At 39.8% G+C, this 57,319-nt stretch overlaps 2 protein-coding genes across 2 annotated transcripts; one reads left to right on the forward strand and one right to left on the reverse strand.

Moving 5' to 3' along the window:
* Positions 1–16,677: 16,677 nt before the first annotated feature.
* Positions 16,678–18,218, reverse strand: LOC149841236 (E3 ubiquitin-protein ligase ATL31-like). The gene has a single exon (XM_090003710.1). It carries the CDS (start codon positions 18,142–18,144, stop codon positions 16,867–16,869), a length of 1,278 nt encoding a protein of 425 aa, XP_089859836.1. The 5' UTR covers positions 18,145–18,218; the 3' UTR covers positions 16,678–16,866.
* A 24,504-nt stretch (positions 18,219–42,722) lies between these two features.
* LOC149841237 (uncharacterized) lies at positions 42,723–45,144 on the forward strand. Its single transcript, XM_090004720.1, has 2 exons — positions 42,723–43,028; positions 44,933–45,144. The coding sequence occupies exons 1-2, from the start codon at positions 42,807–42,809 to the stop codon at positions 45,017–45,019; spliced, it is 309 nt and encodes a 102-aa protein (XP_089860846.1). The 5' UTR covers positions 42,723–42,806; the 3' UTR covers positions 45,020–45,144.
* Positions 45,145–57,319: the final 12,175 nt, after the last annotated feature.

Consider the following 57,319-nt stretch of genomic DNA (forward strand, 5'->3'; position numbering starts at 1 on the left):
ACCTGAAAACACTAACTACACCTGCCTGTTGTCCAAACTCCCCAAAAAAGAACCATGCACACAACCACCGCTACAATCCCTCTAATCATATTCGGCCTTCAGCTCAGGATTCAACAATTCTAATTCAAGAGAAAGAAGAAACAATCAAGTGTTTAAATAATAAAAAAAAGCAAAGTAGATTTTGGCTCTTTTTAGATTGGTGCAACCAAAACCAAAACCAGTAGTATGTGTACTTCCCCCAGCTCAGACAGTGAGCCTCCGCCTGACATCTTAAAACATCCACCATCGTTTATCACATAAGAATCAATAACTGACTTACAATTTTTTTATCTTATTCTTTTTCTATAGTAGAGTTTCTTGCAGATAAAGTCTTCAAGAGATAGACCTATTCACGATGCTAGTATGGAGAAATCACTCGAGGACCCAATAGCGACGGTGAAGCATGTGACACATATGCTTGCAGTAGACCCAATATTGTCTCTCTGTCAGTTAAGCAATTTGATATGCACAATGTCTGGTAGCCCTAATGAGAAACAATGGTTAATAACTATACTTGTTAGTAGTCTTTGAGATATGATTAACTATGTGACCTTTGTTCTTAGACAACCAGTGTCTTATATTGATATCATATATCTATGTATTGGATGAGAAAAGTTTTTTTGATGCTCATAATGATAACTAGCATGAGTATATTATATTAAGGCCAAACCTCTAGTATGTTTTTCAATGTGGTCCTAGATAGTATGCTAATAAATATGAACATATAGAGTCAAAGTCATGATTTGTCAAACAAGTTTTTGAAACATGTTTATAATTATTATGTTGGTTAAATTTTATATAAAATATCTATAACTTTTAGAGTCTTATTTTAATTAAAAATATTACCTAATAAGAAATAACCTTATCAATTAGAAATGTATGATTGACAGTTGACATCAATTGAGGCTCTTTTTCTTAATGGGGGAATAAAGTCCCCATACAGGGTCTCACCTTAGGGAAAAGCAATGGAGAAATCCTTTTGTGTAGCCTTGTGCCATGTAGCTAAGAGGCAAGCTCAGGTTCGCTATATTCGGTCTCATTTTAGGGAGGAACAAAAGCTTGAACTCGATTATCTTTTGATGGTGGTTTAAGTTAAAGTAAGTTGATCTAACCTTGTGCTTTATTTTTCTTTCTTTTTTAATTATTATGAATTTTGAAGCTTTGACCAGTGAACGATACACTTTTACATTCTTTTTTTTTTAGATATTATTATTACTTTATATATATATATATATTATTTATTCAAATTCATGCTTGAATTCTATAAATATTTTTGGTTTGATCATACCCGAAATCGGATAACACTTGATATAGTCAGCTTGCAGAAGTTATAACTTCACAACCTTATATCAGATTTCAGTGATTTTTTATGTGTTAAAAAACTTATTCAATTCTCTAAATTCTGAATTTTTAAGCCAAAACAAATTCTCCTCTATCATGTCTGAAATTGCATAACAAATAAACGGTTTATGTTTTGGCAAATTTGATTGCTTATTTAAATAAGCTTGACCTTATTTACGATTATTGATTATGATTATATGTTTGTTGCTAATTGCAAGTGTATATTAATTGAAATTTGATCCATCTAGATAAGCTTAGATATTTCAATTGATTATTTCTGATCATATATACTTACTTAAAATATTGATTTGATCATTAAGATTTTATTTGTATATTTAAATTAACATATGATATGGATAATGTATAGAAGTGTATAGCTAATCTCATTACTATGATTATTTCAAATAAAAAAAATGTGTTTGTTTCTCATAAAATAAAGTAATGAAACTCTATATTTAATTATAATCATATGTGGATATGTCATATTTGATTGATAATATTCATTATAATATTTGACTTTCATAGAGTTTAAATGTTATTTTTAGATCCTGTCGTACCACGTTTTCAAAAACTACCACTGTGTACTTGTCCACCAAGGGGTGTGGAAGACTAGATCACTCAGAAGCACTTTCTATCAAATCATGAAACCCAGAAATTCACACACTCATGCACAAGGGAAACAATGTTTTAAAATAGTTCGATATGATCTCTCTCTCTCTCTCACCAAAGATGAGCTCTTCTCCCTTTTCATAGATAGTTCTAAGAGTTGCACATTTTTTAGGATTCTTCATGTACAAAAAGTCCCAATTACATTTAGACTCTTTGAAATTACAATCATGTTGAGGGGCTACTTTCATTAGGAGTCTTCTTAGATAAGAGTTCTCCTTTTCTTTCTTTCTTTCTTCCAGTTGTCTTGTGAGGAAAAAGTTTTGGTTCAGTACAATCATCAAGGTAGGACTCATGATTGGGACTTGTGTTTTCAGTATTGGATCTTCCTTTCACATTATGTGGATCCATTCTAACATGTGAATCAGGGTGATGAGGACCCACTTCAACGTGTTTTGGATTTAGATATTCCTTTACACGCTCCATCAAGCTAATCTCCCTAAGAATTAGCTTGTCTCTAAAATATTGAAATTTTGGCTCAGGTAGTGCCTTGGTGAGAATATCAGTTATCTGATTTTCGGATGATACAAACTGGACTTCAATTTCACTGCATGCAAACTTTTCTCTGACAAAATGATAATCAATCTCTATGTATTTTGTTTTGGCATGAAACACGGGATTGATCGTTAGATATGTAGCTCCCAAATTATCACACCAAAGTACAGGAACTTGTGATGAATTGAACCCCAAATCCTTCAATAGTTGTTTAAGCCATATTAATTCAACGGCGACCCCAACAATGTCATTGTATTAAACTTTTATACTTAACTGAGCATCTGTGTGATAATTGGACAAACTTTAAGAAAGTAAATTAGTTCAAAAAAGGTAAGGTCTCCACTGATGGATTTTTATCATGTGAGCATCCTACCCTATCGGCGTTTGAGAATCCTGTGACCCTAAGACTGTTGGATTGTTTGATATATAAACCACAATTGAGTGTTCCTTTGAGATATCTTAGAACATGTTTAACATGTGTCCAATGATCCTGCGTGGACTCATGCATGAACTAACATGCCTTGGTTACGACAAAGGCTCATGCATGAACTAACATGTGGCATACTGTAAAGCTCCTACAATATTTATGTATTGAGTTGGATTTTCCAATAATTTTCTCAAAAATCTTGAAAAATGAATATTGGCAGTTGTAAGGGTGACAATGTTTTTGGAGTCTACCATGTCTGACTTAAACAGGAGATCTATAATTTATTTTCTCTGAGTCAAAATGATCTTTGATGAGTCTTGAACAACTTCAATAGCCAAGAAATAATGCAAAGGACCCAAGTCTTAATTTGAAAACTCTTAGCCAAAGGCTTGAATAACATTCTTGACCTCCTGGTGAGAACTTCTTATGTACTCCATATATATATATATTAAAATATGCATCTTTATGCCTTGTTTGTGACAGATAAACAAAAATGAATCAGTATGGGACTCCACAAAATTCAATTTCTTTATATATACCTTCAACCTTTCAAACTATGTGCATGGGGAATGTTTTAAGTCATATAAGGTTCGACTAAGTTTGCATACATAGTCATGATGTTGCTTATCTTCGAAATATGGAGGTTGACTCATATAGACTTATTCATTTAGGACAGTATTGAAGAAGGCATTATTAATATCTAATTGATGAATCTGACAACTACAACTAACGATAATAGAAATAACAGTTCTAACTTATGTCAGTTTGATGACAAGACTAGTGGTCTCAAAATAATCTACACCTTATTAACTGCACCCCTTGGTCACCAATCGAATTTTATATGTAGCAATAGTCTCATCAGCTTGATGTTTGATTTTCTATATCCACTTTGCAACCAACTACGTTGTGGAGATTAGAGAATGAAACAAGAGTCTAGGTTTGATTTCTGTAGAGGGCATTTATTTCATCGATCCTATTTTGAATCCTGGACAACCTAACTAAATTCATGTGATTCATTTTCTTCATGCAATACTTAGGTCAAGAGACCTATATGAATAAGATACTTCATGGCAAAGAATAATCTTGGTTTTAATGTACCATCTTGGGACCTGGTTATCATGTGGTGAGTTTTGTTGATTTTAGGGTTTGGTTTTAATGACTCAGGGTTAGGTACTAGGTTTGACTCATTGGTGGGTGCAGTGTGAGATTCTATTGATGGCATGAATGAATTAGGGGTAGAATCTATATTTTCAAGGTTTTGGTTTTGGTGTTCAGGTTCCTGTGGGACATCACTAGGGTCGATTATCATAAGAACAAGCAAGGTGGTAGGTGATGATGTTTTAGGATAGTCACTATAGGGAACATCCAAAGGTGTTTGGGTCTGTATGGGAGTTTGTGTCCAAGAGGCAGTCACATGATTCTTATTATTTATTCTAGTATAGAGAAAATTAAATTCATCAAATATAACATGCTTGAAAATAATGACCCTTTTTGTAACAGAATCATAACAAATATAACTCTTGTAATTTGTACCATATTCGATAAACACATATGCTTTAGACCTGGGTGACAGTTTTGAGATAATATAAGGTTTTAGGTATGAGTAACATGTGCATCAAAAGTTTTTAAGATGTTCATATCTAGGAATACGATTTAACAATAACTCATTTGGAGATTTATCACATAGATTTGGGCTCAAGATCTGATCAATCAAGTGCACAATAATACAAAAAGCATCAATCCAAAATTTAACATCTAAAGATGCATGAAACAAAAGACTCATCCCTATCTCAAGAACATGCCTATGTTTAGGCTCAACAATGTCATTTTGTTGAGACATGTGTGGGAAAGTAAGCCACCTCTTTATCCCATGCTTATTAAAAAATTTAGAAAAAACACTACTCACAAATTCTTCACCTTCATCACTATGAAATTTTTTAATTTTTCTTTCAAGATGATTCACAACTATGGATTTGAAGTTTTCAAAACATGATAAGGTATCTATTTTTTTTTTATCAAAGAAAAAAAACATGAACTTGACATGATTAAGATATTTTAACATGCTCCAGTCATCTTTCTTGATGTTTTGGAGATCACATTTTAACTGAAGGATCCTGAGACTAGAGTGAGATGCATAGGATTGTTTCAATGCAATCCTTGCATCCTGAGCATAGAGGATCTGAATAAGTTTTCCTAGTACAACCTTAACAACAATGGCTTTAATCTAACTCAATGCGAGTTAGTTTGTTTGCTTCCAAGTAACAAAATAAGGATTAATTTTGAGTTGCTTTACATACTGGCATGGAACGATGTTCGGGTCAGTGAGACCCATCTGATAATCATAGTGAGAAATATTGCGAGATTTATAAAAATCTCGCGATAATATCGTGAGAACTTGCCTGAAAGTTTACAACGGTAATTTCTTACGAGATTTTCAAAACATCGTGAGATTTATGAAAAAACATAAATACCATGATTTGAACGTGATATTTATGTTTTAAACAGGTATTTATCATGAAAAAAACCTTGTATTTTTATTTTTAAATAATTGTTATTAATATTTTCTTATAAAAAAACATTTTTTACATTTTTATTTTTTTTATTGACAAGATTTTGCCAAAAAATGTGAGATTAATGAAAAAATTTCAATTTCTCAGGAGTTTTTGAAAAACAAGATTTTGCCGAAAAAAAACGTTTGTCACTATGCTGCTCGTTGAATACAACTCTCAGGTGATCAGAACCTACAAAGTGATAAAGAAAAAAAAACTATCATATTATTTAATTCACCTACAGCTAATGTTATCGGTATCGACCCTGAATCGTTTGGCCAACGATTCAGGACAATCAGCCCGAAATACCGATTCTCAAGTGAATCGTTCTGAATTGGCTAAAAAATAAATAAATAAAATTTAGTGTCAATCACAACGTGACACATGTTAAAATCATTAAAATAATATTTGAAATTTAATTTTAAGTATTTTTTTTTTACATTTATTGAAAAATGGCCGATTCAAGTTAGTATTTTTGCCGATACAGGATGAAACCACTTATCTGGATAAGCGGTCACAACCAACCATGACAAGAGGGCATTATCCTTTTACCTACTTTCTTTTGAATCTTCTTCTGGTAACGCATTTATGCTATGTTGTCCTCTTCGCTTGTCTGGTAGGAATACTTAGTGCAGGTCAACTTGTGTTGGGACGTTGCAGGTTCAAAAGTCAATGGTACAGTTTTTCAACTAATAGGGTCTGCCTAACCCCAGAAAGTGCCACTACTATTTACAAAGAACCCAAAAGCAAGTACTAGGAAGCAAAAGGCCATCCTAATAATGGGAAGGGGACCGTCCAACCAATAAAAAAACTCCAAAATCTACAACCAACGAAAATAAGATGACTCCCCTTATCCAATGCTTGAGCATCTCATTCACCTAGTATATTTGTTTTTTATAATATATTTAGTAAAAAATATGTTTTACACGAAGACTTTACGACATAAATACATGTTTTTTATAATATATTTTAGTAAGAAATATGTTTTACACGAAGACTTTACGACATAAAGACATGTTTTTTGAAACGTGGAAAATTGAAGGCTCACAATGCTTTTAAAGATTTACAATACAAGGTTTTTTGGGTCGTTGATTTTTAGCCCTTTCAAAAACACATCTAAACATCAAAAAATTCATAATCTAAAACATGTCGCTCACTAAACAAAATAATAAAAATCCAATATGTAAAGTAAAATCGATGAAAAATCCATCGCCAACTATTATCATCAATCAATTATAGATTTTGAACCTTCCTTTGGTTGGACGGTACCCCTTAATAACAATGAATTCAAACGATTAGCAAGATCGTCAAAAAATAAAAATAATTTGAGAGAGTTATACTCTCAAGTAAATCCATCACAAGTACGATTAATTTTGGATAATCCAACGGCCGATAGCAAGGCAGCTTGAAACCATAAGGAAGAGGGTCCAAATTAAAATTGGTACATCATCAACAAAGGTAAACAAGCAGACTTGCACTAACACACCAAAAGATGGAGAATAGAAAGTTAAAAACGAAGTCCAAACTTTTTGTTTTTTTCATAGGCAAGCGGAAGTTAGGCAGACCCCTACCAGATCTCTCTTAACCCCCATGTGGCAGAGGTCGGGTTTGCCCGGACCCGACCCCTACCAAACCCTGTAGGGTCCGGGTATGGTGATATATAAGAAGACCCGATTAAAACCCGGGTCCGGACCCAAAAGTTCGATTAGTACATGGAGCCGGGTATAGTTTGTGAAATTGTATACCAAACTCGGGCCCAACCCAAGTTCCGATTAAGACCCATAAATTTTCAATGTAAAAGTAATAATAAATATTATTTAAATGGGTGTGGCTCATGATTCATTTAGTTCTTATCGTGTCCGGGTATGGTTTATCTTATGGTGGGTCGATTAGACTCGGGTCCAGAGCCGATATATATTCAAAAATCATGGTCAGGACTAATTTCACCTGGGTCCGAACCAAACCCGACCAGTTGACACCCCTAATTAAAACCCACTTGGCTTAGGCATTAGAAGGAAAGGAAAGAAAACCTGAAAAGCCACAAAAGAAAAAAAAAATGTTCAAAAAACTGCAAAATAAAAAAAAACTTAAAGAAAATGAATCTACTGACGATGATGGTGGCGACGACCGCGAGGATTGAAAGACAATTTGAAACTCGTAAACCGATTAACACCAAAAACCAACAAAAAGGTGAGCTAAAAAGAGCATAAATGCAGTAAAATAAATCCCAAAAAAGTAAAGTAAACAAGATCACGATGGATTTGAGCATCAACCTCATCGAACCAAGTAGAGCAAAAACGAACAGATTAGAAGGAAAACCACATGGAACCAAAGAGGTAACTACAGCCTTGATGATGAAATCAACCATCCGATAGAAATGAGAGCTGCTGCAGATTCAATAACATCGAAAAAAGAAAGCTCCAAAAATACCAAAAAACTTCAAACATAACATCTAATCAAAACGATCACCATTAAAAACTAAAAAAAATGCAGAAAATGGTGAAAGAAAAATGAAGAAAATAACACGTCTTAACGGATCAGGAAGAAAAAGAGAGTGAAGAAAGCGACAACAGAAGAGAAGCAGATCAAAAACCCTAAAGGAGAAGCTATAATTCCACATACCACAATTTTAAAAAAGAAAGTCTTCTCAAAAATTTTAGAAAAGAAAGAGGGAGGATAAAGCTGCAGCCTTTATTCACTTCACACAAATTTGTAGAATTGCTGGTCTATAGTTTGCACCAAAGCACAAAAACTTTACCTACTTCAATCATTGGCTCAGTATCAATGATTGGGACAAAAAAAAAAAAGACAGAAGACTACAACAATTAGTTTTTTAAACAACAACAAAAAAAAGGAAAATTCCACATTACCAAACTTCGAAAACAAGATCAATGGGGCCCACGTGGTTGGTAGGAGCTGTCAGTGCACGTCTCCTTGTGGTAGGGACGTTGGAGGTTCAAAACCCAGCTGTGAATAATAACTGATGGGAGTCTGCCTAACCCCAACTTACCTTTCAAAAAAAAAAAACTTTAAAAACAAGATGAGAAAGCGAACCCACCTTTTCTTGGTAGGCTTCAAAAACAAGATGAGAGGAGTGCTAGCCAGACTGCCTAAGGGGGCCAACTTTGCCCACCCCATTACACATAGGGGTATCAACGGGTCTGGTTTACCAGGACCTGACACAGACTAATTATCCTATAAGGATTGGGTGTGGTGACAAATAAGAAGACCTGATTAAGACCTAGGTTTAGACCCGAAGGTCCAATTAATACATGGACCCAGGTATAGTTTTTGAAATTTTATACCAGACCCAGACCCAACTTGAATTCTGAGTTCTGATTAAGATCTAGATTTTTTCAATGTAAAAAAAAAATGTTATTTTATGGGGTCTGGTTCATGTAGTTCTTATCAGATCTGGATATGGTTCCTTTTATAGTAGACCCAATTAGACCTGGGTTTGAACTGGATATCATACCCGAAAATCTGGTCCAAGTCTGATTTCACCTGGGTCGAAACCAAACCTGACAGGTTGGCACCCCTAATTATATAGTGCCTATAAAATATAAACATAACAAATAAGTCAAACCGTTGACTCTATCCATCTCATTGTGATTTGAAATCACGTGAGATGGAATCAAATGTGATTTTAAGTCACATATTCCACCATGTCATTTGGAATCACATAAGAGACTTCAAATGTGATTTCAAATCATGCATGAGAATATTCCAAATCAAATGTTTGGTAATTTGAACAAATGAGATTAATTCTCTCGTTTGCATGAGATTTCAAAGCACATGATTGGGTAGTTGTACAAATGAGATTCATTCTTGCGAGATTATAAATCATATTTGAATGCAACCAAACATAAATATGACCAAGTTGAAGGGACATCATGAGTTCAAAACTCTCAATGCACATTTTTTTTTACAAAGCCGAAGCTGGGTGTACTGTTCGGTGGAAACCGGGGACCTAGGGTTTTGCTTTAAAGAATGCTGTGAAACAAAGCACTAGGTCAATCCATTTTTATCCTGCAGGCGGACAATAAGTTGGTGGTTTTTCGTAGGCCATAAGAAAAAAGTAAAATAAAAATAAAGCATTTGCATTGTACAGTGCTCACCATAAGTGTGACCAGTGTTGTGAGAGGCGTACGCCTCAGAGGCGAAGCGAAGGCTCAACGCCTCGCTTCGCCTCATCGCATTTACAACCTTGCTTGAGAGTCTCACGTTGTGAGAGGCGTACGCCTCAGAGGCAAAGCACAGGCTCAATGCCTCGCTTCACCTCATCGCATTTAACAACCTTGAGTGTGACTACTGATCAAACATGTATTGGCTTTTAGCTATGACTTGACCAATTAAGCTCATTTAAGAACTACTAATGCAAATTGCAAATTACAAATTGTATGCCATATGCCCCAAGGGCGGTTGGTGCAGTGGGGATGGCCTTGGCTGCTAGGCAGGCAGTGAAGGTTCGATTCTCTGGGGCGTTGTCCCTCTCCGCAAGCCAATGTGTAGCATAGGCCCTGGGGGTAGGGGTTCTAGCCTCAGAGTTTTTACACTGCGGGCAAATAAAAAATTTGTATGTCATTTTATTTGTTTGTATTTTTTGTCATTACTGGTACAACTTAGCATTTGCTTTTTCCCTACCTTTTTTCACTTTTTTTCTGAGTGATATTCTGTGTGTTGCCTATACGCCATTCTTCTTTGTTTTTCCTTTGGAGAAATGTAAGCCATAAACAGCTAATCTTGAATTTTCCCCCAAACGAATGTGGAATTAATTCAATCGACCAAACGTAGATCTGAGCCCTTTCATAATGCTGTCCGAGAGGTGTTCTTTTTACCCTTCTTTTTCTCTCCCATAGGCCACGTTTCCAAGTCTGAGAAAATTCTGTACGAAATGTATTGTCATGCTATTCCAAATGAGAAAATTTTAGGCATAAAAAGTTTCAATATTATTTTGCGGTTTTACCATACTTTCATATGAGAAACTTCTCAACCTCTTTCCATAACCTCATGCCACGCGTTTCATATGATATCAATATTCAAATTATCTACGAAAAATTTTACCACTTCCAAGCACGGCTTTGAAGCAAATCTAAAGACCAGATAATTTCCTTATTTTCTCTATTTGGCCTGAAGTACACAAAAACCTGAGGCGTGAGAAAATTTAGGATTGGCCAATTAGATAGCAGCTCATCAGGCCCACTCTGCTACATCCAGTATCTGGCAATCTTCTCCTAATGGTTTAGTGATTTGGACTTATCCACAATTTAAAAACTTGTGTAGCTTTTGGGCATTATGTGAAACCTCTAACCAAGTGCATATTTTTTAACATGATGGACGATATAAATTTTCTCACCCAAGTTGTAACAAATTTTGGGGTAAAATTGTGAGTGTTTGGATACTTCTGAATTCTTGGGAAAAAGAAATCATGTTTCTCACTCTGAGAATTTGTTTAGAGTTTTCAAACTTTCCAAATGCCTTATTTCAAATTCCCACAGTCCCAGGTGGGTAATTTTTTTTTTATAGTCAGGCTGGGGACCTGGGGTTAGGCAGACCCTACCAGTTCATTCATCAGTTGGGTTTTCTTGAAAGTGCAAGGGTCGCTCCAAAATATCGGGCTCCAAAAGTGATACGGGTGGGTTGTTTCTCTCTCATCCTCCCCTTTGGTTCTTTTGAGAAAACCCAAACACCGGAATTCTAAAATTCAAGATTTTTTTTTTATTGAGAATTCTTGGGGTTCCCCTAAAGTATCCAACTGCATTCACATCTCTTGATGATTTGGTGCAGCTCAAGACAGGAAAGATCGATCTGTCTTTCCATGACAAAAGCAAAAGGTTTCATATCTATCCCTAATTTACTTGGGCAATGAATGGTAAATATTATACCGATCCATGGGTGCTATATTCGAAGCATAGTCACAAATCTTGTTTTCAGGAAAATATCAGCGAGGAAAACTCTCACGATATTTTGAAAGATGATCTAGTTTTTCTCCAGAAAGTATCGATACATTTAAAAAATGTAACACACACGTGCATGAACCATTTGGTTTAAGCAAATTTATCTTGTAATTAACTTTTATGTATGCTCCAAAATAATGGGTTAACGTTTGCAACTTTTGGTGGGTACGGAGCTCCCTAGTGAAAACCACTAATGTCTTTAGCTTGTTTTATTTTGGTGTGTCTGACCCTTCAGATGTAATTTACATGTTTGGTTTTCAGTAGAAACTAATCTTTGGATAATGCTTTTCCAATATATATATATATATATATATATATATATATATATATATATATATATATATATATATATATATATATATGTGTGTGTGTGTGTGTGTGCGCGCGCGTGCATGCGTGTGTGTGTGTCTGATTTCGGGGTTTCAAAAATTAATGGCTATAATGTACCGAAAATTTTTTTTTTTGATAGTCAGTACCAAATTTTCAACTCCCCAAAATTTATAATTTTATGTAAAAAAAATGCAATCCAATGAATTGATCAAAACATATACATGCGACCAAATTTGATCAAAACATTCTTCCTGTTCCAAACCGAGCCTTCGGAATGGGGCATCTGTAGTGCAGAGCTCTACTAAGTAGAAAATACATCGAGGGTAAGAATGCACGGTATGCGTTCGCTTGATCGGTGATGCGCGATGATAGTGTCACACACGATAAGCAATGATATTGGCGTTAGTGCATCGCTGTGTGACAACTCAAACGTAAAACTTTATTTGATTAAGTAGTGTCAACGAATAAGATGATGTTGTCTTTGAAGATTTCATTAAGGACCTCTCGGCTTGCAAGAGATTTTCAAGTATAGCGGTTGGATGCAAGGGGGTGTGTGGGGGTTAGGGCTAATTCTCCTAGAGATTACCTTAAGTGGTTCTAACCGAGTATGGTGACTCGAAGCTAGGCGAGTGAATGCCTAGGCGCCGACGAATGAGTCAGGGTGATGCTCTTCGCTATGGTGTTCAATCATCAACTGGTCTTCGGACTGGGGCCGCAAGGTCTTGTTCCTTCAGTGACGAGGTTTTGCTGAGTTGTGTGCAGGAAGTCGCAATATGCTCTATGGCACGCAAGGCTAAGGCAAAGTTCATGCTCTTTCGAAAGTAATAGCTGGTATGAGACAGCTATGCACTAAGCGGCATGAACTAGATGAGATTCATATCTGAAGATGCGCTTGATTAGCTTCCGCTAGGTAGCTGCACACGAGGTGGTGCACAGGGCCAATGAAAATGATTCAACACATGAAAAAGTATTGGTGCACGACCTTTGGCCATTGGGCTAACCAGACTGGGCAGTCTGGGACATTGCGGGTTTGCAAAAAATTTCATGTCCGTGATAAATTGGCATCAGAGAAAAAATATTCATGAAGACCTTGTTCTTCATTGTGTGCGACACTGAATAAAACATCAATGATTTATCTTGGTTACATAATTTTGCGCAGCTGAAGTGTGGTTGACCGAGCATAGAAAGCAATATATTGGCAAGTTAGTATGAGTCATCTTGTTGATGATAAGAATAAGTGTAAGGTTGTTTTTCAGTTGGCTAAAAGAACGTAGATAAACCAAAGATTCCTATCAGTTGTGCGTTAGACTCACAGGTGAAGCATGATGTTTGCCTTGTGCATGCAGATAATGCACGTTGGATTCAATTGAATGTATTTGTACCTTTGGGTTTGAGAGACTCAACTAAACTTCTAAATTCTCTCAAAAGATTATGGGTTAGCGGACTGCTCATGTTGAGCAGAATGCTCGTTGTTTTAGTCCATTGAGTTGGTAGTTCATATGTGAATTGTGTATGCGAAAAAAATTGTTGTTCGTGGTTCGTCAGATTGGTTCCTGCGAGAACATTTTGCTGGCTCCGGATGAGAGTTGCAGCTTTGGGTCGTGTTGCCCCTTGTATGGACTAGTGCCCAGGAAGACGCTTTGAAGGATCATTTTGGGGTGATATACAAGTAGACATCCTCCATTTGAGGACTAGTTTAGACCATTGAAAAATCATAAGTTAGTGTTTAAGGGAGTTGATATCCCTATGACATACGTCAGTGGTCGACTTTTTCTGCAAAGGCCACGAAGGGCTTGGAATTGCTCTTGTTGGAGTTGGAAGGCACTCTAGCCATGAGCATGAAGATGATAAGTTTGTTGTGCGAGCGAGGATGACCTGCTTGTCTATAGGACTGCACTAGGGTCCCATGAGCAAATGATGCTCGATATTGATAGAGCGAAAGACCACTGTCTAAGTGATCGGTGGTACGTTAAGGAATGAGACTTGGCGTGTTGAAGGTTGCAACGATGGTAGATGAAAACCAGAACAAGTTAAGTAAGGTAAAGAAAAGAAGTAAACCAAAGATGGAACTAAAGAGAATTTGACATATCAGTTAAGACTGTGTTCTTACTTGCGCCGACATTGTCAAGGACGACAATGGTTTCGGTAGGAGAGAATATGTCAGACCGAGCCTTCAGAATGGGGCATGTGCAGTGTGAAGCTCTACTAAGTGAAAAATACATCGAGGGTAGGGGCATGCAGTATGCGTTGGCTTGATCAGTTATGTGCAGTGATAATGTCATACATGATAAACAATGATATTGGCGTTAGTGCATCGATGTGTGACAGCTCCAACATAGAACCTTGTCTGATTAAGCAGTGCCAACGAATTAGAGGATGTTGCTTTTATAGATTTCGTTAAGGACCTCTCGGCTTGCAAGAGCTTCTCACGCATAGCGGCCGGATGCATGGGGGTGCATGTATAGATTAAGGCTAATTCACCCCCACAGATCACCTTTGGTGGTTCCAACAGAGTATGGTGACTTGGGGCTAGGCAAGTGAATGCCTAGGCACCAATGAATGAGTCTGGGTGGTGCTCTTCGCTATGGTGTTCAATAATCAAATGGTCTTCGAATTGCAAGCCACAAGGTCTTGTTCATTCACTGGCGAGGTTTTGTTGAGTTGTATGCAGGGAGTCACGATACGCTCCATGGCATGAAAGGTTAAGGTAAAGTTTGTGCCCTTTCAGAAATGATAGCTGGTATGAAACGACTATGCACTAAGCGGCATGGACTAGATGAAATTCGTATTTGAATATTTGCTTGATCAACTTCCTCTAGGCAGCTGCGCACGAGGTGGTGCGCAGGGTTAATGAAAATGATTCAGCACATGAAAAAGTATTGGTGCGCAACCATTGGGCTGGCCAAACTAGGGGTGGCAAAATCTGAACCGACCCACCAACCCGCTTCTTAGTCGGGTTAGGGTTTGGCCTAAATGGGTTCGTGTCATAAACGAGTCGACCCACCTAACCCGTTTATTAAACGGATCGTATTCATGTTAGGGATATGCCAACCCGTTTACACGAACCCGTCAACCCACAACCCGTTCATATATATATATATATATATATATATATATATATATATATATATATATATATATATATATATATATATATATATATATATATAAACTTATCTAACCCTAACTCCTAACTTTACACTTTAGTCACCCACCTAACTCCTTCCTACCGAGCCGCAATCGAGAGCCCGAGACCTCTCCTCTCCAGTGGTGGTGTGCGCCTGTGCGGTTATCATGTCTATGTTATCGGGTCGACCCGTTTAATAAATGGGTCACCGTGTCATGTAATCGTGTCGTGTCGACCCGTTTATTAAACAGGTTAACCGTGTCGTGTTGGGTTACCCGTTTAATAAATGAGTCGTGTTCATGTTTGCCACATCCGACCCGTTTAATAAACGGGTCATGTTCGTGTTAAGGTATTCTGACCCGTTAACCCGACCCACCAACCCACCGACCTGACTCGATTGCCACCCCTAGGACAGATTGGATAGTCTGGTGCATTGCGGGTTTATGAAAAATTCTATGCCCGTGACACTTTTTCTATAGAGATGTACTTGTATTCAGATCGAATGCCGCTAAATACCATATTTGACAAATCGTAGGTTGGCTTAACTGATTCAAATTCGGATTCTAACTCCGATGGTGAAAAGCTCATACCAGATCTATTTTTTTACATGTAAATGGAATTGGATATCCATCAAATTCATATAATTGTCGGATTCTGGAGCAAAAAATCAAAACCATATCCACATCCGATGATAATCGGATATGGTTTTGGCTTACCAAACACAAAACTAAATCGAATTCAGTCGGATATGGGATAAAATTAGGCTCAGTGACATCTCTCTTACTCCACGAAGGTAACAAACACATGCCCCGTAATAATATACAATTTGAAATGGTAAGTAACATACAGTTACCAGGGATAAGTAATTGTGGCATATGATAGACCCGAATAAATAAAATTACCATCAACGACTTGAAAAGGTCACCAATTTGTTAGAAAAGCCATCAACTTGATTGGAAGTGAGATGGTCTTTCTCAGAGTGATGTAAAGGAGCCCTGTTAACTTGGTTTGCCGGCCATTCATTTTTGACTGTCTAATCATCACCAACACTTTAGATACCTCACCGTGGCGTCTTCTTATAAGATACTTAAATCACCTCTCTCTCTCTCTCTCTCTAAAGGCGAAGCTACTCCACAATCCCCTTTACAGATTTTAAAAGGAGGGAGGAATAAAGCGTCCACCCTTTATTCACTTCACACAAAATTGTAGAACAGCTGGCCTATAATTTGAATCGAAGCACAATTTTTTTTACCAAACTCAGCCTCAATACCGAAGACTACAACACTGCTTTTTAAACAATAAAGAATTTTTAATGGGGGCAAATTCCACATAACCAAACTTCAAGAACAAGACGAGAGAGCGAGCCCACCTTTCTTGGTGTGAGATTGAAAACTTGCAGCCACAAACAATTTATGGCCCACAAATCGTGAACGAGTGCTAGCCAGACTGACTGGTGGGCACAACTTGGCCCACACCGTTGCACAGTAAAACCAACGAAAGAAAGAAAATACAATAAAAATATGAACGTAATAAATAACACAAAACGTTCATACAAAACACAAAGAAAGGTTTCTTTCTCAAGAGGAAACGATTCCTATGAACATAAAATAAGCAAAATTTAACAGAGAAAATAAGTGAAGGAAATAGGGAACCAGACGCGCTTTACGTCTAGCCAAACTCAAACTCAGCCTTCTTCAACTTTAACCGGTACAGTCAAGACCCAATTATGTACGAACTCGCATGTAAAGAAACTGACCCAAAACTCTAATTTTATAATTTACAATTTGATCTAAGCCTAATTTTTGTACTAAACAACAATAGTAATAATTTTAATTGCTTTTTTTTTTCCCTTTCTTTCACAATTTCATTTTTCCACTACCAAAAAAAAAGGGAAAAAATAATTAGACGGAGAAAACCAACCCGTGAAATGGAGGTTCACACCTGAGCCCTAGCCGGAGCCGACGCCGAAGACTGATCCACGGCTTCGGGTCTGGAGCCGAGGGAATCCAACGGCGCACTATGATTTGGAACGAGGCCCGGCTGCTTCGGCGTCGACGGCTGGGCCTCGGTGGCTCCGCGATGAGTGATGCCGGAGAACGATCGGTAGATGAACGGCGGAGCTAGAGAGAACGTCCACCGGTCCGACCTCGCCGAGTCGTCCCGGGTGCGCTGGATGCTCCTCCCACCCCGGCTGCTCCCTTCCCCGATCCGGCGCCCGCCGTGACTGCTCCCGCCGGAGACCGATCCGTCCACCGGGAAGACGGAGCAGCTCGCGACCCGGTTCATCCTCCCGGCGACGATCTGCCTCCGGACGTTCTCCGGCAGCCTGAGTGTGAACCTCTCGTATGATTCCGGCGGCACGAGCATGTGACCGGTGGAGTGCGACCGCGAGAACTTCCGGATCGACTTCGCCCGCCCTTTCCCCCTTCGACTCTCCTGCAGGAACCGCAAGTTCTTCGTCACTGGAACGTTCACGCTCGCGATTGCGCTCGCGTTCGCGTCCGGGTTAGGTTCCTGATCCTCCGTCACCGAAATCGATACTTGATTCTGAGCAGCAGCTTGGTCGGCGTGCTCTTGCCGCTCGTTCCCAGGCCGATCAGTCTCGTCGGGGACGTCGATCGCCACAGTTCCGGAGAATCCGTGGCCGGGATCGTCGCGGAGGTTGTGCCGGCACACCGGGCATGTGACGTGCGAGGCAAGCCACGCATCGATGCACTCCGGGTGGAATGCGTGGCTGCAAGGAGGCAGCAACCGGAGCGTCTCGTCGTCCTCGAACTCGCTCAGGCAGACGGCGCACTCGAGCGCGCCCTTGCCGATCTTCAGCGCCTTGACGGTCGAGTACACGAAGGTCGGCAACGACTGGATGACCTCCGGGTCTAGCCCACGCTGGGATCGGCGGGAGAGAGTGAACCGGGAGATTCCCGGCCTCCGGACGCTCTCCGACTCGGTGGCGCACTGCCTTATGTAGATGGAGAAGAAGCCAATGAAGAAGAAAGCGCTTATGAGCACGATCACCATCACGGCTATCGATGGCTGGAACGTCGGATTGTAGTCCGAAAAATCCCCCGTCGCCGGCGGTGAAGCCGTCGTCGATCCATTTCCCGAGTCGGCGTCAGCGCCACCGGGCAGAGAGAGGATGAAGATGAACAAGAAGAAGCAAACAGAGAAGCTATCGAATGGTTGGTGACGCTTGCTGTTTGTTCGGCTCGTCATACTAGGCTCATACCGGAACGCGAGAGCAGAGAAGAAAGACAGGCTTGGCTGAAGGTCTGCCTACAAATATAGGACGGCCGTCGGCTCTACTGTCCTGACCCTGTTAAAATTACCCGGATGGCGTGATCGATAAGTTAAAAAAAACGACGATCTTGACCTTCTCATTGTCTTTGCTCTTTTTTCTTTTTACTTTTTTACCCCTCCAACTTTTGTTGTATTTCTGTTTTGTTTCTCCCGTGTGATCCTTAGTACTACGCAACGCAAGCGTCCGTGGTCCCCACATGCACGTGGAGTTAAGGCTGCTGGTGACGTCATTCCGTCCTTGCTTCTTGTTCGTGTCCGAAGCTGACACGTGCAACAGCTTGGCTTTAGTTTGATGTGAGTCCGGATCTGGTGCAATATAATTGCACAAATATTTGTGCATTAAGCATCTGCTTCTTAGGGACAGGGCCTGTCAGTGGGGCCGGGGCCCAAGGCCTGAAGGGCAATCAGGTGCTTAATGCACAAATATTTGTGCAATCATATTGCACCTGATCTTTTCACAGTTTGGTGTAGGGTCCAGTGAAGGTGATAGATGGGTCAGGTGCGTGAGGAATGAGAAAGACAACAAAGGATAAGCATGTGAATTATTTTTTTCTTTTTATGGTTCCCGGTTTAGTTTGACTGACTGTTGGGCTAGGTTGTGTCGCTATTAAGGCACGTTTGTGTGACAGAAAGTCGTGGCTTTTTTCATATAAACGTATGGTGCCCATGCATTTTTGCGAGCCCGGCTGTGGTCACACAAACATAAGAACCTCTTTCTCCTCAAAGAAAGAGGCCCTCGTTTCAACGCAAGGACCCGCCTTTCCGATGAAAGGTTTTCCGTTTCCTACTTTGTTTCGGACGCCCCAATTAGTGGCCGTTTGTTTCACACCCCACTTTCAGATGAAACCCATCCTTCACATGAAAATAACTCTCTTCCCCGTCTGGTTGCAACCAACATCAATCAGGCCCACACCTTTTTCTCTCAAGGATTTTTATGAAAACCCTGTCAATTAGACACATGGATCGGATTCAAGGTCCACAATCCAGATATGTCAAGGTTTCGCGCGACCAGAGGCAGCCAGCCCATGAAAGATTCCTCTAAAGTGGATGGTTCTAATGTGGACTTTTGTGTAAGCTTTTCTAACGAGAGCAAAGAAGTTAAGCTCTACAAGGACAAGTTGAAAGAGAGCAGCCCAAACAAGAAAGACTCTCAACTCAACTCATTGTACTATTCTCTCCTAATGTGGGAGACTCTTATTCAGTTTGTAACTCTTCATCTTTAAATAGAAGAAGAGTCTTTATCTCAGGTTGAGTGTGAGAGAGATAGAGACACCGTGGGCATATGCCAGTAAAGACTGAATCACATCAAAAATCATTTTTCTCTGTGCGAGTGTGTGCAACCTTCCTTTGCGTGAGAATCAACATCTTAGTCGTGTATCTGTCATTCATGAGTTCATCAATTTCTTTATGGTATCAGAGCCTCATCCTAGGCAATCGTTATAGCAAAGATTCATCGTGTTGTAGTCGTGTGCTTAGTCTAGGATGAAACCTTCATCCTATGAGATAAATTAATTTGTCTCTCTTCGCCTGTTTGGCCCTTTCTTAGCTCTCTTCAGTATTTGCTCTTTACCAAATTAACTGCATAAAATTATATGTTATGGGAGTGTCAATTTACTAGTTTGTTTATCTTACATGATCTAAAAGGGTTCATAGATTAATCAAATCCTTGTCCAAATCAATATACTACTCGGGATGAAATTCAGAAGTTGAATCCTGAGTATGTCTCATGAAAGAGACAAGTTTAGGCCTTGCTGAGCTGGATTATGATCTCATCTCTTACCGAACTTTGGGTAAAAACATATTTTACATCCAATCAAGATGTAAAACATTTATGGCGATAATTTATAATTGCATATAACATGTTTTTTTTATACAAACCGACCCTAAGGAGGGATAGTTTCTACAAATCCGGCCTCAAGAAAGCTCTAGCACATAAAAAGTCATGAAAAAAAGAAATTTGTTCTCGATCTGGCTAGGCTCTTCATCATATATGGCCAATAGCATGGTATTTGGAGAATATCGATCTCTCTAGGTGGGCTGCTGCTGAGTAAGACATAAAAAAACAAAGGGAGAAAAGATGTTTCCTTTAAAACTAGGGTTCAAGAACAAGGAAAACAGAAAAATGAATTAATTCACTAATTTTATTCATAATTAATAAAAAATAATAACATTTATTTATAGATTCTACATAAGAGTCTTAAAAGAAATAAAAACCAAAAATAAGAATCCAAATAGAAAAGTGGGTCCTCCAGTCCCTATCAGACTGGGTTGCTTGGGCAGATCTGGATAAAAAATGACTTCTCGAGGTCAGATCTGAGACGGTTCTTAACATTTTCTCGATGACAAAGTTTTCCACCAAAGCATGTAATCTCTAAGTAGGGTCAGTGACACCCAAGCCCTTAGGGAGCCCAAATAGTGAAAGGCACTCACACATGTGTTAATACCAAATACCAGTACAAAACTCATTTTAAAAACTACAATTAGTTGTATCAAATTTACTATAGATGAAAAAAATGTTAAATTAAGACTGTACAATTACTTGTGAAACACTTAACATCACTAATAGCAGCATGTTTACTAGGCACATTTGTTCTAATCACATGAGAATCACTCTCTCATTGAAATGAGAGAGTGATTCTTATATCACCTCAAATCTCATGTTCAACAGGACATGAGATTTAAATATTGAAGTGATTTTGATTCTCATGAGATTTAAAATCACTTCACCCGTGAGATTTTGAATCAAATGTTTCGAAATCACACCTATATTTCATGGGTCTGCAAAAAGAAAAGTTGATGTGAACATTGGGGGGAACCCCAACATTTGTCTTCTGCTCTCTTCTATACGAAGAAACAAAGCAAAGGGGAAACGCGGAAGCAAGACTTGTGCCGAAGAAACAAATGAATGTTTTTTTTCCTTTTCCTGGCTGTTGAAGGGGGGTGGGGTGGTGGAACCGACTCTTGGATCATGTTTTTTCGATGAAAAAATATACTTTTATGAGCCAAGAATAATTGATACCTTCATAGCCATTGATTTTTGGATCACTGAAAAACCTATATACTGGTCAAATTCACATCCAAAAGCCGGTTCCCAGTAAACAAAACCTATAGATCACATCTATGGTATTAGATGTGAGAAAAAATACTTAAAACTACAATGGTTGAAGAGGCCTAACGAGACCTAATGAAAAAAAGCGGCTTAAGGAGCACATAAACATACCAAACAGGGCAAAGAGAGAAATGAGGCCTAATATGTTCAGTTCTTATATATATATATATATATATATATATATATATATATATATATATATATATATATATATATATATATATATATATATATATAGTAACCTGTGTCTTCAAACACACAAAGTGTTTGAAGATGGGGTTGGATGAACTGTTGCCATTGATAGCGCAGATCAAATGGCAATGGTTCGACTTTTTTTTGCCCTCTCTAGACATTTAGTGGCAGTCTTGATCGCCGCTAAATGTCTGTGGGAAAATGACTTTTAGTAGCAGTACAAAACCGCAGCTAAAAGTCATTTTTTGAAAAAAAAGAGTGTGCAGTGTAGTGCAGGCTGCAGCACGTTTGAAGAAAAAAATCCGTTCGAAGATACGGGTTTCATATATACAAAACGGCCGCTAAAAGTCATTTTTTTAAAGAAAAAAAGAACGTTGCGGCATAGTGCTGCGCGTTCAAAGATGTTTGACCGAAAATCCGTTAGAAGATAAGGGTTTTCCTATATATATATATATATATATATATATATATATATATATACAACTAAGTTCCTTGTCAAAACGGCTAATCTTCGGGTAGGGTCACCGATACCTAAACCCATGTGGAGCCTACCAGAATAGTAATGTTTCTAGTACATACTAACGATAACAGTAATAATAATAATATTAATAAGCAGAGAAACCTTAGATTAATTTACATTAATGAATATGGAAAAATCCCAAGAATCTTAAGGAAACAAGCAAAAGCTTAGAAGGTCGTGGGGGTCATTGAGGATTCATCACTGCTGCCGTCATCACCATTAACTATCATCATGAAAGCAGTGTCAAATTACAAGGTCCACCTTCGGCCATGCGTACTTCACCAACACCACCTAATAAACGTCACACTATTCTTGTGATGAATGGTGGACTGTTTTTGCTTTGCCTTTTTTTATCATTCTAGAGCAAGGCGACTTCCTTGGAGGCGAGAGGGTGCGCCACCGGTTTATACTGTCGAGAAAGCCACTGTAAGTTCGCCCAGCGTAGCTAATGTGGCTAGGTTTCCCTGTTCTTTATAGAAAAAAAAGGACTAAAGCTCTAAATCCATAAGTATTCGACCCATCAGGGTGTATTTTTTTTTTTTAATGCAAGCTAGTGTTACGTAGACCCTATCAGTTATACAACTATACCATTGGATTTTTAACCTGCAACGCCCCCAACACAAGCTGACTTGCACTAACTGCTCTTATCAGACAACTGGAGCCCCTGTTGGCGACCATCAGGGTGTACTTAAACCAACACAAATAACTAACTCCCTTACTCATGTTTGGGTTTTGAGAAAATGAATTCTTAAATCCTGTTCCATATAGTTTAAAAAGAGCTTATATTCAGCAAAAATGCTTTTATACTCTAGTCAGGTCAGCTCAGGTACTTATCATAACCCAAACCCAACCTGCATTATTGCTTGTGTCAGAAATCGAGTCAATCATACTAATATTGGAGTTGTCATATCTATATTTATACCTGAATATTCTAGTTTTGTTGGATCAAGTACATGTTATCTGACTCATTGATACAAACCAGGTTTATGGCAACCTTAGTTTGGATGTCATAAATATAAAAAAAAGCATTTGCTATTAACTTATTGCATCCATAGTCATCTTAAAATAAATATGGAATAACATGTTTATCAATTATCAATGCTCCAAGTATTTAAGAAATCTCTATCCAGAGACAGAGAGAGAGCCGAACTATAACCATCAACATTACGAAACGAAAACAGGTTCAACCAACATTGAACCTACCGGGAAACCAAACACGGGCCCAAGACATGCCAAGGAGCCCCAAAAAAGGGAAAAAAAAAGAAAAGGAGAGATGCAAGGAGAAAAAGAAGAAAGAAACAAGAAGCCAATATAGATAGGCGACGAGCATCACCCAGGATCATGAATGGTCCCTGGAGGCAGATGGTGTTGCAGATCAGGGATGTTGATGCGGAGAATGGCGTATATGTCCGCCAAAATAAGGTTCACCATTTTGTTGAACACTGCCGGAATCTGCCGAAAAATAGCGTTGTTGCGAGTCATCCATACGGCCCACCATGACGAGAGAAGCCAAGTTCGCCAAATAATACGCCATTTATTGCAATGACGAACTGGTTGAGGACCCCACAACAAATCATTGGCGAACGATTCCTGACGCACGCTGACCCTCGGCTTATTCCAAGTCACCTTAAAGATGTTTTGAAAAACAAAGCACTCCCAAAAAAGGTGAAAGGCAGATTCTTTAGCCGCCTCACACAACACACATTTACTCGGCAGATGAAAACCGATGGATTTGAGGAAGTTGTCAGTCTGCACCCGATTGTGTAAGATTAGCCAAGCCAGGAAACATGATCTCGGAGTGGGACCCTTGCCCCAGATCAGGTTCGTCGGAAACCGGTCCACCCCCGATGGAAGGAGAGCGAGGTAGCCTTCTTTAGAGCGGAAAGATCTGTTCGGAGCAAGGTTACAACCAAAGAACAGGGACTGTGATTCAACATTGCCATTATGAGATAGAACTGCAGACCATGCTTGGATCCATGATCGACGAAGCTTTGACATAGATCGCTGACGCACGCTTGTGGCCCCCACCAATGATTCCACACCACCGTATTTAGCTAGAAGCACGCTTGCACACGGAGACCCAGGTTGGTGTGCAAGCCAACTCTGCTTCACGACAAGAATCATACTCCTCAGCCGGGGGTCCTTAATTCCCAACCCCCCCTATTTTGGGGTAGTCGAAGAGTGTCCCACCCTATTAGGTGGCGCTTGTTTTCGTGACCACGCCCAGACCACAGGAAGTGCGTCATTACCTGAGCTATCTTCTTACTAACCCCCATGGGCATCAGGAACATAGACATAAAAAATTCTGGCATAGCAGAAAGAACGTGCTTGATGAGAGTTAGTCTACCTGCGATAGAAATGTAGGACGCTTGCCAGCCCAAAATTTTTTTCTGAACCCTTTGGATAGTGGTGCTCCAGGCTGCCGTTGATACACGACTGATTTGGAGCGGTAGACCCATATAAGAGAAAGAGTTATCCGAAACCGAGCATCCGAATATCCGCTGGCCCAAGTCCAACATAGAAGCAGGGGCGTTGACCATGGAAAGACAACACTTCTCGTAGTTCAAGGATAGACCTGACATCGATTGGAAAAAAAGAAGGACAAGCTTGAATCTTAACATTTGTTGGATGGAGGCCCTTCCGAAGATAATTATGTCATCAGCGTATGTCAGGATCTGACTACGACACTCTTGAATACCGAGAGATTCAATTAGATCACCCTCCACTACCCTCTTAACCAAGACCACCAGGCCTTCAGAGACGACGTTAAAGAGTAACGGAGACAGAGGACATCCTTGTCGAAGACCACGACCAAGTTTGAATTGTTTTCCCTTGACCCCATTGATCTGAAACTGTGATTGGGCATTGGTTACCAGCTCATGCACCCAGCTAGAGAAACGCCTACCGAAGCCCAAGTTTGCCAACATGTTGAAGAGGAACGACCAATGAACCGAGTCGTAGGCTTTATGAAAGTCAAGCTTCAGAGTGAAAAAGGCTCCCCCGCTGATCTTGAGAGAGTGCAACACTTCTGTGGCCAAAATGAAGGAATGTTGAAGTCTTCTGTTAGGAATGAAGGCGAACTGAGCCTCTGAGAAAATCCTAGGAGCAATTGAACGCATCCTGTTAGCTAAGACCTTGGCGATAATGCGATATAAACTCCCTAACACTGATATAGGTCTAAACCGCGAGATATCCGATGCGGCTTCCTCCTTAGGAATAAGCGACACAATTGCTAGGTGAGAATGAACCGACAATCGGCCATTTCGATGAAACTCGGCGAAGACACTAAGAATGTCACTCTTAACGCATTGCCAGAACATGCGAAAGAAATCCACAAGATAGCCATCAAATCCTGGAGCTTTCCACCCAGACGACTCCCGCACCGCCGAGACGATTTCTTCTTCGGTGAACAACCCCTGAATCGAGTTGGCTAGCGCTCGATCCATGGACAAAAATAAAGTTGAACTCATATTGCCACCTACAGCTTGGTTGCAGGAATACAGGTTAGAAAAGTAGTTGGAGACAGCATTGAGTACCTGATCGCCCGAAAAGGAGACACCATTGATATACAGAGTGTGAATCACATGTCTTCGATGCCTGTGAGATGCTAACGAATGAAAGAACCTTGTATTCCCGTCACCCGCTTTAAGCCAATTCACCCTTGACCGCTGCTTCCAACGAATTTCATCCTTTAGACGCCACGATTGCACTAGAAGAGTCAGCTCGGCCGATCTAGCATTGAGACATTCAATATCTGATGCATTCATATAGGACGTATCCAAGAGAGACTGATTGATAGAAGCCAGCTCTCGCTCCCAATCCCCCAGATTTTGGAATTTACTTATTCTATTGGAGATAAGCCAAGATTTGATATCGCGAGATAGACGAAAAAGCTTAACCATGCATCTTGTAGCCGCCCGGACTGCAAAGCAAGGTCTACTCCAAGATTGATGGACTAACGACTCGAAGCCCTCCTCCTTAAGCCACCATTGCTCAAATCTAAAGGATCTATCGCCGGTGAAGCCTTGACCCCATCGGATAACAATCTGACTATGGTCTGAGACAGATGGTGGCAGAAGACAACAAGAGATGTCATTAATAGAACTCAGCAGCTCTGACGAAACAAGCACCCTGTCTAGCAGACGGAAGCACGGAGTAGATCGTCGATTGGACCACAAGAAAGCTTCACCAACATAGGGAACGTGGTACAACCGGTTCATCTGAATAAAATTTTGGAAGCCCCTCATTGAAGCCGAGAAATTAACCGGAAAGCTAGAATCGATAGGAGACATAAGGCAGTTGAAATCTCCCATGATAATATGTTGATCCCCGAATGAAGCAATTACCCTATTTAAGTCCAACCAAAACTCCTCCCGACGGCTTTGACGGTGGGGACCATACACCATAGTGACCACAGCTGAAACAGTCTGAGTAGGTAAGGGAAGAGTGATGGATATGGAAAACGTACCTTCATCCACCTGTTGTAAGGCTAGAGAATGCTTCCCAAGGATGAGGATGCCTCCCGCATATTGAGTCGCAGGCTTGAAGAAGGAATCTGCACCACGCCATATTTCGGAGACGATCGAGCTCGAGATATCTGCCATCTTCGTTTCACAAAGAGCAATAAGATCGGGCTTTTCTTGACGGATCCAACTCGCCAGGAAAAGACATTTGGTGGGGCAATTCAGTCCCCGAATATTCCAACACAAGATCTTCATAACTGAAAGTCCGGAAATACCCGAGGAGTGCGGATCCTCACAGACCGCCTAGGAGAGACCCCAGACTCGCCGGATGGAGATAGCGAATGTCGACGGCGTCTCCTAATAGGGAGACCACCCCACCCAGGAGGAGATAACCCCTCGACCGAAGGAGAAGTGGTGTTGATGAACGAGATACGCCCAGCATCCGCGACCAAGGTCGGTAAACGATCTGCGATCGCGGCCAAGGACTCACGCATAACAGAATCAACGTTGAGGAGCTGGGCTTGGGAAAGCGCAAGCTTGAGCCGCCGAGCTGCATCGTCCACAGACAGACCCAAAAAGGATGAGAGTTGACCACTCAAAGATGACGAACCCGCAATTGACGGATAGACCAAGTTTGGGGAGCCCTCCAGGTCTGCGAAGTCGCCCTCCCGGATGAAAGAGGAGGAGTTCAATGCCAACGGAGCCCTGCAAAACACGGCTAACAGAGGGGCACTTACCAAGCTGATGGAGACCAGGCGAATCAGACATACGCTGCACTTTGTTGAGAAAGACGAAACCAAGACTGAAAGGCCATCAACCAGCTTGAAGAAGAAACACTGTCAGATCGGGACTCCGATAATAGGCGACCTGTGGGCCCGAGCAAGGAGAGAGTCCTCCGAGAGATGAGACTTGTAACGCGAGAAAGACCCAAACTCGTATGCCCCATAGGTCGAAGCAAACGAAATATAGGATGATGCAGCTGCCGAGTGGCAGAGAGAATCCTTAGACGCCAAGGCGACACCTGACGGTACCCGATCCCCATCAAGCTCGAAGAAAGGATCCACCAAAATGATCCACAACAACATAGCCCAAGACTCAGACCACCCGGGAAGCCACGACAGCCAACATCTTCCTGACCGAGGCCAAGATGCCTCGTCACACCCGCCATACCACCTGAGAGCCCGGCCCGCTTCGAACAACGAGCACAGAAAGGAAGATACTACAGATGATGATGATGATGATGCGAGCAGATTCGCACCTCGAGGCTGCAAAACGCCCCCTGCCGACACAGAGACACAAACACCGCCAGGGAGCCGCGGTAGCCCGAACCCCAACGCCCCCGAAGGAGAGGAAGATGACGACAGCGGACAAAGAGAATCTCTGCTCACCCAAGAAGACCTCGCCACTTCGCTAACGGGACCCACGATATCCACCGATCTCCGTACGGCTTAAAAACCGAGTGGCCAGCACGACCACCAAGACAAGGAGAGGCGAGATCTCGAAAATTGAATCGGGGAGAGCCTGCTTGCCTCGCCTCTGGCCATAACAACTCCTCGCACATCAAAAGGAGCGAAAGAAGAGAAAAAGTACCTTCGTCGACCAGAAAAAGGAGAATAAATCGAAGGCACCCCCGAGCACTCGACCTGCATCCCCGATCTACGCCGAGGAGAAAAGGACGGATAAAACGCAGGCATCCCCGAGCAAGCCACCTGCACCCCCGAGCATGTCGCAAGCACTCCCTGGCTGCAGAAGTCACCAGACGCGGAACCCTCAGAGACAGAGGCAGCACAAAGGACAGGCGGGCCCGACACAGCAGAGCAGAAACTATCTCGACCCAAGATGGCAGGCGAGCCACAGGTACGGTCACGACACAGATGGTTAAGATTGAAACGCTTCCCTGCGAAAGACATCGGAGCAACCGTAGACGGTCGCATCGGCACCCAAACGGAGCCGATCTTGAATCCCAAAAATGACGACGAAGGATCTTCCAAGATATCGATCTGGACCCAAGGCGCGAAAGAGGCTTTGCGAGGACGGTGCATACCTCGCGAAGAGGCTCGTCCGAGGGAGGGAGGAGGGACTACCGCCCACGAGGGCCTCAACACTGGGTGCCGCCGAGACCTGAACAACGAGGCGCAATGGAGGCAAGCACAACGCCTGCGAAAGTTGAGTGAAAGGCAACCCGCGCACCACCAGTTACCCGGCTTCGCCTGTGAAAGACGAGAGCGAGAAAGCTTTTTGGAGAAAGACCGCTGCCAGGTAGCTTTCACCTCCTGCCAGCCCCGACCGTCGATCGAGCTGGGCGGCCTACGAAAGAAAAACGGAGCCCGAAGAGAGGCGCCAACAGAGCATGCCTGAAGGGATTCCACCCTGACAGCTCTAAGAAATCGCCCGACATCACGAGCCAGCAGTGAACCGGCTGCGAGACAGGACGCAAAGGCCTCCGATAGAGAGAAAAACACACGAAAAGATAAGCGGAAAGGGAGAGCAACAACAACACCTTGGCGGCGAAGGGCGAAAGCGAGTTCCCAATCGTTCAAAGCCTCTAGAATAGAGGATAGAGCATGTTGGTTGGCCTGCAGGGAGTTGGAAGCTCCTAAGCCCCAGAAGAAGAGGGATGAGGGAGGCAAGTGTCCCACCGAAGGATTGACGATGGAGGTCGGAATCCTTGACGCCGATGGCCGAAACCCCTTACACTCGGGAGACTTGGAGCTTGGCGGAGGACTGCTTCTAGATGCCGAGGACAAAGGTGTCAGTGCCGCGGACGCCCACCACCGTGATTCCCTACCGGACGGCCTCCAGCACGAACTCCACCTCCCGTCGTGCATCGCTGAGAGAAAGAGACTGAGTAACCTCCCTCAATCGCTCCTTCACGCTGCTTTGAGACAACTGGAAACCCAATCACCGATGCAGAGGAGGAAGGGGGCTGGACCACCCAGAAAAGGTGGCAGAGGGGTCGTGAGACGCAGAGGGTCGGATGAGGATGGACAACAAGATAGAGGTCAGTGAGAGTCACTGTTGCTGGAAACTCAAATGCTGATGCGGAGGCCGAAAGGGGATGGACCACTGAAAAAATGGTGGCAGAAGGGGATGGACAACAAGAGAGAGGTCGGTGAGATGCAAGATTTGAGAGAGGGAAAGAGGGTCGGGTAACCTCCTTCACGCTTAGAGACTGTTGCTGGAAACCCAATCGCTGATGCGGAAGCCGAAGGGGAATGGACCACCGAAAAATGGTGGCAGAGGAGTCGTGAGATGCTGAGGGCCCTATCGACGGGCGCACACAACAGAGGGCATCAAAGAGCATCCGACGGAGGGCATCCGACAGAGACTGCACTGACTGGAAATGAAAAGAAGAAGGGATTTGGGGTTTTGAGGATTTGGGGTTTGAGAGAGAGAGAGAGAGGATCGTATGCTCTGAGACGGAGGTGGCTCTGCAATGGGAGTGAGTGAGAGAGGTGAGAGTGCTGTGATGGTGGTGGCTCTGAGACAGTGGAAAATCGCCGACGGTGGTGGCTCATAGAGAGAGAGAGCGATTGTGAGAGAGAGGAAAGAGGAAAGGACTGCCATCTGGTGGGAAGGCGGGGCTGCCATCTGGTGGGGGCGGCAATGGTGGAAGTGGAAGAAGAAGGAAGGGTCGGTGGTGGTGGAACAGAGAGAGAGAGAGAGTCACGGGTATAAGGTATTCAAGGGGGTGTCTTTTGTCAAAGCTGGATCAAAAGGCATGGGGGGAGCAGAGGACGCCGGAGCTAAGGATGGTGGGGAAGGGACAGTGAAATACCCCGGTGGGAGCAGAGGACGCCGGAGCTAAGGATGGTAGGGAAGGGGAAAAGCCAGAGAGAGAGAGAGAGAGAGAGAGAGAGAGAGAGAGAGAGAGAGAGAGAGAGTTCTCTTTTTTCTTTTCAATCCAACCGATCGTCGGATTCCGAAACTCCGAGCTCCTGGGTGGTGATGAAGTAGGAGGTGGGGAGAGAGTTGGTGAAGGTGAGGGTGGGGTTGGAGCCACTGGCTTTAGTGGAGGAGCAGGCTCTCTCAATGGTGGAGAGAGAGAGAGAGAGAGAGAGAGAGAGAACCGTGAAACTCGGCTGGGTCGATTGATTCAATCATGAAACTTGACCAAGTCAACCAAGTCCGTTAGGGTGTGCTTGAATAGCTGATGCGTGTGGACAGAAAGCGCCGGGATGTCCACGCACGTCTGCAAACAGGACAGGACACACTCTCCTGCCCTGTGCACACTCCCCCAAAAAATGGTTTTTTTTTTGTCTGAGAGTGTCTGTCCGCCACTGTTCTGCCGGGGGGGACACGGAACAGAGGCGGATGCCAAATAAGCATCCATGTAACGCATCAATATTGCGTGGGGGCGTGGACATGCATGGTGCCTGTGCTTGGTGCATCCCGTGGATGGGCACAGACAGGAATTAAAACGCGCCCTTATTGAACACAGTATGGTCTATTTTGAGTTTTATGTGTTTCTTCAATAGGTAACAGTTCGATCCAAGACAGTTCAGTAGTCACAAGATGACTCGGTTGCAAGTTCTTGGAACAGGTACGAGAAATATATACTAAATGTAAATAATAGAAAATCTTGACAGTCCTTACTAAATAACTTGGAATTTGGCATCCTTTATAAAAATATCTATCGGATGGAGCAGGGCATTAGACTAGACAGAGACTGATTAGAGGAGTTACCACCACCGGCAGGTCGCAAGAGAGATTAGCCTCTACAGATAGGAAGGCCTTTTTCAGGAGATTGGCCATAAGTATTTATCTGGCCATTTTACACAGAGGTCCTGCCTCACCCCAACATTTCTCATCGAAAAAAAAAATGGTAAATTCGTTCTTCTCTCGATCTTTTGGCTAAGCAATATTCGTGATATTCCAACCCGAGACCCATTGGTTTTAATAACGTGACTTTACCATCCAAGACCAGCTCGAAGGAAAAGTCGTTTCTTGAAAAAGGCATGGCCTCTCTCAAAAAGACCTTGGTTTTCCCTTTTCTCACAGGAAAGAGCCCCCTTGGCATGGGGAGGCTGTTTCTTATGAAATGTCTGAGCTCCAAAGGAGAACATGGTTCTGCCGTCCTCACGTACGGGCTGCGCATTTTTCCGGCTACTGAGGTAATTCAGAAAACAAATGGTGCCTAATTAAAAAAGAAGCCTAAATCTTTCTCTAAACAATTTTTCTTTGACCTACCTGTTGTATTTGTTAGGCCCAAACCCGTTAAAAGGCTTGTTGGGTCAAGGTTCACCCAACGCGGCATGGGCCACCGTGATACTTTTGACCATCAATGGTTGGTCAAGAGAGAGAGAGAGAGTCTCTCTAGAAGCCTACCCTCCCTTACTAGAGTTGATTTCATAAGTGAACTGGTAAAGTCAGCACCAAGGTTGTTAAATGCGATGAGGCGAAGCGAGGCATTGAGCCTGCACTTCGCCTCTGAGGCGTACGCCTCTCACAACATGAGACTCTCAAGTACCCGTAGTATTATCTAAAATATCGTAAAAATATGTGGCATCACACTCAACGCCTCGCACTAGTGAAATTTCATCATTATTATGGTGAACATGGCTGCTTCTAACCCAGAAATCCCAGATTTGGGTTAGAAACTTTTTATATTTACTTTAAGCGCATCACAGCAACACCTCAGTACCTTGAGCAGGCGTACGCCTCTCACAACACTGGCATGAGTTGATTCTGTCAGAGAGAGAGAGAGAGTCTCCTCTCTAAAAGCTTACCCTCCCTCACTATAGTTGATTCCATAAGTGAACTGGTGAAGCCAGCACTCTTTGCATGAGTTCCTGTCAAGCTAAACTAATAATCATAAAGTAATGGCTTTGACAAAGGAAAACCTTTACAGACAATCCGGTCACTTAATGGTTGATGGGCCCACCTCCCTGTGAGGTAAAACTTCAGGCCAAGTATAAGACCATCCAGCTAGGGATGGCAGGACCCAGGGGGAGGTGGGGGACAAGGTTTTTACCCTAGCCCCGTCTCAAAATTCTGCCCTCCATGGATTTTGATTTTAACCTTCATCCCTGCCTCCATCCCCGTCTCAAAATTCTGCCCTCCATGGATTTTGATTTTAACCTTCATCCCTACATCCATCCCCGTTTCATGTTCTCCATCTCCAGCCCAAATGGGGCAAGATAGGGCAGGTTGGGGCCATATTTCTCCCTCTTTCATTGTCATCCATAAAAGTATTTTAGTTATTTTACTAACGAAGATCAAGGACGAGATGGGGACAGAACAGGGGAAAGTGTAAGGAAGCTATCTCGCACAGATCCGAATTTGCAGTGGGATGAAGGCCTCGCAGTTGCGCTCAAAATCGCCAAGGGGGTCCAAACTTTCAACTATCTTCATTACTTGGTATGAATTGTTGTGTATCTTATGTTATATTTTCATACACTATTTCACTTGCATTTATAGACAAAGAAGCGAGTTCAAGTTTTGGGACACAACCCCTGGAAGAAATCCCTTCATCCCTCAAGAGGCTCTTCTCTTGAAATATGTTTGTTCAAAAGACACTTTTCTTGGAACGTGATTGTTGGAATAGCCACTCCAACAGTCATTTATGGCCATATGATCTTACATCTCCCACTTGGCCATAAGGGACATCATGTGTTTATATGCTTGTTCTCAACTGAAACCTTTCATACACACTATCTGAGTAATCTTTACTCACCCCTGTGTTTATATGCTTGTTCTCAACCGAAACCTTGCATACACACTATCTGAGTAATCTTTACTCATTTACCACTTAGACATATTTGAGTCCCATCTGACTTACATGTCTAGTGAAAACATCCTCAGTGACTGCCTTGGTTAATGAGTCTGCTACCATGTCACTTGAAGGAACATAGTTTACTGCTATTTCATTTTTCATAAGCATATCATGAATATATTGATACTTAACTTTAATATGCTTACTTTTAGAGCTATCTGGTCCTGTTTGTATTAGTCTTATAGCAGCTTTATTGTCACAATATAATTGAATTGGATCTTTTGGAATGTCTAATTTCAACTTATTTAAGAAACAATTTATCTACACACCAAATGTGACCGCCATGTTACAAGCTATATACTCAGCTTCCTGGGTATGTTGTGCTACACACTCTTATTTCTTGCAAGACCATGCAATTGCCCCACCTCCTAACATAAATACATAACCAGATGTGGACTTTGCTCCATCTCTATCACCAGCAAAGTCAACATCTGAGTATTTTACAAGCTTTAAACTATCTGACTGATAGCATAACTTAAGTTCTTTAGTTCCTTTTAAATATCAAAAAATTCTCTTCACTGCTTCCCAGTGAGAGAGCCCAGGGTTACTTTGATATCTACTTACTAGACTTATATCAAAGCTTAAGTGAGGTCTAATATAAAGCATTGCATACATCAGGCTTCCAATTGCCTGAGCATAAGGAACATTCAACTTTTCTTATCCATCTTTTGGACAGTCATTCTTACTTAGTTTTTGACCTTTTACTACAGGAGTACCTTTTGCCTTGGTACTTTCCATTCTAAATTTCTTTAGAATGTGGTCAAAATATCTTCCTTGACTCAGACATAGCAATCTCGATTTTCTATCTCTATAGATTTTAATTCTAAGGATATATGAAGCCTCACCCATATCTTTTATTTCAAATCGAGAATTTAACCATGATTTAGTCAAACTTATCATGTCTATATCATTCCCTGCAATTAATATATCATCAACATAAAAGGATAACATAGTAAACTTACTTCCACTTTTCTTGGCATATACACAGTGATCCAGACTATTTGCCTCATAATTCAATTTGGTTATAACATTATAAAAAGTCAAATACCACTGTCTTGGTGACTGCTTAAGTCCATACAAGGATTTATTTAACTTGTATACTTTATCTTCTTGACCTTTAATTTCAAAACCTTCTGGTTGTTGCATGAAAATAATTTCATTTAATTCACCATTTAAGAAGGTCATTTTCACATCCATTTGATATAGGTCAAGATCAAAATAAGCTACTAATGCCAAAATAATACGAATAGATGCCATTTTGGCTACAGAAGAGTAAGTTTCTTCATAATTAATCATTTCTCGTTAAGTATAACATTTTGCTACTAATCTAGCCTTTAATCTATCAATAGATCCATCTGCCTTGAGTTTCTTCTTGAGAACCCATTTGCTACTAATTGCCCTATATCCATTAGGCAAGGTAGCTAGTTTTCAAACTTTCTATGGAGTCCAACTCATCTTTCATTGCTTTATTCCAGAGTTTAGACTCATTAGAAGCAATTGCATCTTCAAAACTCAAGTTATCAAGAGTTTCATCCAAATCAATGAAATAACATAATTCTTCACCCAATAATATATAATAATCATTCAAATACGATAGAGGAGTTTTTGTTCTTTTCTGTCCAGTTATTGGTTGTGAAGTTTGTTCATTATTCGCAATTGGGCTGTTATGCTCTAAATCTTGAATGGGTATCCCAAGTTCATTTATGATATCCAGAAAGACATCCTCATCTTCAAGATCGAAAACGCTTTCTTGAGTTTTCAAGAATTCTACATCTCTACTCTCTATAAATCTTTTTTCAGGATTATATAGTCGATATCCCTTTGATCCTTTTGGGTATCCCATGAAGATGCATTTGATAGTTTTACTATCCAACTTGTCTCTCATTTGACTAGGAATTAGTACATGATCAGGTGACCCCCACTTTTGTAAATTATTCAAGTTTGGCTTCCTACCAAGTCCATAATTCATATGGAGTAAGCTCTACAACTTTAGAAGGAACCTTATTCAGGATATACATGGCAGTACAAATTGCTTCTCCCAAAATTTTTTTGGGAAGATTTGCATGTGCCAACATGGATTTTTTCATATCCATTAAAGTTTTATTTCACTACAAGAAAATTGCTAATTAGCGACGGATAGTAGCGACAACATTTTTCTGTCACCAATTAGCGACGGCTTAGCGACCGTCACTAATCCGTCGCTACGTTTCGTGATATTCGCAGATGTAGCGATGGAAAATGGTCCGTCGCTAAGTAGCGACGGCTTAGCGACGGACCAGTTTTGTCGCAACAACATGCTGCGGTTAGCGACGGATGGGGCGACGGTATTTTTCCGTCGCTACTTAGCGACACCGTGAGCGACAAACATATTCCGTTGCTAAGGAGTTGTATATATTTGCGTCGGCTTAGCGACGGAATACATCTGTTGCCAATCCGTCGCTAATTTTCGCGTAAATCTGATCAAAACCCTTTTCCCTCTTTTCCTGTTTCCTCTCTCCCACCCTCCCTACGCAGCCCGACACCTTCCGCCGCCGCCCCGTCGCCTGCCGCCCCGCGTTCCGCCCGAGTCGTCGCCCCGCCGACCGACCATCGCCTCGTCAGAGACAGGTTCGCCCGCCCTACGCGTTTCAAGAAGGGGATAAACCCCCTGCCTTTCCGGCATGGGTGGTCGACCCCCTGCCGGAAAGGCAGGGGGTTTAACCCCCTGCCGTGCTTTCCGGCATGGAGGGTTGACCCCCTGCCGGAAAGGCAGGGGGTCGACCCCCCGTGCCTTTACGGCAGGGGGTTTAAAAACCCCCTGCGTTTCCGGCAGGGAAGGGGGTTAAACCCCCTGCCGTAAAGGCACGGGGGGTTGACCCCCTGCCGTGCTTTCCGGCAGGGGGTTAAACCCCCTGCCTTTCCGGCAAGGGGTCGACCCCCCGTGCCTTTACGGCAGGGGGTTTAACCCCCTTCCCTGCCGGAAACGCAGGGGGTTTAACCCCCTGCGTTTCCAGCAGGTCGACCCCGGCAGGGGTGGTTGACCCCCTGCCCGAAAGGCAGGGGGTTAAACCCCCTGCCGTGCCGAAAAGGCAGGGGGGTTGACCCCCTGCTGTGCCGTTGCCGTAAAGGGATGACGACACGACAGGGGGTTTAAACCCCCTGCCTTTCCGGCAGGGGGTCGACCCCCCATGCCTTTACGGCAGGGTGTCAACCCCCCTACCTTTTCGGCACGGCAGGGGGTTTAACCCCCTGCGTTTCCGGCAGGGGGGGTCGACCCCCTGCCTGAAACGCAGATGGTTTAACCCCTGCGTTTCCAGCAAGGGTTAAACCCCCTGCCATAAAGACAGGGGGTTTAACCCTCTTCCGTGCCAGAAACACAGGGGTTTAACCCTTGCGTTTCTGGCATGGGGGGTCGACCCCCTGCCTTTCTGGCAGGGGGTTAACCCCATGCCGGAACAGGCAGGGGGTTAACCCCATGACAGAACAGGCAGGGGAGTTGACCCTCTACCGGAACAGCAGGGGAGTCGACCCCTTGCCGGAACAGCTGCATTTTTTTTGTGGCGAGTTTTTTTTAAAACTGCATTTTTTTGTGCAGATTTTTCAACGGAACCAACTCGTGCTCAGCCACTTGTGGTAAGTAAATGACAAAAACAATGCAAATCGGGTAAATACCCGTGGTGAGTAAGTGATGCAAGCGTATCACATGTTATTTAATTTATTGAATGCAACACTTTATTGTTCACACACTCACTTAGTTGTTGATATCTAGGACTGCTTTGTTGGAGTTCGGAGATCATGCTGAGCATGATTTTAATGTAGGAATATGGAAGTGTTCTTATTTTTGGAGTACGGAGTCCATGCTAAGCATGATAGTAGTTAGTGAGATATTGAAGTGTGTTTGCTGCGAGTACATGTTTGCCATTTGTTTGATATGAATGATTGTGATGTATTGCAATGTTTGATGTAATTGTATTCATGCTTGCATGTAGTTACTTTCAATTTGATTTTGACTTCCATGTAAAATTTTATAATAAAAGCATGCTTCAAATGATTGTATCGTGTCATTAATAGTTTGCACATGAAAATATTAAGTTATCAATGCATGCATCAAAATTCTTGTTATTGTTTGACATAGTATATTGCATGATAAATTTGATATTTTCTTCATCGTAGCATTTTGATTGTTTTTTTTTAATTCGTTATGATACTATTCGTAACATCATACGACAGAATGACTGCAAACCGTGAATGGATGTACCGTAGGATAGTGGACAATGAGTTATCGCATGAATATATGGATGGTGTTGACAGTTTTATTGAATTTGCAACGGCGAGTGTCAGTACAGTAGATCCCACAGGTCGGATTAGGTGTCCCTGCAAGATTTGTAAGAATAATCGATTTGTAGAACCTCATGGCGTTAGACATCACCAATACAGGAAGGGTTTTGTGAGTGATTATCAGAACTGGATGTTTCATGGAGAAGAATTTAGAAACAATTTTGATGCACGGGTGAATGTGGTGCACGATAATCTATATACGAATTTGATATTTGATGCCGCAGGAACAGAACTGGGTTCTGCTATGAGTTCTAGTGATGTAAGAACTGCCATAGATGAAGAATCACCAAACGATACAGCTAGTAGATTTTATGATTTACTTAGACATGCTGATGAGCCACTTTGGAACAGTTGTGAGAGTCACACTATCTTGTCTGCAGTTCTTCAACTAATGAATTTGAAGTCCGAGTATAATTTGAGTCAATCATGTTTTGACCGTTTGTGCATGATTGTGAAGAGTATGTTGCCTAAAGATGAGAAATTGCCATAAAATTTCTATCGTGCGAAAGTTATGGTCAACGCTCTAGGTATGGGTTACAAAAAGATTGATGTTTGTCCAAATCACTGCATGTTGTATTTCAAGGAGCAGGAAAACGACATATCATGCTTGTCATGTGGGCATCCTCGGTTCAAGCCAAAGACAAGAGGCAATGGTAGCACGAGATCAAAGGAAGTTTCATACAAGTCGCTCCGCTACTTTCCTATCACTCCTAGATTGCAGCGATTGTATATGTCTTCAAGGACAGCTAAACACATGAGATGGCATGCAAATAAAGTTCGACACGATGAAAACAAGATCACGCATCCTGTTGACGCTGAAGCTTGGAAGCACTTTGATCATACTCATCAGAACTTCGCAATGGAAGTGCGAAATGTTAGACTCGGTCTATGTACAGATGGATTTAATACATTTGGGGGTAGATCAACTCCATACTCATGCTGGCCAGTATTTGTAACTCCATACAACCTTCCACCAAGCTTGTGTATGAAACGTCCAAATCTTTTTTTGTCTCTGTTGATCCCTGGTCCGACCTCACCTGGCCAAAATCTTGATGTATATCTAAGGCCATTGATTGATGAATTAAAAGTACTGTGGGATGACGGTGTTACCACGTATGATGCCCACAAAAAACAAAATTTCAACATGAAGGCCGCTGTTCTATGGACAATCAGTGACTTCCCTGCATATGGTATGTTATCTGGTTGGAGCACACATGGGAGGTTGGCTTGTCTGTACTGCATGGAGGATTCCAAAGCTTTTAGATTGAGGCATGGAAGGAAGCCTTGCTGGTTTGAGTGCCATCGTCGATTTCTACCCAGCGATCATCCGTTCTGACGTCAAAAGAATGCATTTAAAGCAGGCACAACTGAAACAGAAGGTTCATCCTCAAGATTGTTCGGCATAGAGATTCTAAGAAGATTGTGATACTTTCCAGATGTATTAACAGATGCCCGCAGTCCTACACCCTTCCGTGGATTTGGGAAGGATCACAATTGGACGAAAAAATCTATTTTTTGGGAACTACCGTATTGGCCGACCATATTGATACGACATAATTTGGATGTGATGCATGTAGAGAAAAATGTGTTTGATAATGTGTTCAATACAGTAATGAATATTAAAGGAAAACGAAGGATAATCCGAAGGCCCGTATGAATTTAAAATTAATATGTAAAGACCAGAATTGGAACTCAAAGAGTATAATGGCAAAGTACTAAAACCAAAGGCGAAGTACGTGCTCGGACCTGATCAAATAAAACATGTATCTCAATGGTTGAGACAACTGAGATTTCCAGATGGATATGTCTCTAACATTGCTCGGGCTGTGAAGATTGACGATGGACAGTTATATGGGTTGAAGAGCCATGATTGTCATATCTTTATGCAACGATTGATACCCCTAGCATTCCATGATATGTTAGACAAACCTATATGGGGGGTATTGTCTGAGTTGAGCGGATTTTTCAGAACATTATGCGCATCGGAGGTCGTTGTATCAGATGTAAGGAATCTTGAGGACTCTGTCATCACCACTGTTTGTCTGTTAGAAAAGATATTTCCGCCAGCATTTTTCGATGTTATGGAACATTTGATCATACATCTGCCATATGAACTAAGGGTTGGTGGCCCTGTGCAATATCGATGGATGTACCCATTTGAACGGTATATGTTTTTTTATATTTGTCTCTTTAATGACAGATATTTAAAATTTGAAATGTATATTCTTGTCAGATGCATGTTCGACCTAAAAAAAAAGGTTCGTAATAAAGCAAGAGTAGAAGGCTCTATTTGTGAGGCGTACACTTTAGAAGAGATTTCAAATTTCTCATCTATGTACTTCGAACGTCATATTCCAACACGTTACACATTCCCGCCCCGTAACGATGATGGAGAACAAGTAACTGTAGCTGACAAGCTGTCGATATTTCAACCACTTGGGCATGCATTTGGTAGTTGCCGATCAAGGCTATTGACAGATCGAGAGCAAGATGCAACACACATCTATATTCTTTTTAATTGCTCAGCGATCGACTCATACATCGAGTAAGTATATGTATATGCAACTCAATTATAAATCCTTTTATGTTCTATATGTGGATACATGGCTCGGTAATATAAGTATTTGTGGTTTGCAGACGATTTGATCTGGAGTTGCAAAGCGAAGTTTCACATCTCACTGATGCAGAAGTACAAAAAGAACGTGAAACTAAGTTTGTGGAGTGGTTGAAACAGTTGGTAAAGAAGCTAACATAAATTTTGTACTTATAAAAAATACTAAGTTACTTAATTGATCGTGATCACAATCATTGTTTATGTTTGTGCGTAGGTTCGCCATGGTGATGTTAAAGATCAAGGAATATGTGATTTAGAAAATGGTCCGACCAAAGTTGTGCAATGCTACAACGGGTATATAGTAAATGGTTATCGATTCCATACAAAAGACTACGGTATAAACAAATCAACGATAAATAGTGGCGTGTGTGTCAAGGGTAGCAGCTACGGTGAAAATGAACATGATTACTACGGTGTTATAGAGGAAATAATGGAGTTGACTTACTTAGGCATGAATAACAGGGTTACGATATTCAAGTGTCATTGGTTTGATCCAACTGCAACAAGACTCGACAAAGCTTCAGGCATTGTGGAAGTGAATCATAAATCCAGGTTTGAAACATATGAACCATTCATATTAGCCTCGCAAGCTCAACAAGTTTATTATACTTCATATCCGAGTATAAAAAAGTCAGATAGAAATGAATGGTGGGCAGTTTGCAAGGTGAAATCCAAACTATACCCCGAGTATGATCAGTTACAGGAAGATGAGTTAGCTGAAGACAGTGATTACTATCAATCAGATGATGTCTATGACTTCGCTTATGGTCACGATGTTGCGCATGATATGCATGTCATATCTCCATTGGCCGATGAAACATTCATAGAGGAATGTGATCCAAATGATGTACCAAGTGGATGGGCAAACAATGAAGAAGAAGAAGAAAGTCAAACTAGTGACGAGGAAGAATTCTCAAACTAGTGAGCAAAATCTTATACTACAAACCTCTATTTAAATGCATTGTAATACTTGATGTGAGTTGTATTGCAATACTTGGTGTAAATGATTAAAATTTTTATTTGAATGTATTGTAATACTTGATATGAATGATTCGAATGCATTGTAATACTTGATGTGAATGATTTCAATTATCTGAATGTATTATAATTTATGCAACGAATGATTTGAATTAGTACAATACTTGATGTGAATGATTTGAATTATTTGAATGCATTGCAATGCTTGATGTGAATGACTTGAATGCATTGTAATACTTGATGTGAATTATTTGAATGTATTGTATGACATATGTTATTTGTTAGAATATGGTTCGTGGAGGTTATAGTGGTCGCTCATCCAGTAGTAGCCAGGCTCAGCCTTCATCTTCACGGGCTCCTGTGATAGGTATATCATATAACTAATTGGATGCTTGATTAGTTCAAATGCGCATTCTGAGAATTTCTAATGTATTTTTTTACAGATGATGTTGCGCCTGTACACGACACACCTACACCAGTTGATCACACAAGTCAACAGCCAACACAGGAAACAGGGTCTTCTCAGGCTGGCACAAGAAGACTCATTCGAATAGTGTATATCGATAATCGACCATAAGTATTTTGTTTTCAATTATTGCATATCTTTTAAATATTTTATATTGATATTTACTGTGTAACAATTCATGTGCAGCACGAGGTTTGAGCCACAAGAAGTAGTACGGGAGATTAGGAATTCACTTCTTCAACATCTACCAGGACCAGTTGCTCAATGGAAAGAGTACCCAAAGGAGGTGTTAGACAGATTGTGGTCCTCATTCATGGTATACAGTTGTTCCTCATAGTTAATGTGTTTTATAGTTAATTTATTTAAGCAATGTCTACAGAATGACTGAAAATATTTATAGGCTTCGAATCGCTTCGCAACTACGGTGGAAGAAAATGATGCAAGGAAGGTGTGGCAGAAGGTGGCTGCCAATCGATTTGCAGACATGCTGCATACTATGAAGACTGCAGCAAAAAAAGCATCTGGCGTAGTAGATGATCCATTACTGTGGAAGGGTCATGGTCCTATTACTATCAGGAGAGATTACTAGGATGAAATGTGCGATAAGTGGGCGGGAGATGCATTTAGAAATCGCTCTGCGAAGGCTGCACAAAATCGATCGAAGATGCCCGAAGCCCATCTACACATAGGTGGATCTAAGACATTTGGGAGCCACTTAAAGAAAATGGTAACTCATCAATATATAATATTAATTTTATAAGTATTGTTGCAAACTTGTGTACTAAATCTTTTGTCATTTAACTTCGCAGGAAGCAGAAAAAGGAGGCAGTGTACCATATAAAGATGTGTTTGTAGAAACACATAAACGGAAGACCACTGGAGTCTTCGTATCAAAGAAGGCGAGAACGACAACGGTATGTATTAATTCTATTAATAATCATTGCAATATATATGCAAGTTATCATAATGTTATCATTAATTATTAATGAATACTTTAAACATTATTTTGTAGGAGGCATATGAGCAACAGATGGTAGAGCAATATGGCGATGACGCTACTCAACATCCATCATTTGATCCTACAGCATGGGTGACTGCAGCAGGTGAACCCAAAAAAGGTCGCGTGTTCGGGTTTGGGAGTAATATGAACACTTCACTAGTTATTGGTTCTTCCAGTTACGGCTCACCGACTTCTTGCGCCGACATAAGCTACAAGCAGCCGACTATTCTTTCCAGTGATGATGTACGCGAGATCATTAATGAATCACTGAATAACTACTTCCAATACACCGTCGCCCCCTTTCTCCGAAATGAGATCAAGGCCGCTGTTCAGGATAGGGGATCTTCGATTCCAGGTCTCTCTCAGGTATAATCACATATTCAGTTTTTTGTCTGCCTTAGAACACATATGAGCATAATCGAATCACATATATAACTTTTTGCCTGCCTAAAAACACATATGAGCATGTTATAATCACATATTCAGTTTTTTGACTGCCTTAGAGCACATATGAGCATGCTATAATAACATATAGAGTTTTTTTATTGCATTAGAGCACATATGAGCATGCTATAATCACATATAAAGTTTTTTTGCCTGCCTAAGAACACATATGAGCATGATAGAATCACATATAAAGTTTTTTTGACTGCATTAGAACACATGAGTATGCTAGAATCACATATATAGTTTTTTGACTGCCTAAGAACACATATGAGCATATTATAATCACATATTCAGTTTTTTTGACTGCCTTAACACACATATGAGCATGCTATAATAACATATAGAGTTTTTTTACTGCCTTAGAACACATATGAACATGCTATATATCATTTATGATAGAATCACATATAAATTTTTTTGCTTTGCCTGCCTTAGAGCACATATGAGCATGCTATAATCACATATTCAATTTTTTGACTGCCTTAACACACATACGAGCATGATCGAATCACATATATAGTTTTTTGCCTGCCTTAAAGCACATATGAGCATGGTAGAATCACATATAGAGTTTTTCTAGATGCCTTAGAACACATATGAACATGCTATAATCACATATTCAATTTTTTGAGTGCCTTAGCACACATACGAGCATGATCGAATCACATATATAGTTTTTTGCCTGCCTTAAAACACATCTGAGCATGGTAGAATCACATATAGAGTTTTTCTATATGCCTTAGAACACATATGAACATGCTATAATCACATATTCAATTTTTTGACTGCCTTAGCACACATATGAGCATGATAGAATCACATATATATATATATAACTTTTTGTCTGCCTTAGAGCACATATGAGCATGATAGAATCACATATAAAGTTTTTTTGACTGCATTAGAACACATATGAGCATGCTATAATCACATATTCAGTTTTTTGACTGCCTAAGAACACATATGAGCATGTTATAATCACATATTCAGTTTTTTGACTGCCTTAGAGCACATATGAGCATGCTATAATAACATATAGAGTTTTTTTATTGCATTAGAGCACATATGAGCATGCTATAATCACATATAAAGTTTTTTTGCCTGCCTAAGAACACATATGAGCATGATAGAATCACATATAAAGTTTTTTTGACTGCATTAGAACACATATGAGCATGCTATAATCACATATTCAGTTTTTTGACTGCCTAAGAACACATATGAGCATATTATAATCACATATTCAGTTTTTTGACTGCCTTAGCACACATATGAGCACTCTATAATAACATATAGAGTTTTTTTACTGCCTTAGAACACATATGAACATGCTATATATCATTTATGATAGAATCACATATAAAATTTTTTGCTTTGCCTGCCTTAGAGCACATATGAACATGCTATAATCACATATTCAATTTTTTGACTGCCTTAGAACACATACGAGCATGATCGAATCACATATACAGTTTTTTGCCTGCCTTAAAGCACATCTGAGCATGGTAGAATCACATATAGAGTTTTTCTAGATGCCTTAGAACACATATGAACATGCTATAATCACATATTCAATTTTTTGACTGCCTTAGCACACATATGAGCATGATAGAATCATATATATATATATATATATATATATATATATATATATATATATAACTTTTTGTCTGCCTTAGAGCACATATGAGCATGATAGAATCACATATAGAGTTTTTTTATTGTCTTAGATCACACATGAGCACATGATAGAATCACATATAGTGTGTAATTTATTTCATTATATTTTGTTTATCAATACTGACTGTTCTTTTCTTGTGTAGGCTGCTAGCGATAATCAGCGTAGTGGAGCTGAAGGGACAGATAAAGACAATGAACAAGAAGACGTACAAAATCTTGGCGATGATTAGAAGACTGTGTTGAAGAAGTTCTATTTTTTTTATGTTTCTTAATTGTAATTGTTGAATTGTAAATAATTAAACTTCTTAATTTTAAGGTGGAATGATTAATTGTTGTAGATTCTTGTTATATGAAATTTTTTGTGTGGTTTGTTTTTTATTTACAGAAAATATAAATTGTACAGGAAATAGAAATTGCTTGGTATTTAATTTTCAAATAAAATTTTTTTAATTTTTTTTCGTGTTTGCTACGGAACCATCCGTCGCTATTTATATTAATCTAGCGACGGCATAGCGACGGAAGTAAAACCGTCGCCAAGCCGTGGTCGCCGTTTAGTATCGGCGGATTGGCGACGAAATATAGCGCTCGTTATTCCGTCGCAATTAGCGACGGACCTGGCGACGGAATAATTCCGTCGCCAGTTAGCGTCGAAATATTCGCGATGTAAGCATATTGTCGCCTCGTTGTCGCTAATCCGTCGCTAACCATGTTAGCGACGGATTAGCGACGGAATGTGGTTGTCGCTAATCTACTGCTTTGTTGTAGTGTTTCTTCGTTCTGATACACCATTCTGTTGTGACGTATAAGGCAGCGTTGTATGAGGAGTTATATTATTATCAGTGCAGAAGGTCTTAAACTCATCAGAGTTATATTCACCTCCTCTATCTGATCTGATAACCTGGATTTTTCTTTCTAATAATCCTTCAACTTCATGTTTGTATGCCTTAAACTTTTCTAGAGCTTCTGATTTCTTAGAAATTAGGTATATGTATCCATACCTAGAGTAATCATCTATAAATTTGATGAAATATGATTTTCTTTCATGTGTTTCTACGGTTAAAGGTCCACAAATATCTGTGTACCAGAACTAACAAATTACATGACCTACTTCCCTTAGGAAAGGGTTTTCTTGTCATTTTTCCTGATATACATGGTTCACACTTTTCAAATTCTATATTTTTAAGGGAAGGTAATAAACCCATGCAAATTATTCTTTTCATTTTATTGATATTTACATGCCCTAACCTTAAATGCCATAAATATGCATCTACATTAAATGCACAATCAATATAACCAGAAATATTCATTGCATTACTTGTAGAAGAAGTTACATTAAGACAAAAAAGACCATGGTCAGCATCATAGCGACCCCTGAGCTTCACTTTTTTATCTTTCCCAATAATGACTTTGTCACCCTGAAAGCGGATTTCGAAGCCCTTTTTAACAAAGTCTCCCACTGCTAAAAGATTCTTTCTCATGGAAGGTACATAAAGTACATTTGTTAGTAGGAGACCGGTCCCTTCTACCTTAAGCCTATAGGTCCCTATCCCAACCACATCACTATAGGTGTTATTTTCCATATACACCATATGATCTCCAGGCTTCAACTCCTTGATGTTCACAAGTCCTTCCTTTGTCTTAGACACATGTCGCGTCGCCCCTCAATCTATCCACCACCCTGAGAGATCACTATCTGCGATCAATGATTCAGATACAGTGCATTCTAATTTTTGTTCTCTATTTACTTGCTTTCTTGGAGTCTCTTTCTTGGTTCTATTTGGGCAATTATTCTTGAAATGCCCAACTTTTTCATAAGAAAAACATGTTCTTCTGATTGCAGTCTTGGAGTTCTTGGTTTGCATTGGATGTTTTTTGTTGAATTTATTCTTCTTAAATTTCTTGAAGAATGTGCCTTTAGGCTTGAACTTGTGAGAATTTGCTGGAAAGGATTCTTGAGTATTCATAACTTCTCCCTTTTTGTCTTTTGACATGTGCTCTTGCTCAAGAGCTAATTGCAGAGGGAGCTCTGTTAGAGTAAGACTTTTCTGGTTTAACCTCATGGCAATCGACATCATCTTTCATGTTGGAAGAAGACTATTTAATATGGTGGACATTTTCATACGCTCGAGAATATCATTTTCTGTTATGGCTAAATCCTTAGCCATTACCAGCATTCGATTCACATGATCGACTGCGTTGTCTGACTTTTTTATCCTGCAAGAGTTGTACTGCTCTAGAAGAAGTTGAATATGGGTTTCTGAAGTCATATCATACTTTTTCTTGACTTCTTCCATCATTCTCTTTGCAGTGTCAAAATCTTCAAATACTCGAATGAGATCATCTTGCATAAATGTTAGAAGAGTTGCTCGAAAAAGTTGATCGTCTTCAATAAACTTATTGTAAGTTTTTTTTTCTTCTTCAGTTGATTTATAAGTTAATAAAGATTTCACATTGTTTAATACGTATAAGGTCTTGTCATGTGTCAATAGATATTCTATTTTTCTTCTTCATATTCCAAAATCCGTCCCATTGAGTTTTTCGATTTTAGACAACTCACCCATGACTACTCGAATTGCTATTTTCCTAATTATGAATAAATGTAAGAATTAATAAAGTATATTTCAACTAATATTTGTAAATATAACTAGTTTTAATCCTTCTAAACTAGTTTATCATGCAATACGATCTTTAAGTATGCAAGAAACTCACAAAAATTGCTAAATTTAAGCACTTTTTGACAAAAATAAGTAGCGGGTGGTTTTTCTGAAACTCAAAACCACTTTTCTGTAATATCTAAAAAATATTTAAGAAAGGTTCTGTGTAAACAAAAACACAGAAACCTGTTTCTGCAACTTTTGAGTTAATCAGAAAGTTCAGACACTTTTCTGCAATTTCTAGAAAGGCAAAAGCCTTTTTAAGCAAAACTGAAAACAGAAACCCCAAAAAGAAAATTTTGAGTTAAACAAAAAGGTTTTATCCTCTTTCTGTAATTTAATGTAAAGAAGTTATTTCTCACAAATCCGAATTTGCAGTCGGATGAAGGACTCTCAGTTATGCTCGAAATCGTCAAGGGGGTCCGAACTCTCAACTCTCTTCGTTACTTGGTATGAATTGCTGTGTATCTTGTGTTATATTTTCATACACTGTTTCACTTGCATTTATAGACAAAGAAGAGAGTTCAAGCTTTGGGACACAACCCCTGAGAGAAATCTCTTCATCCCTCAAGAGACTCTTCTCTTGAAATGTGTTTGTTCAAGAGACACTTCTCTTGGAACGTGACTGTTGGAATAGCCACTCCAACAGTCACTTATGGCCATATGATCTTACAGAAAGCGTAAATCCATTCTCGCCTCCATCCCTGCAAGGGTTTTAATTTTAACCTCTGTCTCCGCCTCCATCCCTATTTCATGTCCTCCATCCTCGATCCAAACAGGACGAGTCTGAGCAGGGCTCTATTTCCCCGATCCATTGCCATCCCTAATCTAGCTTTATGTGCCCCAAGCCCCAACCTTGATAAAGCAACGGTAGCCCTCGTGTGTTAGCGAGATTCGATCCTCAGACTTCAGCCTGACACAGGACCTCACTGATCACATGGTAACCATCATGGTGGCAAGTCATTTTACTAACCTGGGGTAGTTGTCAAAGAGTTCGTATTTGGACACGACTAATAGGGGTATGGCGGTTAATGGGTTGGATTTGCATTGGGTACTGATCCAACTCGAACGTGAATCCCACGTATGAACCTATGTAATAAGAAGGTGGAGTTCGAGTTATAATTTTTGTTGGATATAGAACCAACCTAGCTTAGCGCCCAATGTTTTATATGTACTTTTCGTAAAAGTAAACTCATTAAATGATATGAATTTGGTTTTGGATACCATTTTCTTGACTCAACAAAATTCAAACCCGAAAACCTGCCAACTAGTTATTTGGAAAGGTTTTGATACACCCTTATGAGTAGGGGTGGCAATCGGGTCAGGTTGGCGGGTCGGGTCGGCGGGTTTGCGGGTCAGCATACCTCAACACGAACCCGACCCATTTAATAAACGGGTTAGGTGGGTCGACCCATTTATGACACAAACCCGTTTAAGCCAAACCCGAACCCAGCTAATTAAGAAAAGGGTTGGCGGGTCGTGTCAGATTTTGCCACCCTTACTTATGAGTCAAATACCCAACTCATAGACAACGGCCTAATAGGGCCATTAACTGGTTGGACCTCCACCAGAAATGGATGGGTCTGGATGCATATCTGACTAAAAGGTGCAAATATCGAACCCAGACCCAAGTTCAACCAAATCCTCTATAAGAAAAACCATACCATGGGATATGATAAGATTTACATAAACCAGACCTGGTCCATACTCGAGAAAATAATATTTTTATATTTTTTACATAAAAAATTTGTGGATCTTAATTGGAACTCTGGTCAGACCTGGGTTTAGTGGGAATTTCATAAACCATACCCGCTTCATAATACTAATCTAACCCTCATGGTCCAACTTTTTTCTTTGTTACTAAACCCTGACTCTACCGGATCTATTAGGAGGTCAGGATTGAGTCATAACTGACCTGTTCACGCTCCTAATATTGGCAAGCTTAACATATGGAGGGCTATATTCACCAAAAATACATATAAGATACTCAAGTGAAGTTGCCTCAGGTCAAGTATTTGTCATAGCCCAAACCCAACCTGCATATTAATTGTGTCAGATCTGGGTCAATCTTAATAATGTTCGGTTTCCAACTTTATATCCATAAATATTCGGGTTTGGTTGGATCAAGATCCCGATACAGACCTGACCCATTGACAACCATAATGTGGACGGATAAGATAATATTATATGAACGAACAGAGGGAACGTGAATGGTCAAGATGGATTTGATTGGATGACCAGAATCGATTTGATAGAATACCATCTTTTTTCTGACAGAACCGACTTATTTAGGTCATATGGGACCATAAACGGCATGTTTTTTTTAGATAGGCAAGCTGGGTTAATTAGGCAGACTCCCACCAGTTACATCATACCATTGGGATTTGAACTTGCAACCTATGCTCTCCATCCGTCTCACGGGCTTATTTTAAGAGTAATTAAAAGGTGAAAACATGGCGTGCTGGAACAATGCTATTACGTTGCATTAATACGACTCTACCATCCGGGCTATCTCATTTGACAAAAGGCGAGCCTTAAGGAAAAGCACAAGTCCTTTTGTGAAAAAGTCATGACGTTTGAAAATAAAAAAATACTTGGTATTCCCTTTTCTCACGGGAAAGAGCCCGTTTCCCACCGGGAGGCCGTTTCATATGAAATGGCTGAACTCCACGGAAAAACATGGTGCTGCACTAGTTCTCACGTGGGCTGCTAAATTTTCTGGGTACTGAATCTTCAAAAACAAACGGATGTTAAAGAAAAGGCATAACCTTTCTTTGCTCGTTGTATTTGAGATATGTGCCTTTATTGCCATCCATGATTGGTCAAGAGGGAGGGAGAGATAGAGAGAGAAAGAGAGGGCTTCTAGAGAGAGATTGCGTAGGTGGTCAACACTTTTTGCATGAGTTTCGTATGAGAGGGCTTGTGAAGAGTCAAACTGATTATGAAATATTGACTTTGACCTATCAATTTACAATGTTGCATATGAGGAGGATGTCACGAGTCCGAATGGGGTGCAATATGATTGCACAAATATTTGTGCATTAAGCCCTGACAGACCTATCCCCAAGATGAAGGGTGATAATTAGGTGCTTGATGCACGAATATTTGTGCAATCATATTGCACGTGGTCTTTTCATGGATGCCACCCTGCCAATCAGGGGTTGTCAAGGGGTTCATATTTGGACATGGCAGGTAGGCCTCTAAGAATGGATGAATCCTGGTGCGGATCCGATTAAGAGACCTTGGTATCAGGTTGACCAAATCTTCTATAAGAAAAATCATAACGGGTCCGATAAGAATCACACAAATAAGACCCCGTCCGTACCCGATAAAATAATATGTTTATGTTTTTTTAAGAAAATTTGTGTATCTTAAACTGAATGAGTCAGACCTAGATTTTTCATGATTTTTTATTAACCATAGTTTGAATCAAGGCACCGAATTCAGTGTGGTCATACGCTTTCACAAATGAAACTGTAAGAGGTACAAAAATGGTAAGCTCATTAAGATTATTTATGTTATTTAATTATATAATTTAATATTATTTAAGAGTTGCATCTAATCTAATTAGCATGTGTCATAGATAGTGGTTACAAGATTAAAGAGATATTATCTTCATGTTAATGGTGGAGTTAATCACAACCCCCCATGGATGCTTATATATATATATATATATATATATATATATATATATATATATTGCACAATGACAATGAGCAAGAGAGGAAATTTCACTATGTGAAAATAGCTGAAATAGCTCAATATTGTAGAGCTTGTGATTTCACAAGATTGGAGGTTCAACGCCTTCTAGTGTACATGCCCCTTTGATTCGGTGACTCAAAACAAAACCCAGTTTAGGAACCATATAGTTGCATCACCATACCCGCTCTATATAATAATTGAACCTCATGGGTCTGACCTAGATAGTTAATTGAACCTCTTTCTTTGTTATCAAACTAAACTCAACTTGGTATAACAAATTGTATCCATATGGAATGTTGTGTGGTTTATGCTTCTAAAATCAATATTCAAAACGTTTAGCAGTCTATCATATAGAATAATCTCATGCATTGGGGTTGCTGACCACGGCTTCTATAACTAGCCAACTGAACCTTTCTGGCTGATTTGCACGACTCTTTTTTTGTTTGAGTAATTTACAAAAAGCCATCTAACTAATCAACTATTGACAAATGTTGCTTAACATTTTAGTAATTATAATATTTAGCTGCTTGCTATCATAATTTATGTTTGGAAACACACTTTGCCATAAAAATCATTCAATTGGCTAAAAGGCTCTCATTTTTCATTTGTTTAACAAAAAAGACCATAATATGACATAAAATGACTAGTTATTAAATTAGATAAAATTTTCATTTTCTAGTGCAAGGGGTTTTGTTTCATATAATGTAGACAAGTTGAACATAATAACCCAAATGTTATTTGGCTTTCTATAATTAGATGATAAGCTAGGCAGCTTCTCACAAATTACTCATTTTTTTTCTTTTTTACTCAATGACATGTTAAACCAAGGAACCAAAGTTGTTCAACTGGCATGTTTGAATCAGAGCGAGATGCATTTTTCATCTTCCATACAAGAGACAGGTCAACACAAGTGTGGCAATGGTCCAAAGCTAAATGGGTCAAGGCATGCATTTTTTAACTCTTAAACCACAGTTGGAAATTCTTAACAATGTCATAAATCTCTTTCTTTTTTTTTGGTTGGAGTCTAATTTCCATTTTTTTATAGGTAGTTGTTAGGCTTTGTTTTGGGAAGTCATAGCTGTGATGGGAGCTTAAGCATTTGAGAAAGAAGTGAGACCATCTCTTCTTTGTATTTGCACCAAATCTTGGATTTGTTAATTGCTACCTTCTTGAGGTGCCCAAATCTAATGAAACTCAACTCAAACTGCATGAAACGACTCACTCGCACACAGGGGCAGAGCCGGGGGTCTAAACTAGGGTGGGCACAAATGCACAATACAACAACAACAACTACTACGCCTTCATCCCAAAAAATAATAGAAAACCCTTAAAACCATAACTAAAAGTTTATGTCATTTTACAAAAAAATTAAATTAGAACCTTAATTCCTAACAAGCATCATTCATGCATCAGCTAATTGAAAAAAAAAATCCTGAAATTTTAAATAAAATCAAGCATGCAAAATCATGTTTAATGTTGATTTAAAAAATACAAAAATGCCTAATCAAGTATTCGTCTCATTTAAAAAATCAAAATAAAAAATCTAAATGCTGAAAGAAAAAAACACAAAAAACCTTAATACTTAATTAAATATTCATGCTATTAAAACAAAATAAATAAACATCAGTCACAACAAACATCATTCATATATAGGATTATGTAAAAAAATCAAAACTCTTAAAATTCAAACTAAAATTAAGCACGTGGAATCATGTTTAATGTTGATTAAAAAACACAAAAGTACCTAATCAAATATTCATCTCATTTAAAAAACCTAAATATTAATTGATAAAAACACAAAAAACCCTAAAGTCTAATTAAATATTTATGATATTAAAAAACTAAATAAAAACCTCAATCCATACAAACATTATTCATATATAGAGTGATTGAAAAAAGAAACACAAAACCTCTAAAATTATAAATAAAATAACACATAAATGCTTTATAAAATATTCATATCATTTAAAATACCAAAATGCTTATTGAAAAAAACATAGAAAACCCTAAAACCTAATTAAATATTTATGTTATTTAAAAAAACTAAAAAAAAAAACCACAATCCTAACAAACAACATTCATATATAGGCTAATTAAAAAAACCCTAAAATTCTAACTAAAATCAAGCAAGTGGAATCATGGTTAATGTTGAATGAAAAATATATATAAACAACCAATTTAATATTAATCTCATTAAAAAACCTAAATTCTAATTGAAAAAACATAAAAAACTCTAAAATCTAATTAAATATTCATGCTATTAAAAAAAAAGTAAATAAAAAACCTAAAACTTAAATCCTAGTAAAAGTCATTCATATATGCTAATTGAAAAAAAAACCCTTAAATTCTAACTTTCTAACTAAAATGAAGCATGTGAAAACATGTTTAATGTTGATTGAAAAGAAAAAACACAAAAATACCTAATCAAGCATTCATCTTATTTGAGAAACCAAAATCAAAATCTAAATGCTATTTAGAAAAAACACAAAAAAACCTTAAATCTTAAAAAAAAGCATAAAAAGATGGTGACGACGATGGATATGAAAAAGAAGAAGAATGCCAAATGTGGAGTTCTGCCATGCCAGGGAGGCCACGGTGAACAGTCAGATGCAACGTGCAAGTAGCCCAAGTCACTGACCCGGCCTGTGTGTGTGTGTGTGTGAGAGAGAGAGAGAGAGAGAGAGAGAGAGAGAGAGAGAGAGAGAGAGAGGTGGGGTTGGGGTCGGGCCCATCAAGGCAGGGGGGACACACATGTGAATTGGGCCTGGATGTTGCCCACCTTGACCCTATTCCTCCAAAGGGGAGATTTTTGGGTCAGGTTGGGCAGGTACCAACTCTAGCCTCAGCGTTACTCCGGCTTTTTGCACACCACCTTTATTTTAGTGTTCTCACCAACACACAATGTGTACATCACATTGCACCTGATCCTTCGACTTTTATTGAAGGATACAAAAACATTAAAAATAAGAAGAATAAAATTTTAATTACGGGCGAAAACTTTTGGTGTTCCTTAGGGAGAGAGACGTTCAGAGAGAGACATGTATAGAGAGAGGAAGAGAAAGAGAAGTGATGAGAAAACTTTAATATTATTCTATAATCTAATTGGGTTCTCCAATGCTTTATTAATCATAAATTAATTATGACTTTATAAAGTATCTACAAAAAATCTGAAACTTGATAAGAGAGAAGCTCTTAGAGGCCAATCTCTATCAAGACTCCTATATTAATTAAAATTCTTAAATAATTAAAAAAAATAATTAAGACTTTAACTAATTAATGACTGCTTAATTTCAAGAAGGATCTAAGAAGCCTATGAGAGTAGGAGACGTCCCATGTTGGTTTCCTAGCTAGTTCATGCCTCCTGTATGGGTCCTGCCTGTCATTTGCTGTGACACGTATCAGGTTCCTTTTCTTCTAGATTAGCAGTAGTGGCCTTTGATTTTTAACTTGTAGATAAGTCACTTTACTGTCATATCATGCTTGTAGGTCCCACTGAGACATGAACAACCCCCTTTGACCGCAAGGCTGAGCAGGTGAACTCTGGGCATCTCCTGAAAATGGGGTTGTAACAGCCAGTTAGCATTCAAAGTTGGACATGGCTTATGAAATTTCATACTAGATTCAAGTCTGACCCAACTTTTAATTAAGATATCGACAAAATTTTAATGAGAAAAACCATTAAAAGTAATATCTTACCGTTATAGACCAGATCTAGTTTATCTAATTCTTATCAGACCTGAGAGTAATTTTTCTATGATAAATCTGGTAAGACCCAATTTCATACCATGTACCAGCACTTTTTAATTGAATCTAAGTCTAAACCTACCAAATTCTCAAAGAAATCTGACCCGTTGACACCCTTAGAGTTGCCAGTTAGCAAGGCCAGAAGAGTTCGGTCCCACTCATCCTCTATGTCTTCTCTCGTCTGCATACCCCTCTTAAATCTTATGGTGCAAGTTATTTTGATTAAATCTGATTTTATGGATGAATTCAGCATACTCGATTTACTAATAATAAATAATTCGATCGTATTTTTTTTTTTTAAATCACATAAGTGTATTTTGTCAATAGTTGAATTTTGAATAACCAAAAAATCCTGCACACAAGTCGACTAAAATGTAGATATAAAAAAATGAATGGCAATGGAGTCAGATTTGATTAGCTGTGAAATCCCGAAGATTGTCAAAGATAGAGATGACATAGGGTTGGAGTGGAACCGATTGAGGCAAGAAAAGAAGGCTGTGGATCTTGTGGATGTCCCATAGACTTGCTGGTGCAGTGCACTCCTTTCTAGCAGAAATGCATCACCACAACCTCCACTTGGTGGGGAAGGGTGTTCCTTGGGTAAAACAGGGCTTGATAACCCAATGTTGTGAGAATCTGTGTATCGGCCGATACGATACTCATATCGATAGAAAATTGATACACATCACCTCTGAATCGGCTACTTTTTAATAAAATGTAAAAAAACACATTTTTTTTAAATTTTAAATATTATTTTAATGCTTTTAACACGTGTCGCATTCTGATTGCCATGTAATGTTTTTTATTATTTTTTGCCGACACATCTGAATCGTTGGCCAAACGACCGATACTGTCAGCATTGTGATAACCGATAGTACCGACAGCGACAAAAAAAATCAGTGATTTTTTCCTCCAATTATTAGAAAAGCAAATTGTCAAAAACCCCATGATCGACAAAAGTTTAAAACAATGAAATTCTTGGGAGATTTTGACATTGCTGTTTTTCTCTGTTTTTTTTTTCAGAAAATCTGCCAAAAAATAAGATAATTTAAAGAAATTAACAAGATAGATAAAAAAGGGAATAAAATGAAAAAAATAAAGTTTTTCCCTATGTGGCCCACCTCTGAAAGCTACAGACACACTCTTGTGCTAGTAAGGTTTGATCCAATGACTTCGTCTCAGCACCCTCACAACCACTATGCTGGCCACATGAAGAAAAAGCTACTCCAATCTCCTTCAACTTCATCGCTAGGTGATGTTGCAACTCTAATTATGGTAAGACCCGAATGCTTCTTTCTATATGACGATGCAAAGCAAGCTCTCTTCTCATCTCGAAGTGAGCTTCTAAAGCAAGAAGTATGAAAAAAACAGCTTTCAAAACATGGAACATACCAATTTTTTAGAGAGGTTTTCTTCCCAAATACATTCTTCCCTGATTACATCTTGCTTCTTATCACTTGCACATTACTTCGTACGTTTTTCATAGAAGAAAATAATACTCTTTCTGCAACAAAACTTGCATGTTGATTATATATTGCTTTCTACTCGTTTTCATGGCGTTTCCTATTTGCTTTTTCATTTTTCATGCACTTATATAATCTCTACTTCTTGCTTTACACTACTTTTTAACACTTGCATCTCCACTTTTCTGTATCGATTTTATTTTCTAGTGACTAAGGTTGAGACCATAATTACATAATAAAAAAGCCGTTGTAAGAAGTCGTGCTTAAAATATGAAGCGAGAAGCAAGTGTTTGAGTTAAATGCTTCATGTATAAAGCAATATTAAAAAAAAAACAAGTGATAACAAGGAAAAAAAAGCAGAAAATATCATAAATAAAACATAAATAAAGTCTGTTTCTTTATACATGCAAGTTTTTGTTATGAAAATACAAATTCCAAAAGGAAAGTACAATTCTTTTAACATAAAAATGATTTTTACAGTATCATAAAAATGGTTGACCTGATATCTGCGGGGCTCATTTTTACCCATATCCGGTGATCCACTTGGGTTTAAAATAAATACTACACTCATAAATGAATCCCCACCAGGTTGGGATTTTTTTTTGTTAGAGTCTAATTTTCATTTCTTTTTTTATAGTCAGTTATATAACTATACCATTGGGTTTTGAACCTGCAAAGTCCCAACACAAGGTGACGTGCACTAGCTGCTCCTACCAGACAAGGGGAGCCCCCATTGGTTGGAGTCTAATTTTCTATTGAAAATTAAGCTTTGTTTTGGGAAGTCATAGCTGGAATGGGAGTTTATGAATTTGATAAAAAAGTGAGACCATCTCTTCTTTGTATTTGCACCAAATCTTGGATTTGTTAATTGCTACCTTCTTGAGGTGCCCAAATCTAATGAAACTCAACTCAAACAGCCTGAAACCACCTAAATGACAATTAAATATATATAAACAACATTCATATA

This window comes from Nuphar pumila, chromosome 4 (genome assembly GCF_984573655.1).
Source record: "Nuphar pumila chromosome 4, dmNupPumi1.hap1.1, whole genome shotgun sequence".
NCBI classification, from domain to species: domain Eukaryota; kingdom Viridiplantae; phylum Streptophyta; class Magnoliopsida; order Nymphaeales; family Nymphaeaceae; genus Nuphar; species Nuphar pumila.

What these genes read in the sequence shown, in the direction of transcription:
- LOC149841236 (XM_090003710.1), bottom strand. Translation starts at nt 18,144, where the DNA reads ATGACGAGCCGAACAAACAGCAAGCGTCACCAACCATTCGATAGCTTC.
- LOC149841237 (XM_090004720.1), top strand. Translation starts at nt 42,807, where the DNA reads ATGAACACTTCACTAGTTATTGGTTCTTCCAGTTACGGCTCACCGACT. An exon ending in CGATTCCAGGTCTCTCTCAG is followed by an intron (nt 43,029 to 44,932) that starts GTATAATCACAT and finishes TTTCTTGTGTAG; the next exon opens with GCTGCTAGCGATAATCAGCG.